Source organism: Ictidomys tridecemlineatus, chromosome 9 (genome assembly GCF_052094955.1).
Source record: "Ictidomys tridecemlineatus isolate mIctTri1 chromosome 9, mIctTri1.hap1, whole genome shotgun sequence".
Classification (NCBI taxonomy): domain Eukaryota; kingdom Metazoa; phylum Chordata; class Mammalia; order Rodentia; family Sciuridae; genus Ictidomys; species Ictidomys tridecemlineatus.
Genome location: NC_135485.1, coordinates 102673256 through 102745344, shown reverse-complemented (window position 1 = coordinate 102745344; position 72089 = coordinate 102673256). Strand labels below are relative to the sequence as shown.

At 37.2% G+C, this 72089-nt stretch overlaps 1 long non-coding RNA gene and 1 other non-coding gene across 2 annotated transcripts; both read right to left on the bottom strand.

Moving 5' to 3' along the window:
- Positions 1–25456: 25456 nt before the first annotated feature.
- Positions 25457–25529, bottom strand: Trnaa-agc (transfer RNA alanine (anticodon AGC)). Its single transcript has one exon. It is a non-coding gene; the product is annotated as a tRNA-Ala (tRNA).
- A 28586-nt stretch (positions 25530–54115) lies between these two features.
- LOC144366891 (uncharacterized) lies at positions 54116–64475 on the bottom strand. Its single transcript, XR_013426055.1, has 2 exons — positions 63763–64475; positions 54116–57457 (listed from the first exon to the last, which is right to left on the bottom strand). It is a non-coding gene; the product is annotated as an uncharacterized LOC144366891 (long non-coding RNA).
- Positions 64476–72089: the final 7614 nt, after the last annotated feature.

Here is a 72089-nt window from a genome sequence, read left to right as displayed (position 1 = left end):
AAATATTTGTAAAACGTAAGCTTGCATACCCATATCATCTTAAGAAAAAGAATATTCCAGAATCTCAGAAGTTCCCATGTGCCCCTCCTTAGTCCTGTATTTCTCCCTCCTATCAGAGGCTACTGGAAACTTGAATTCTGAATAAGGCGTCCTTTTGCTTGTCTGTAGTTTGTCACTGTATCCGTTAGGAAAGAAGAGCCACTGTGAGTGATGTGGGAAGAGAGAGTTATTGTGGGGCTTACACCTTGGACCCTTCAGTAAAGATTTAGCAGAGACAGTTTGAGAAATAGAAGAAAAACCACGGGTCTGCCCTCCTGAAGCACTGTGTGAATAGGCAGGTCAGAATTTCCAGGAAGAGGTAAGAATCCCAGCACATATAGCCATTGGAGTGGGTCTCAAAGAGGAAGCTGGAGGGAAGACTATGGGAATTGGTGACACTGTGTAGCTGCCCCCTCCGGGGTCCACTGCCACAGGTCTAGTGCTAGCCAGAGGGCCAGCAGAGAGGAAGAGAGGCTGGGAGCTGCGGAGGTGGAAAGCACAAGTTAAACCACTTGGTACTTCTGCATCCTTCTGATTCCGCCTCTCATGGTACCAATCTTTAGAGATAGTTGGCCATTGCTTCACTTCTGCCTCCATTATCTAGTTCAAGTTCCTCTTCTGACCAAATCTAATATCGAAATACAAATATATTTATATTTTTGAGGGAACTCAGGGATGTGCAGTTCCTCACTTGGTCAAGTTGGCAGTAGAATAAACCAGTTCTGCCATCTATAAATGGATCCTAAGGAATATACTGTTGAGTTTTGGTTATACTTTACCATAATTGGATTCATAAGATGTATTTTTCTTTTCTCTTTCTTTCTTTCTTTCTGTTTTTTTTTTTTTTTTTTTTTTTTTTTTGCAGGACTGGGGATTGAACCCATAGCCTCTCTCTGTATTCTCTATTCGAGGCAAGTGCTCTACCACTGAGCTATTATCCTTAGCTACTATCCTTTTTATTTTGAAATAGGGCCTTTCTAAATGTGGAGGCTGGTCTCGAACCTGTGATCCTCCTGCCTCTCAGGTAGCTGGGATCACAGGTGTGCACTACTATGTCCAGTACAATATATTTTTTTTATCACTTGGTTTTATCTTTTCTTCTTTGGCTCGTTGTTAACATAAGTTTTTTAGATTCCTTCTGTCGATTCATTCTCTTTTATCAATTGTGTATAAAATTCCAAAGTATGAAAGCATAACTTATTCATGATTAGAGAAATTATTAGATATCTAATTCCCCTCCCCTAGTTTTGCTCTTAGGAGGCTGGGCTACTTGGCCAACCCGTGGCATAATGAGCTGAACATAATTGTTGCTGCTTTAAGCCACTAAATTCTGGGGGTTGATGATCAGTCAGCAAAAGCTAATGAAAAGCAAGTGACCAAGCTGTCACTAATACAATCTAAGCAGAAGTGACAAAATAATTTTGCTTTATTAGCTTCCCCCTTACACTAGGCTGGTATGGAAGTCCCCTAACTTGTACGATGTATGTGCAGACAGAGCTCTAGGACAGCTGATTCAAAGTGTGGTTTGTAGACTTCTCTAAATCTCCAAGAGAGTTTTGAAGGTCTAAGAGGTCAAAACTCTTTTCGTAATAATATTAAGTTATTTATCTTTTGCACTGTATTGGTATTTGTACTGATGGTGCAAAATTAATGGTGGGGAAGATTACTGATACTTTAGCACAAATTCAGGCAGTTAACTCTATAATAAGAGTAGCTATTCAATTCATTACCAACACTAGTAGTAAAAAGTGCCAGTTTAACTTAACACTGTCCCTCATGAAACTGTGAAAGTATTAATTTTGCTAAAGTCTTGGCCCTTAAGTACATATATTTTGAATATTCTATGACAAAATGTTAAGGATGCACATCTTACTGCTGCATACCTAAACCAAATGATTTTCTCAAAACCTGTTCTGCAATTGTTCAACAGGCTAAACTTGCTTCTTTGGCTTCTTTATGGTTGCTGTTTTTTTTGATGGATGGCTGCTGAGGGCCATTACCAAATAGGAATGACGCATCAAAATTTCCTTGCCAAGCGTACCCCATGCTGCTTAGAGGACATTTGATGGGACATTGCATGCATGCTTTAATAAGGTGACCTTGCTCAAGGACCAAGGCGGATCCGGGTTTAGAGCTGATCAGGTTTGAGGAAGTAACCGGCTCCTTGAGTTTAAGGCGTTGCCAGTTTAAGATAATGGGTTTTAGGGAAGTTGGAAGTTGAAGATTATTGCTGGGATTAGGGTGTTCCTGTTGCTTGTTCCCGTTGAGCTCTCGTGAGATTAAAAGGGGGATTTGGAGATAGCCTCGTGAAGTAGGTGAATTGTGCGGGAGACCGCAGAACCCGTTTGCCCCTGGACCTGTGTGGAGGCCCCTGGACCTGTGTGGAGGCGGTGTGAGAGCTGGAATAAAGAATTGCTGTTTGAACCTACAAAGCTGTGAGTGCCTCGTGATTCTGGTGCCAAGCCGAGACATTGGCCTTTGGCAAAATGGTGGCCCGTACTTGGGATGTCTGAAGCTTGGGGGTAAGTGAATTTGCTCAATCCTGAAGGAGAGCAAAAAAATGGGTGACCATTTCAAAAAACAACGTGTTCTGGTTTGATTTATTTTGTTTTTATTTCAAGTTGCCTGTTCCTAGAACTTTCTCAGGCAAACTGGGGAAAATGGTTGACTCAAGGTTTTAAGTTTTTCGCCTCCGAGGAAGAGAGATTGTTAGAGGAAGGAGGCACCCCAGTAAGACCAAGAAAAATTAGGGCATATGTTGATACAGTACAAAAATGTAGCCCATGGCTTTTTAAAGATGAGTTATTAAGTATATCAATAGGACCATCATGGTATCCTGTAGAAGGATTTTTCTTCAAGAAAGAGATAGCTAGTTCTGTTTACTATACTTGTCTAAGATCTTGGTTTTTACAGACAGCTGATTAATTTACAAAGCTAAAGTGTTAAGATATCAACCACTAAATATGAAATCAAGTACTCTTTACTTATTAAGTTCCATAAGGTAATATATTTAAACATTATGTGTTTTTTCATAAGTTGATAAATAGAAAAATTTATTGCTTTGGTCTGTGTCTTTGCTAAAACAAGGTTACTAAGAGTTAAGATTCTATCATGTGTAATTTATATACAAAGAGTATAAGAAGTTTCAGTTGGGTTTCAATTACAGTATAATAGTACCTTAAAAAACATGAAAGTATTTCATCTTATTAAAGTGGAGTAATTTTATAAGGGTTGTTTCAGAATATGATTTTATAAAAAGCGTTAACGGTTAAAAAAGGGATATAAAAGGTTCAAGATGTGGAAATATATTTTAATATAAAAGGTTAAAGGTTAAATAAATGTTTCTAGATGAGATAATCTCTGTATGGTAAAGTAAAAAGTTGTAAATGCCATTTAAAAAGATTTTGAGGAAACTAGACTTACTTTATAAGCTTGAGGAAGGAAGAAAGAAGAAAAAGGTATTTGTACATGGCAGATTGAGACAAAGCTTCTTAATGGAGTTTAAAAAAAAGCCTTTGGTTGAAGGGCAGCCATGTAAACTAATATTAAGCGATTTAAACAGAATCTAAGCCTCGTTTAAAAGAGTGAAGCTGTAGGTGGTGAAAAAGTACATTTAAAAGTACAGTATAGGTGATAATTAAAAGGCTTTAAAAGGTTAAATTGAAGGTGGTTGAGATACCTTCATGGCGGAAAAAAGATTGCTTTACTCATTAAACCAAAAAGAGGGAGATGAGATAATTTTTGTGTGGTAAAGTAAAAAGTTGTAAAATGTCTAAATAAGTTTCAAAAGGCTTTAAAAGGTTAAATTGAAGGTGGTTAAGATGCCTTCATGATGGAGAAAAAAAAACCCATGAAAATGGGAAGATAATAAGATAAAAGATATTTAGATAAAGAAGGTTAAAAATTTGAAGTGAAAAACTTTAAAACAGAAGTACAGAAAGGTTAAAAAAGAAGATGTAGAAAGATAAAAAAATATAGGAAGATAAATAAGATGTAGAAAGACAAGAATTTTAAACCCACAGAAAAGGAAACAACAAAAGAAAACTAGGAGAGTAATAAGCAACTAAGGGTAAATATAAAAACCTTAGAAGAAAACTAGAAGATAGAAATAAGATAGAAAATAGTTGAAAATGTCAAGTAAAGGTATTTCAGATAGAAAATGCAAAAGGCTAAGACAACTATGGTTTAAAACCACATCTAAAAATTAAAAGGACTAAAGTAATTCTAAAAAACTAAGGCAGAATTCTTTTGAAAGACTTAAATTTAAAAGGATCTTAAAGGGGTATATATCCCCCAAAGATAAACTTAAAATAACCCTTTTTACTCTAAACTTTCTAAATTTGGATTCATCAGGACTTAGTGCTGCGGAAAGACATATGTATCCGAAAAATGTACATAAGCCTAAGGTACTTTGGAAAGATATTCTAACAGGACAATGGAAAGCTTCTGACCCAGTTATGTTCTGGAGTCGGGGTTCCGTTTGTGTGTTCCCACAGGGAGAACAGCAGCCGATTTGGATTCCAGAGAGGTTAACCAAAACAATTTCTACAGAAAAAGAAGATGATTTGACTGAAATCCATAACAGCTGATATCCAATAGCTTGCCTATTCTTACATCTGCGACAGTGATTAACCACGGTGCTTTTTTCAATATCTATTTTATTATTGCATTTTTCCCACATCATAAAGTTCTATTTTATTTTTTGAGCTCATACAAACCTAGGTTAAGATGGCTATTTCTATTTAAATGAACAGACAAAAATCTATGGTTATCTAGGGTTATCTAGACTTGGGGATTATCTAGACTGGGCTATTTCTTTTTTTCTTTGAGAATAAGCTAAGTCAGCCAATTTGAGCAGTCAAGCTAAAATGTGTATTTTAGAAAACTTGAATCTGCTACAACGATTTTGACAGCTTTCCAATACTTAAAGACTTTTTTTTTTTCTGGTGATGTTGGCAGTATATTAATTAATATGTTTTTAAAATAATGTATAATGAAGTGTGTCAACATTTGGAAAACTGGCATTAACTTGGTGAGCCAATATTTTTTCAAATGACTAATGCATGCTGTCACAAAATCATGCATAGTCAAAAGACCCCATTCAAATTGCAAGATGGGCCAGTGGACTACAGCTAAATATAAAAAGTTCTTTACCCTGCAGTTTTTGTAGAGGATACTATCACTTTTCATGTTGTGGTATAACATCAAATAAAAATAGTCACAATTATCTAAGAAGACAACATAGCCCTCCCATTTCCAACTATAGTTCTGTGTGGGACTAGATTTTATTCATCTGTCTTGGAGAAAATAACATAATACTTCTATTAACCCAGGTATCAAGAATGTACATTAAATCATTATTTTAGTAGACTTACTTAATTTATGATCACATTAAAGGGTCAATTGTTGTTATTCACTTTGCCATGAGTATGAGACTAACTCATGATAAGTTTGTCTTTTTGTGCTTCTTTCCCTCCCTCCTTCCTGTGAATCAGCACCAGAGACCCAGGAACCTATTTTCATCTGGGGTACATTGTGGGCAAATAGAAAAGAAGCCTACCACATGTGCCATCTCCTTCTAGACTTCATGCCTAAAGCTGCAGCTAGGGAGAGGGAGAATTGACGTCAAGTCAGGTTCAGAGTTTTAATTATTATATGGGACTGGACATTTAATATTTGATATTTTTCTCCATTTAAAAATTATGATAAAACACATATAATAGAGAATTAAGTATCACAACCATTTTAAGTGTACCCTTCAGTGTTAAATACATCCATAATGTCGTGAAAAATATCACAAGCTTCCATCTCCATAACTCTTTTCATTTCTTTTGCAACAACTTATTTGTAATTTGTTTGTTTGTTTTTAGTGATTCTCAAAGTCTTGATAGGGATTCAAACTAATATGTTCACTTTTATATTCTTTTCCTTTGCACCTATGATCCAGTCTGCACAGACTTTGTTGAGGAGTTTCACATTTTACCTAATTAGGGTGATTATAATTTGGTGAATTGCTGCTTCTGCTTTCATGGGTGTTTTTCTGGTATCTTTAAAAGCCTGGCTTGAGAATAATCAGTGGTGAGTCAGGAACTGGGGCAGGGGGAACAGAGCTCTGAATTCTCAGAAAGGCTGAAGATACTCTAAAGAGATGATGAACAAAAAGAAAAGTTGCATTTTAGTTATGTTATGTAACCTGCATGCATTTTCCACATTTTTTATTGGCATTATAGTTGTACATTTGATGGAATTTGTTGTTACACATTCATACATCCTGTATGCATTTTTAACATATCAATATCAAAATAATTTGTTTTGTGTACATATTTACTTTTCAAGTTTTCTTAAAGAACATACATTTTCTTTAAGTAGGCCCTAATCTCCGTCATGTGGGATTAGGCCCCAACTTCCTTAATAACACAACTGTGACACGAGAATTAAAATCAAAAATAAATAAATGGGATGGACTCAAACTAAAAAGTTTCTTCTTAGCAAAAGAAACAATCTGTGAGGTGAATAGAGAGCCTCCATTTTGGGAGCAAATCTTTACCCCTCACACATCAGAGCACTAATCACTAGGGTATATAAAGAACTCAAAAAGCTAGACACCAAAACAAAATACCCAATCAATAAATGGGCCAAGGACCTGAAGGGACACTTCTCAGAAAATGATATATAATCAATCAACAAATACATAAAAAAATGGTCATCATCACTAGCAGTTAGAGAAATGCAAATCAAAACCACTCTAAGATTTTATCTCACTCCAGTCAGAATGGCAGCTATTATGCATACAAATAACAATAAATGTTGTTGAGGATGTGGAGAAAAAGGTACACTCATACATTGCTGGTGGGACTGCAAATTGGTGTAGCCAATATGGAAAGCAGTATGGAGATTTCTTGGAAAATTGAGAATGGAACCACCATTTGACCCAGCTATCCCTCTCCTTGGTGTATACCCAAAGGACTTAAAAACAGCATAGTGCAGAGACACAGCCACTACAATGTTTATAGCAGCACAACTCACAGTAGCTAAAATGTGGAACCAACCTAGATGCCCTTCAATAGATGAATGAATTTAAAAAAATGGCATATATACACAATGGAATACTACTCAGGAATAAAAGAGAATAAAATCGTGGCATTTGCAGGTAAATGGATGGAGTTAGAAAGATAATGCTAAGTGAAGTTAGCCAATCCCAAAAAACCAAATGCCAAATGTTTTTTTTTTTTTTTTTTTTTTATATAAGGAGGCTGATTCATAGTGGGGTAGGAGGCAGCAGCATGGGAGAAATAGAGAACTCTAGATGTGGCAGAGGGGTTGGAGAAGAAGGGGGGGGCATGGAGTAATTAATGATGGTTGAATGTGATGATCATTATTATCCAAAGTACATGTATGAAGACACGAAATGGTGTGAGTATACTATGTATATGAAAAATTAAGCTCTATATATGTAATAAGAATTGTAATACATTCTGCTGTTATATGTAAATTTAAAAATAAATAAAAAAGAAAATACATGTTCTTAAAGAAATACATTTCTTTAAGAAAATAAATTTTATCTATCTATTTATCTACCTATATATCCATCCATCCGTCCATCCATCCATCCATCCATCCATCCGTTTATTTTGGTGATACTGGGTATTGAATCGAGGTGTGCTTTACCACAGAGCTTCATCTGCAGATCTTTTAATTTTTTATTTTGGGACAAGGTCTTGTTAAGTTTTCCAGATTGCCCTTAAACTTGTGATCCTCCTGCCTCAGTCTTCAGAGCTGCTGGGATTTCAGGTGAGCACCACTGTGCTGGGCTGAGAGAGTACATTTTAAGGAACACATAGTTAAAATAGATGAAATGATTTGTAAGTTTGTGGGTGTAGAATAAAACAGGAGGACATTAAACTGAGGCTGTCTTTGAATTTTGAGTTCCTGTATAACAAACTGCAGCCTTAGTACATAAACAAAACAAAGTCTAACAAGAAGTACTTTTTTGGGTAACAAATAATTGAGTCTTACCAATCATATACAATTGAAATCAAGCCAATCATAGGCAGCCATTCAATAATACCATGCTCAAATAAGGCAAATGCCTACCTGTAGTCAATCAGCTGATTGCTCATTTTTGCTTCCATGTTTAGCTTATAAAATCTCACCATTAACATTCCTGGGTAGATTTTTCTGGACTTCTTCTAATTCTGTGTGCTGTTCTATTCATGGATCCTTTGCTCAAATCATCTCCATTAAATTTATTGTCTAGAGTTTTTCTTTAAACAAGGGGTAATCAATGAGTTTAGTTTGAAAATGTGGGCTTTGAATTACTCACCAGAGAACAGATAAATTGGTTGATTTATATGAAGTCTTAGAGTTTAGTGTTGAACAGACAGTAAGAATTATGTGTGAGCTATTACAATAATTACTATTTTAGATTTAAACATTTGATGTAAACCTATTCATTCCCTCTTCTATAGGTCTGATGGTTGCACCCAGTGATTTAAAGAGGAACAAAGCAAACCAACCCACCAACCAGCCAAACAACAAAAACCCACAAGTTTTCCTGTCTGAAACAGAGTGCATTTCCTAACTTATCTTCCATCTTGACTTGATGCATTCAATTACAGATCTTTTGAGGCTATAAATCCTGACTGTATTTCTAAGTATTACAGATGTCAAATACCATTCAAACACTACTTTGGCAATTAGTAGAGTTTTTGTCTCAGTAAATTACCATCTAGTTTAGTTTATCTTAAGTATACTTTGGTGGCAATGCCACCAAATTATGTAAATGTTAGCTTTATTAACTTAATATATTCTGACTATGGTGCTTCTTCAAATTAGAGACAATTTAAATGTTTTAAAATACTTTATTATGTTTTATTTTTGCTGAGCACTAAAGCATGCAAAATGCATTTGGAGCACATTGAATAAAAGTGTAGTCATCTCCATTTCATTTATGTTAACTGAGCTTTATTTTCTGGAAAACATTTTCATATTTTGATTGAATTCTTTAAAAACAGGTTTGGAGAAAATAAAATGCGATTAATTATGACCGATGCCATTTTATTGGCATATTTTATATATAGTAATTTAAATCGCTCAGTAATTTTTGAGTAATTATATAATAAAAGAATACAGAGTTGAAGTTTCCAAATCTTGAAAAAAATAACGTTTGCTTTTAGTTTAATTGAGCCATAATATATCATAAAGTCACCATATATTTATCCATCATTAATTCCTCACTATGAACTAACCATTGTGAAGAAGAAGCTTTTCTCTTTTTTGTAAGCAGTAGTTTCACTCATGTTGCCAGAAGTACAGAACAAAATTAGATTAACCTATTAAGTTGCTCAGATACTCATTAACTGCTTTTGCATTACCTATCACAGGTTAGGTGTTTGTCAAGATACTGGGCTTATTAAGAAGAAGAGGAGCAACAATAAAAACTACCTTTGTGAACTATACATTTTTGCAGGATAAACAGGTAAAAACCATATCCGTGAGCCAGGTATGGTGCTGCACATCTGCAATCTCAGCACTTTGGAGGCTGAGGCATGAGGGTCACAAGTTTGATGGATTAAGTTGTAGTAATCAATTTAGAAAGTCCTTTTTCTCAAAATAAAATGATAAGGGCTGGGAATGTAGTTTAGTGGTAAGGCACCCCTGAGTTCAATTTCCACACTTCGAAACAAAACAAAATACGCCCCCCCCAACTCATACCAAAAAAAAAAAAAAAAAAGTAAGGAAGAAATAAAAAATATACTTTGTAGAGAGTGGTAGTGCTATGAAGAAAATGAAATCTGATGATGGGATAGAGAAAAACTCTTCCATTACTAAAATAACTATTTTTCTTTTATTTCTGTTAATAAAAAACTTATAACTCATGTTGTAACTGAAAGCTTGGTCCCTGTCCTTAATTAAATAATGAGGACATGGTTTTGAGAAAAAGAGAAGGTTTATTGCTTTGTAGCAAAGGAGAAACATCGGGGGACTCCTGTCCCAAAGGCTGTGACTCTCCTCATCTGGAGGGACAGGTGGATTTTAAAGGAACTATTCAAGTGTTACCATCCAGGTGTGCTCTGGTGGGGTATTAGGATTCACTTATTAATTTGGGAGATAGTCACTTCCCAGATTCTCAGCAGGCATCTCCTACTTGTGGGTGTGTCCTAGGGCAATTACTAGGGGAAGAAAAGATAACACCATCTCTCTAATCTTGTTAGGGAGGGGAAGCACGGAGAAGAGAGAGAGGAAAAAAAAAAAAACATGTTCTTTAAAAAAATAAGCCCTAGAGCAATGAGGGCTACATTCAGAAGGTGAAGGGACCACTGTTGCAATGTGGCTATTATCTGTCTTAGTGCTAGTAATGACGGTTGACATTATTGAGCATATTATTTGTGTCAGGTAGTCTGGTAAGCACTTATAAATATCATCTCATTTAATCCTCAATACTCTCCAAAAAGTGAGTGTTTAATAACAGTAATATGCTTGCATTTCATCCATTAGGATACTGAAGTGTAGAAATGTGTGCAGTCTTACCTCAGGCCACATAGTTTGTAAAAGGACAGCTGGGATTTAAATCTGAATTAATAGGACTCTAGAGTTGTACTTATTCAATATGGTAGCCACTAGCATGAAACTTGTGTATGTTTAAATGTAAATTAACTAAAATGTAAATTTCAGTTCTGATCACACTAGCTACATTTTAAGTGCTCCATAACCACACGTGGATAGAGGGTACCATATTAGACCGCACAGACATAGAGTATAATCCATAATCTTCCATGACTGTAAACTTTTATTGGACATTACTGCCCAGAAATCAGCTCTTATCCACTTGACTATAATCCTCCCTCTCACTCTATGGAGAATTTTTAAAGAAAAGTATCCAGGTTTCTAGTCTTTTACTTACAAGGTAGCAATACAAATATTTCTTGAGGGTTTTGCATTTTGATACTAAATATATCTTGAATGCCTTTTATTGAATTTCTCTATAGTCCCCTTTTTCTCCTCATAGATGATTTTGGAGAAGTTCAAAGTTTTTGTAATACTGAAGCCAGAATTAGACAGGCAGTTGGTATATATAGGTAAATCTAGTCAGGTTGGATCAAGGAGGCCAATTTGAGTGAGTCTGGGAAGTTGGAGACTGCTCCCCAAGGGACGGAAATGCCTTCAGAATTCTTCCTTCACACTATCAAGATTACCTTCCCCTGCCTCAACACGTTGCTAAGGTAACCTGTCCCAGGAACTGCCCCTCCCTACAGGTGTCCTGGGCTGCTCCATTGGGCCCTTCCCCCATCATCCATCTGCTTCTCATCTTTTGGCATCCCACCTAGCATTTCCTGGGCCTAGTCATGTAAGCAGGAGGGAGAAAGATACGGGGAAGAGAGCAGGAGAACAAAGGAAGCCTAAGACATATAAAAAGGTCAAACACCCTCCCTTCTTGGGATACCAGGATACCAGGTATGGTCCCCTTTTCCCTCCTGGGAGAAGTCTATGTTACCCCTTTTTAAATAAACCCTGCTTTATATGCTTGCTTCCGTGTGCATCTCTAATGTTATACTTCAACACGTGAGGGAGCAGAACTCCGATAGCCAGTGGCATCAATACTCTAAAATTTTCATGTCTGCTTTATAGTGAAAATAGGTCACTGATGATATGCCCTTGAAGGGATTACTTTGTCCTCCAGGGCCTCTGCCCACCCCTGCTCTGACCCCCCACTCCATCTCCCTCCCTCTAACTAGGCCCACCTTTTAAATTTCCAACAACTTCTCATTGAACCATCATCTGGGGACTAAATCTTTAATATATGACCTTTGGGGGACATTTTTAGATTCAAACCACAACTGACTTTGAGCATGGTATTTATAAAGAGAAAAATATAATAAAATATCAGAGGATAATTTATTTATCACATTATTTTTTATTGTTGCCTTTTTCCTATGTTCCTCCAATTAAAAAAAAGTTTATTAAATACCTGCTGTGAATAAAACTACCGATTATGTATATAAGGATTAAAACTATAATAAAGTAAGTAAGTTTCCAACTCTTGGGAGCTCAGGTAAGAAAAAGGCAGATACATAAAAATACAGACAAGGTAGAGACTCACTGCTAGAAGCTACATATTGGTAAGATGCAAGGGGATCCCAGGTGAGGCAGGAAGAGTGAAGAATGAAGAAAGTTTTTTAGGTTTTTTTTTTGGTGGGGAGTGGGGGCGTGTACCAGGGATTGAATTCAGGGACACTTAACCACTAAGCCACATCCTCAGTCTTATTTTTGTATTTTATTTAGAGACAGGGTCTCACTGAGTTGCTGAGGCTGGCTTTGAACTCGTGATCCTCCTGCCTCAGCCTTCCTGAGTCCCTGGGATTACAGGTGTGTGCCACCATGCCTGGCAAGAAAGTTTTAATTGAGAAGGTGCCACTTGATTTGAGGCTGGAAGGATGGATATGGTATTGAGAAAAATGGAATTGGGGACAGGCCAAAGGAGGAAAATGGGAAAGCAAGGAGCATAATGATTCAGAACCTGGCTCTGCAGCCAGACATGCTTAGAACTACAATAGGGCTTTGCTACCTACCAAATATTTGACTGTAAGCAAAGTGCCACAGGTTCCTCACCACTAAAACCTGGGTAACAGTAATGCTGCCTAACAGTGTTGTTAAACAATAATGTAAAATCCTTGAAAGGGTCTGGCACATAATAAAGACCATTTTTTGAGACAAGGGCTCTGTTGCTCAGGCTCAAGTCATCTTTCATCCATGGTGGAGCTATAGGTCTGCCTCACCATGCCCAGATCCCATGACAGAGTCTTTGGGGGTTAGTTATTATAGTTATGATCTGAAATATTGCACATATTAAGCTTATATGGGAAATAACAGATTGATTTGCTCAGAATATAGAATGTGTGGAGGAGTAGGGAAAGCGGGAAGGTACAGATATTATGAATATTATGAAGAGGCTCTAAGCCTCTTTAAGTCTCAAAATAAAAAAATAAAATAAAATAAAAAAGGGCTATGGAAGTAACTCAGTGGTTAAGCACCACTGGGTTCAATCCCCACCACAAGTTAAGTAATTTATTGTCTCTTTAATAAGTTACTTACTGAAGATACATTCAATGGCCAGGAAACCTGATGTGTTAATTTATTATTTTGGGATTGAGGTAGAGGATGGGTTTGTTTATATTCACATGGTTGTGCAAAGCAGAAGAATCTGGGATTGGTGTCTGAGAACCAGGCACTTTATAGCTTTCCATTAAGCAGTGTTGAAGACATACCTCCTTGGACATTGCCTAAGGCTGATAGATAATATGTTTACTTTAAAAAAAGTCTATATAAGCTACATCTATATAGACACCATAGGTACTTATTTTGCCTGCATTTGATGTGAATCACCCCCTTCCCCTGCAAAAATACAAGACATAGTCCTTATTGTTTTGAAGCTTATAGTCTACTGAGCATGACAGACATTTATGATAAATACTACCCAACAGGAGCAGCTAATTGGAATTTTGGATTTAGAGAGATGTGAAAGCTGAGACATGACAGATGATTCAGAATTTGCTAGGCAGAAGAAGGCTGTGGGTTTCAGACAGAGAATACGTAGAGGCCTAGAGGTGAGAGATAGCATGGGAGGATTTTATAAATCTGTAAATATGGGTAGGAATATAATTTATCAGTACTAACACTTTCACCTCCCATTCCTGAAGTTTTATTATGGAGAGTGTCACAAAGTCAGGCAGGCTGCATGAAGTCTGTGGGCTCAGCCTGCTTATCAATGCATTAGATTCTTCCCTGATGATCTTTCAGGAGGGGAAAGGTACTTAAGAAATAATATCAGTGAAACCTAAGGAGGTAGTTTGAGTTAATAATCTGAAAACTAAGTAAGGAGGAAAGATATCCATGATAAGACATGTCAGGAATTGGATGTGGAAGAGAAAGAACCCAAGCAACAGGTTTAGGAGTTGTGCTAACCAATGTGTGGGTAGGGGATTTGTATACTCTTTATATATCCATATATTCTTGCACAGTGAATTTCAAATACAGGATATTTTAGTGTATTTGGTTTTATAATAGATTAACCTACTGTTCTCTAATGCTTTATTTTGATAGCTCTGCATGGTATATAGTACGCATTCAATATCTTAATATTTGCTATTATTATCATTTCATCAGTCTTAAGGACAATGTGACTCAAAGTAATTTAAGAATGGAGTCTTATAGATGGGCACAATTGAAAACCATCACAATAATAGATCTTGACTCCTCATTCTATTTCTCACAGTCATTTTCTTATTCATGGCTATTTCTACATGAAGTGGGTTCAGAAAGACATGACTCAACTTTAGTGAAAGGTTTAGTGCTGGGAGTTGTATTTTGATTCCCTGAACAAGTTCCAATTCCACCATCGTTCCTAAACAGCAAGTGCTGATGAATTGCAAACCAGGCGATTTTTAAATAAAAACGTTGATGGGGGGCTCTTTGAGCTGGGGGATTGAAATTGTCCTCCGTGTTATCAGAAATAGATTGAATTTGCTGGCCTGGTGGTGCATGCCTGTAATCCCAGTGGCTTGGGAGGCAGAGGCAGAAGGATTCCAAGTTCAAAGCCAGCCTCAGCTGTTTTGGGAGGCACTAAGCAACTCAGTGAGACCCTGTCTCTAAAAAAACACAAAATAAGGGTAGGGAAGTGGCTCAGTGTTTGAGTGCCCCTGAATTCAATCCCTTGAACGCCCCCCCCCACCCCCAAAAAAAGAAAAATAAAAAAAGAAACAGATTGAATGGCTGAAATGTTAACTCTGATTAGGACATATTTAAGAAATTAATTCAAATATAAATTGATGATGAATTTACCGCCATCTACAAATGACTTAGGAGAGGATGATACAACACCTGGGTCTTGGAGCTGGGTGTAGGGTACATGCACGAAAAGAACCAGATGGAAGGATCCTGGGTCATGGTGTACTTAGTCTGATTCCCTGGACTTCTTGGGGAGAGAAATAAAAATGGAGGTCAGTTGTAAGAGACAGAAACAGGGAGGAAGGAGACAAAGTTCTGTGCCCTTAATCTATGTATATCTGGTGAATTAATGGTGGCTGCACTGTGAAATGCAGGAATCCCTGGATCAAACATTCTACAAGACATAGTTTTACCTTTCCTAGGATGCACCAATTTGGGGTAGCAGTTTTCAAAACTTCTCTCATCTGTGGAAGAATTTCTTAAGTCAAAGCCTGCTGGGGAAGGTATTGCATTGGAAGCTGGAGGGCAGATTAGCAGAGGTGTTAGTGACAGAGAGCCCAGCCAGAGTCCCTGCAGCCCTCCTTCGGTTGTGGCTACTGCATGGGTTTTGGTGGAACACCTTAGAGTTCCAAGGAATACAAGTTGAAAAATAATTTTGAAGCTCTTAAAAGGGGCATAGAAATAATTGCAAAATAGAATTTTTCTGGCTCAACCCTGACTTTTTGAAAAAGTGCTGATTCTTCCCACATTTTTTTTTCTGGCTATTTCTGGATGATATCAGCTGAAATGTCACCTACTCAAAGAGGTCTTTCCTACTGTGCCATCTGGAGCTGTACTCCTCAGTTACTCTTTAGCATATGGCCATGTTTGACATATTTATTTGTAGGATTTTTCTTTCTCAGAAATTTTCTCTTTTGCTTATGGACCATGGTATAATCTTTTTTCCTCTTCGTAGAACAAACTCTATGTGAATAGAGTCTTTATTTTCTTTATTGCCATATCCCTAGTACCCGGCATAGTGTTGGGCATACAATTAGAGCTAGTCAACAGGGGCCAACTAGAGTTATCATGGGAGTGGGAACTTGAAAGTCCAATGTCATATCATGCTGTCAGTCAAAACATGAGAAGTGGACCTGGGAAGGACTCTCTGGAGACTTCCCTGGGACCTCAATAAAACTGGAGCACAGATGATGCATGCCCCATCTCTCTTCTCTGAGAGAACCCACTCTCTCCCTTGAGAGTATTCCCCCTCTCCTTTCCTATTCCTTTTAATGAGTTTATGCCTATTACTCTGATGTGTCAGAAATCCTTCTGGCATGAATTCAAGAATAGAGGCTTCAAGCGAGGGGCGGGGGCAGGGGAGTTCTGTGCTGTCTTGGTTTGCAGAAGGCCCCATCCCTTTAACAATCTAATCTCAAGATTTTAAAATTAACTATATCTTTAAAGACCTTTTTGCCAAGTAAGCTTATGTTTCCAGGTTCCAGGAGTTGGACATGATCATATCTTTTGGGGCAACCGTTGAACCCACTATAGCAAGCATGCTTCAAGAATGCATGAATGACCATTAGTTCTTGAGTTCCTGAGCTATCTACATTTTCCTCTTCCGTTCTGGCTATCTGGCGTCACATTTCCTGTCACTGCTGTTGCCAAAAATAAGAGATCTACTTTCAGGGACCACTAAGGTATAATGATCAAGAATGACAACCAGAGACACTGTTAAAGGAAAAACTTTGGGCACATTACACTTAATCCAGTTTGCGAAAAACAAACAAATACCAACAAATCAGGCAGCACTCGGAACCATAATTGGTTTAAAGTGCTCCAACCAGCAGTGTAGCAGTAAGCTTTTACAGGCTGACCACAGGGAAAAAGTGGAGAAAATTAATGGTCTTTAACTGGGCATGGCCTTATTTAGGCATAGTCTGATTTAGGCTGCCTATGACTGGCTAAGGTTGTGGGCTGTTTGTGATTGATATCTCCTCCATCTGAAAAAAAAAAAAATTCTCCGAAGTTGGGTTTCAGTTTGTTTATGTATTAAGTTGTGGTTTGTAATGTAGGAAGTCAAAATATGGAGACGACAGTCTCAGGCTAATGACCTCCTGCTATTTGATTTAACAATACCAAGTTGCAGTTTCTGAAGGTGGAGCCTTTAATGGCTATGCCTGTGGTGTGACTCTAGGCAGTGCTGCATATGCTGATGCCATCGCTTGGCAGATGTCACACCTGCGTTGTACTGTCTTCTCTAATTGCTGAAGGAAGAGTTAGCTTTGGGGCTCATCATTGCAAGGAAGAAAAAGGTCCAGTTGGAGATTAATCTGAATGATGAAAAATCACCCTCAGCAGCCTTTTTTGAAAGAAACTTGTATTCCCTTTGTTCTTCCCCAAAAGAAAAAGCTTCTCCCCCAGAATATCTTGGCACTTTGTATATACAAATCCCTGCTGGTCCCATCTCTATTCTCCAGACATGCCTGCAGTCTGGGCTGAATCATTTATTATTTATTCTCCAGGATGATAAAGCTTTATTGCTTATTTTCACTAGGGTTTGAGAAATAAAGATTCAGGAAGCCGAAATACAAGAGCTATAACAGTCTGACATTTGTTTATGAGCAGGACAACCTTGACTTATTGTTCTATTTCTTGTCTTGCGTCTGTAGTGGATCTAAGAAGCTGGCCCTTGTGTGCAGCCACAGTGAGAGCTCATGAGAAGCAGTGCTCATCGAGTACATGCTAATGCTGTCTGTCAGGTCAACCTGCCTGCTCTACCTTCCGCTTTCCTGGTGAGGAATGCAAAGAATATTTCAGTACTCTCTTCCAATTCAAAGACATCATTTTGATGTTTTTGACACATATAACTTTATAAACTTGAGGGCTGTTCAGACCTATCACAGACTGACACTACTTTCTTTTTTACAACCAGCTCCTGAGGGGGAAAAAAAAATAGAAACTCTGATCACTGGGAAGGGGAGGAAGACAAGTATAAATGAAGCTAGGGTAGTTTTTCTGAGACCTCCGGCTTTACCTTTTGCAGAGAAAACTATGACGACGAACAGCCGCTAGGGGTCCTCAGCAGGCTATTTTAATGCACCAGAGATGCCGCACTCCTCACCCCTCCCGTTCCCTCTCACAGGCGCTAGGGGCAAAAACAACTCAGAAGCGCTTGACGTCAGCCAGCCAGGGGAGCCGTGGTGTTGTGCCCATAGGTGTAGCTAAGCCTCGGAGGAGTGAGGCCTTGTGCTTTCCCTGCCAGCCAATTTTCAGCTTAAATCATTGCCCTAATGTTCTTTTAATGTGCTTTGGGGCCCTAGTGGGTAGAGTGGGTGGCAGGGGAACAGCATTTAATTTCCTTTGGAGTTTGGAATGTGCCTGACACTTCTCAAGTACTTGGGTGAATAAGAGAGTCTATAATCCTTGCAGCAGCTAGCAACTTTGGGGGCATTTCCCTTATTTGGCGAATGTCATGGCAAACTCACTTTGTGCTAGGGGAGAAGGAAAAAGGAAATGAACGTTGATGACATGTGTGATGTAGGTTGTGTACTTTACATCCATTTTATTATTTAATCTTCAAAATAACCTCGCAGGGAGTTAGTGTTCTAAATGCTCTCCGATTAGTAGAGAGACATTCAGAGGGATCAAGTAATTTGCCTTTGGTTACACAGCTGATAAATGACCTAGTGGAGCCTCAGAACGGGTCCTTCTGGATCTATAGTCTGGGCTTCTGGTATTACTGTGAGGATTCTTGCAAAGGGGTCTAGTCATAGTTTTATCTGGAGCTATGAAAGTACATAAAATCTATATCTCTAAAGGTGAAGTAGCCCTTTTATGGATAACAAAATTGAAGCCTAAATTTAATCAGGAAAATGCTTAGGAAGCAGCTTTTCTCCACCACGCCCGACTGCAGGCTCTATGAAGGGCCTGGTGTGCTTACTATAGCGCAAGTGACAAAAAAAAAAAAAAATGTACTGTTAGGCATGGTGTGTTGTTTTGACCGGTATGACACAGATTGACTGCGATGACATCAAATCAATAAAGGGAAGGGAGCAATTTATCTGATGAATCGCTGCTGAAGAGAAACTCATGATTCTTCACCACATCACCAAAAAGGGTAGGTATGACAAAGCAAAAGTGCTTCAGACTTGAAGCTTGACCAAATAGTGACAGTCAATACTGTGGAAGTTCAGCAATAGGGAAAATAAATGTAAGAGTCTGTTTTTAATCAACCCTACCACAGGACCCAACCCAGTGCCTGGTACAAAGCAGGCTGTCCATAACTGCTGTATCAAAGTTAAATGACATTTTGAAAATGTTGATGGACCCTCTAAGTGTGTCCCAGATCTCCTTCTACTGAAGGACTGAATTCTCATTCCTGGTGACTTAACTCTGTCTGCTCTCCAAGCGAATCTTGGATACCTCAAAGAGACTTCTCATATTACTCCCAATTGCTAGCAGAGAAAAGTCTTTGGCTGTGATTAGCCACAAGTGCTTACAGATTTGTAGGAAATATGCCTCATCCTCAAGCCTTATACCGTGTGCATGGGCTCATTGTGTCCTAAAGAGACCCAAGGACTTGTGAAAGTGATATGAGTCTGAGGTCCCTCGGATGAAGCATCTTAAATGTCATCTCTTTTAGATTTTGAAGGAGCTAAATTACCATAAGAAAGACTGTGGAACAAAATACGTATTCTGTAATTTTTTAGTTACTTGCACATGACAGAAATCTTAACTGCAGTCATCTTAGGAGAAAATAGCAATGATGCAATTTGTGCTTATGTTATCATCTCCCTACTCAAAGGTCTTTCAACTAATCAGTTCTCAACTGTGTCTTATAAAGAGATAAAACAACAGCACTCTTTGTAAAAACATAAATGTTCTCTTTGCAATTGAAACCAATATGAAAAGGAAGAAGATCTCAAAAGGAAAAAAATAAAAAATAAAAAGCAATATCTTTGGATTGAACCCAGGGACTTGTACATGCTAGACAACTGCTCTACCACTGAACCCTATCCTCAGCCCTTTATATTTTATTTTGAGACAGGGTCTCGTCAGGCTTCCCAGGCTAGCTTTGAACTAGTGATCCTCCTGCCTTAGCCTCCCCAGTGGCTGGAATTACAGGCATGTGCCACTGTACCTGGCAAAGGCAGGGTCTTAATGACATTTGTATTCACGAATGACAAGAGGTGATAGCATTTGGTAGTTAAGATGTTTTAAATTAAGAATGTTGAATAGAACATTTTTAAAATTCTAAAAGGGGAATAATAATAATATTATTTGATTTACTGGGTGCCTATTTTATGCCAGTTACAGCTCCATCTTAAACTCTAATTTCCTTTAATCCTTAGAAGTTTGATATTATTATTTCCATGTCTGGGGAACACCTGTAGTGGGGTTAATGCCTTTGCCTTTCATCCTATAGCTGGTGGGTTGTAGTGGTTCCTTGAGCTCTTGGGAGAGGGGGGGGCGTCACTAACACTGGTAGTCATAGCATTATCTTCTTCTTTTTTCTTTCCCCATTGAGGCACATGGTTTTGTCTTAAATAGTAGAGATCTTGGCTTTGTGTTAAGAAAAAAAAAAAAAAAAAAAGCAAACCTACAATTTGCTGACTGTCCACTGTGAACCAGTTTCTTCACACATACCATCTCTTAATTTTTACCAAACTATCTACAAAAACCCTTTTACCTTTTCCTTTTCACAGAGGAGGAAACTGAGGCTGAAACTGTTAGAAAGTGATGGAACTGCTTGTTTCTGGATCCCACGCCTGTATCTTCTCCACCTTTCAGTCCAGCTTCCCTGTGAGGAGAATCCTCACCGCTGAGGTGCCAGCCTGAGGCCACCCACCCCCCCTGGTGGCAGGGGGAGTGTTCACAGAGCCTGCAGGAGTCCCTTCTGCCTGAGTGTCAGCAGTCAGTCCTGGCTCCATACTTTTTTTTTGTCATCTTCCGTTCCTTAGCCAGAGACCCTAAATATGCATCTTCTATTTGTGACTCACCCTGTTTTTCTGTTTTGCTCATTATTAATAAAAATAGCTGACAAAACAAACAGTAAGACAACCCACAAAATATGAATGAACAACACATACCCACAGTCTCTCCTTTTTTTTTTTTTTCCTTTTGTTTTGTTTTCTTTCCCATTTTAGACACTTTGGGTGGTTAGTAAAATCTACCAGAATATATCTTACTTGTTTTTAGGATCTGTCAGAAAATTGTCATGTTGTCTTGGATCTTGAGGCTGCTGTTTAGCCCACATCCCTGTTTGACATGAGCTAAGCCTGGGACTAAGAGAATAAACAGCCACTTGTATAACATTTCCATAGAGAGGAGATTATTCTATGACACCCAAGTGCAGAAACTTTTCTGAGTCAGGGATGAGTGAAAATGTCAAAAGTTCTCCTGTGAGCTCTGAAACCAACAGCCTGCCTTTTCTCTCTGCCTTTAGCATCTGGGTTTTTTCCTTTACTGTTCTGAGTTGGTATTTTTCTCTCCCATTATGCTGTAAACTTTATGATATTAGCAACCAAGTTTCCTGTTTCAATCTTTCTTCTAGTAGCACTTGTTTTTTTTAATTCAAGGTTAGTGGAAAACATCGTATGAAGATATACAGATTAGCTCTGACAAGGAATTTGGACTTTATCTTATAGTCCGATCACAGCACCTAAGGGACATGATACATATCAAACAGCAATTATTATGCCGTGAGGGGGGTTGGAGGGGGAGAAAAAGAGACAGAGAGAAACACAAGGTAGTTATGTAATTAGAATCTCCAGGTAGGTAGTTTTTTGTTTGTTTGTTTGGTTTTTTTTTTAATCCTCTAGTAGCTCATGAAACCATCCTGACCCTTACCAGGGGCATTGGAGAGAGTGAAGAGTCACTGAAATTTTTCAGTAGGAACACAGAGAGATAAAAAAACATGTTTGGAATGACATTGTTCAGGAGTGGTAGATTGGGGTGGGCATGAATCAGACAGGATTCTAGTCATTTTGTTTTTAACGCCAGAAGTCTCTGAACACGGCTGATGTAGTCCCCCTGGGCCCCCAACACTTTTTACTGTGACTGCTACTCCTTGCTCCCCCAGGGGTCCCTTATCATGATCCTAAAAGCAGTTGTATCAGACCCCAGGAGAGGAGGCCAGACTGACAGTAGGAGGAACGAGAAGGTAAATTCCATACTGTTGCCAAATTACAGATCATTACCCTCTTCCATTCTCTTGCTTTGCATACCATACATATAATTCCATCCTTCTGCCCCAGCCCACCCGAGTTCTCCGTTTCCTCACCCTTTGCTAGAGCAGCAAAATTTAATTTTTAATTTTTTTTTTTTTTTGGTAATGGGAATTGAACCCAGGGGTGCTTAACCATTGAGTCACATCCCCAGCCCTTTTTATATTTATTTAAAAAAATAATTTATATATATATATCCCCCACTTTTTATTTTTTGAGTCAGGGTTTTGCTAAGTTGTTTAGGACCTCACTAATTTGCTGAGTCTGGCTTTGAACTTGTGGTCCTCCTACCTCCATCTCTCAAGTTGCTGGGATTACATACAGATGTGCACCACTGAACCAGGCTAGCAAAACTTTAAAATGGGGAAAACCCACTCTCCTTGATGCAGAGTTTTGGGCGTGAGGATGGTCAGCTCTCCCTGCCAGGTCTGTGTTGTGGGTTCGAATGTGATCTCCAGCTCACTTTGAAACTCTGAGTGAATTTTGTCACAGGAAGTAATTAAAGCAAGGTATGGTTGTGCACACCTGTAATCCCAGCTATTTACAAGGCTAAGGCAGAAGATCAGCCTGGACAATGTACAAACACTCTGTCTCAAAATAAAATAGAAAGGGTTGGGGGTATAGATGAGTCGTAAAGTGCTTGTGAAGCATGTTGAAGATCCTGGGTTCAGTCCCCAATGCTAGAGAAAAACAAAAAACAAAAAAATAATTGAGTGTTTGAGTATTCTTATTAATACTTTATATCCAGTTGGTGGACCAATTCTGGGAAAACAAAAACAAGAACAAAACCAAACTAAACATTGATAATAGTTTATCATGGAAGATCTGTTAGTTTTACTTGTTAACTTGGAAGACTTTAACTTATTTATTTTGGTGTCAGGGATTTGACTCAGGGCCACTGAACCACTGAGCCACATCCCCAGCCCTATTTTGTATTTTATTTGGAGACAGGATTTCACTGAGTTGCTTAGTGCCTCGCTGTTGCTGAGTCTGGATTTGAACTCGTGATCCTCCTGTCTCACCTTCCAGAGCTGCTGGGATTATAGGCATGCACCACTGCACCTGGTGACTTTAACCTATTTTTAAATCAGGAAGTGCCCACTTATGTCACTGTGTGTTAAAGCTTGAAGATAAATTCCTTCATTCAAGGGTACTTGGGGTGTGACAACTGTCTTTCTGAACAAAAGAAGCTCAATAACACAGATGCCTCAGTCACCAGCATATTTGTGCCCTGAATATTATATAGCATTAAATTCACCAGAAAGACCAGCTTGTTGTAAAAGGCATATTTTAGGTGTTAAGTGCAATTCTCATTTGTAAAGAGGATTCCAAAATCAAATGCCTTTTTTATCATCTGTTTTTGTTTAAGATAGGTTCTGTGACATTTCTTAGGTTGTGGAGGAGCTAGAAGGTAGCAGGCTGGTGGTGAGCATATGGAGAGCCCTGTTGGAGCCATGCCTAAATCCCTCCTGGGAATAGCATAACTAGAGAATAAGACTCCACAATCTGCACATTTCTGAGGGATTACCACAAACCTGGTTCTGTCATGGACTCAGCAAAAGGCAGAGTGATGTCAAAACTCTGTTGCCCAGGATATCTTGATGCTGACACGAAAATAAATTCACAGAGGAGGAAAATGTCATTTTCACACACTTACCACAGGTGTTGAAAGGTTTTGTGGTTTTTTTTTTTTTTTTAAAAATCTTTTCCATAAGCAGCTCACATATACAGGGGAGAAGTCAGTTCTTTCTAAGAACACTAGAAAAATGTGTGTTTGCCAATGAAGTTAATGTAAGTCCAACACAAAACTTTGTATGCAGAATTGGGGAAGAAGCAATTCAGAAAACTTGGTTTTGAAAACTGAGATTCTTTTTTCCTCAGGGTTGGAGATTGAACCCAGGGATGCTCTACCATCAAGTTTGCTGTATCCTGAATGGCCATTAATTCAGGAAACCAGACTAGGGACAATGAGAGGATGAATAAAAGACAAACAGACGCAAAAACAGAGAAAAAGCTGGGGCTCAGTGGATCACTAAACCCTGGTAGAGACATAGTGAGCCCAAACCAGCTCAGCATGTTTGTTATATAAGTCTTAACATCGAAAGAATTATTGTGAGAAAACAAAACAAGCAGAACCAAGGTACAAGCTGACAATTATAATTAGTGATTTACGTCCATAATTTTTTACCCCTGGGCAATTGGTCAAAAACTGATAGTTGGGCTGGGTATATAGCTCAGTTGGTAGAGTGACTGCTTTGCATGCAGAAGGCCCTGGGTTGAATCCTCAGCACCACCCAAAACCAACCAAACAAAAAACCCTCCCAAAACCAAAAATAAAACAAAGAAACACCACCAGCATCACCACCACCAATAAAAAACGTCATAGTCCTGTGGCCGGTGCAGAACCTCCTTATGAACAGGGTGTCACCATAGCAACTGGGAAGTTTCCATTGTCAATGGACTGAGAGTTCCCAGAAGAGGCATTGCTTCTGTTACAGGACAGCTCAAGGAATATAATTTATTTACCACTCCCAATACAAGTTACATCCCTAGCCCTTTCTATATTTAATTTTGAGATAGGGTCTCATTAAATTGGCTAAGGCCAGTGTCCTTGTACTTGTGATCTTCCTGCTTTAGCCTATCAAGTGGTTAGGATTACAGGCATGTAGCACCACGCTTGGCTTGAAAACTGAGATTCGTATATAAAACAAAATCGTGAACACTGCATCTTAATAAATAGCACATAATGTGGAGAAGTGTAATGTGATATGCTTAAATACTTCATTAGAAGTCTATCAAATTTTTTCACCTACAAAGTAGACCCGGTAATAGCTGTGCCACAGAGCTATTGTGGAAATAGAATAATGTAACATCCAGCACACGCTTGCACATAGAGGCCTGATAAGGCTTGTATATAGTAGGTTAAAAGTATCAACTTTTCAAAGTGAATGTGATCAAAATATTAGAAATGTTTAAAATACGTACAGAATTTTATTTACGATGGAGACCTCCTTCTAGGAGCTAATGACATTTTCACTTTGCATTTGCTTTTTAAACTAACTGCATTTCTTGTTTGATTACTTATCGTGGAATGAAAAGTCATGTCAAGACGTAAAGGGCTAAGGGAATTTCCATGAATTATATGTAAGACTAAAATTAAAACATTATGATAAGGAACAGTGAGAGATACTAGGTTGAATGAAAAGTTGATTAGTTGATCATTCCCAGACCTTTTCTTCCTGCATCTCATATAAAGCTAAATTCCATTATTTTTTCATTTTGAGAGTATTACTTGTATTCACAATAGGCAAACAAGAAAACAAACAAACAAAATAACAGGAAGAAAGTGGTAAAAGTTGGAAAAGCATAGAGTTCTTTATATCAAGGTCTTTATACCAGGTCTGTAGATCCTGACTCCCCCACTGAGATGGAAAAGCAAACCTCATTGTTTTTTCTTCTACTTCTAGTGTTTCTGTTTGTTTTGGGGGGTGCTGGGGATTGAACCCAGGGCCTCATGCTTGCTAAGCATATGCTCTACCACTGAGCTACACTCCCAGTCCTACCTCTAGTATTGAGGGTATTTATTGCATCTTATGCCTTTATTCTGTCACCTGATTACCTTTGTCAATGTCTGCACAAGCTAATTCTTTTTCAATGACTCTTCTTTCCAAATCATACAGCCACAGATGCCAGTGGAAACAACAGAACCACAGGCTTCTTGTTCTGGTGGAGAAGAACCTCCAGTCCTGGTAGCAGTTGTACATCTTCTGCCCCCAAATACCTATATTCACTTTTACTTTAAAGCTTCTGTGTGTGTATGTTGAGAGATAGATATTCATTTGCTTGATAAGAATTTGTCAAGTGCTTGTGTGGTGGCTTGTCACTAAACTGGAACTACATTTTCCAGAATTAACTTCCCTGTGTGTCTTAAGATTGGCATTGTCCATAAGAGAAATTTGCATGACATTTGGGAGACAGAAAAGAAGCACAGCCATTTTTTTTTAAAAAAAACTCTCCCCATTTTAAAAATTTTTAGTTGTAGATGGACAGAATACTTTTATTTTATTTATTTATTTTCACATGGTGCTGAGGATTGAACCCAGTGCCCCACATGTGCTAGGTGAGCTCTCTACCAGAGCCCCACCATAGTCCCAACACAGCCATTTATTTTATTTTTTTTTTATGTTGTGAAATTTGGTGCAGGGCAGACCCAGGCATGTTGTCACTGATCTGCTTGGCTTTACCTGGGTGGTGACCAGGTGGAATGCACCTGGGCCTGCAGCTGCTTTGGCTTTTCTGTTTCCTGACTCTGTGTCAGTGGGTACTAGCTGCTTCTTCAGTTTTTGTGGTGGAGGTTGGAGATAGTAAGAGAGAGATGTGGGTTCCAGCTTCTGCTTTTTCTCCACTTTACATCCAGATATTTCCCCAACTATAGTTCCAGCTTACCTGTAGCAACCTTGGGCTTCTCATCATCTCCTGTCTTTCATGTACTCAGTGGCTCTGCCTCTGTGATTGATCTGTAACTGATGCAGTATGCTGAAACCAGATGTTGTGCTGGGCTTTGGAGGTAACAGTGCTGTCAGGTAAGTACTCCCCCTCACTTAGGAAGCTCAAAATCTAGTTTGAGATATTATTATTATGATACAAAAGGAATAATATATGGCATTTAATTTTTTAATCAAGCTGAAGTTTTTAATAATACCCTTTCCACAGCACTTTTTACTTTTTAAAGATCTTTCTTGCTCTTTTATCACTGACATAATATCTTTACAGCTACAAAGAAGACTAAGCCCAGATTTGAGATTTCCCTTAAGGTTAAGCAGAGATTTAAGACTACTACCCTATGGCCACAAGATTTGTAAGCAGAAGAAATTTAATTTTCTAGCATTGTTTTAATGAAATAGTTATGAAAATAAGTCAAATGTCTTAGTTTCATGGAGTATATATTACTAACAATTGTATTTACATATTATTAGAATATTTTAAAATTCAGAAAAGAACACCAAACATACATATTAATGGGATAATTGGTATCTCAGAAAAAAAATCACACTGGAATTTTTGACTTTCAAATAATTGTCTTGATGTCAAGTAGATGTTACCATAGAAATATGAGCAAAATGAAATATCAGCTGTTTGGTGACCTTTCGTTTGATGCTTATTTTCTTACAATTGGCATCCACAGGCTTCACTTTAGATCAGCTACACCACAAAGTGACAGGAGAGAAGCTGAGATCAGATACTTTCACTGGAGGTGATTGTCTTCCATCTACCTACCCGAGGGGCATAGTTGGAGTGTCAGGCACTTCTGCCAATTATACCACCTAGATGGACATTGACAAGAAATGACAGTCATGACAGAGTTTCCTGCAGAGCCAAGAACTGCTGAGTGGGTCAGATCAGTAATCTAGCCAGCTCCAGATCTGCCTCTGTCTTTGGCACTAAAAGCAAGTTTATTATCCTCGGTGATGTAAGGATAAATGGCTATCATCCTTAATGTGTTTTTATAAAAATTGTTATTATAAAATTAATATGTGTTGGTTTATAAAATTAAATTCTACAGAAGGTCATGGAAAAAAAGTAAAAGATTCCCTGGTTTTCCTCCCCTAATCACTCCAGTTAGTCATATTCAAAAAATAATGTATACATTTAAATTTTTTTTATAAGTTGGAGATGGACACACAATATCTTTATTTATTTGTATGTGGTGCTGAGGATCAAACCCAGTGCCTTACACATGCCAGGCAAGTGTGCTACCACTAAGCTACAACCCCAGTTCAATTTTTCAGACATTTTTAAGCCTAGATATTCATTTAACAAGTGTTTGTTGAGTGCCAACTAATTACTAGGCACTGTTCTCAGTATTAGAATTATAGTAGTAAACAAAATAGACAAAAAATAATAATAATCATCATTTAGTTTTTCACTTAGCCTCTGGCAACACATACATATATATTAGTATAGATTAGCACCTGTAACAACTAGGCCCTACATTATTACTATCTCCAAATTCCAGAAATGTATTCTTGCAAATGTAATATGATTGGGTTGGGAACAGTCATTCAGGTACTCAGCGAGGTAGGGGCTCTGCTATCTTAAAGAAATGGATTCTAAGTTTTCAGAATATTTGGTGCTATTTTGATCATCTGGCCATGGAAGACAGGGTCATGAGGAAGTTTCTTATGGCTAGTCTTGGAAGTTTGGAGCAACACATCTCTACTAAATTTTCACTGGCTAGAATTCTAGGATCTCTCTCTCTCTCTTTTAAAACATTTTATTTATTTATTATTTATATATGACAGCAGAATGCATTACAATTCTTATTACACATAGAGAGCACAATTTTTCATATCTCTGGTTGTATACATAGAATACTCGTGTCTTATACCTGTACTTTGGATAATAATGATCAGGATCTCATCACATTATTTACTACCTGTGTATTCCTGGGAAGATTTCTTAACATCTGTATACCTGATTATTTATCTGTAAAGCATAGATAATAAGAATGTCCACCTCATAAGGCTTTTATGTTGTTTACATTATACAAAATTACACACTATAAAATCTTTTGCAGGGGCTGGGGCTGTAGCTCAGTTGTAAAGTGCTTGCCTTGCAAGTGTGAGGTACTGGTTTCAGTCTTCAGCACCATATAAAAATAAATAAAGATACTGTGTTCATCTATAACTAAATAAATATTTTAAAAATGTAGAGACTAGTATCAACTTTATTTAAAAAAACAAAACTTTTTGGATAGCTCTTGCTACAACATTAGAGCTCAATAAATGTTGGCCATGGAAAGCAATTTATTTTTGTGCCAGAAAGAAGAAGGAAATATGAATTTTAGTGAGAAGTCAGCTGTTTCTGCTCAATAGGTCTAAACTTTTTTTTTCTATAAACAAGTAGGATCAAAGTTTACTCTTCTGAAATAGTTTTTACCTTAACATGGTCCAAATATTTTCTCATGTTAGAACTATAAATCTACTTGTCACTTTTAACAGATTAAATATTTGTCTTCATTGCATATGGATGTATTGCAATATATTTTACTCTATGATTGACATTTAAAGGATGTCTAACATTACAAATGTTAAATAAAATTTGTGAGAGTCCATTTGATTGAACTTAGCTCCTGCTCTAGTCCCAATATACCAAATACCAGGCTGAAAGTAAGATGTTTACATGACCTTCTTAGAAATCCAGAGAATGGGGAGAGCGAAGAAGAGAAAGGGAGAGAGAGAAGCTAATTTCAAAATGGGACAGTTTTCACTTATATGATAATAAAATACCCTCTGCTTTAACTTTTATTAGGAAACTAACTTTGAAACAACCGATCTACTTTTGTTCTTTTTCTGCTTATTCGGCCCTTTTGTGCTTATAAATCCAATACTAATGCAAAAGCTTCTGCTAAGCTTATCAGAATGCTCATTCTATTACACACACACACATACACACACACACACACACACACACACACACACACACATATATATATACGCACATACACACACACACATAGAATATATATTCTACAGAATGAGGTATTGTCTTATTTTGGAAACACACACACATACACAAAACAAAGCCAACTAAGATCTTTCAACTAAATTTGTTGTAATTTTGTCTTTTGATACAAACTTAGATGGATATTCTTTTTCACATATCATAGTGCATATCTATGCTATATACTGTTAATTCTTGGAAGTGAAATTTCTAACTTGTACTATCATAACAATTCATGGAATCATTTGGTTACTAAACACAAAAAAATTAGTATTTTGTGGGGTCTACTTTTTGGTTAATTGTAAGTCCAATCCATTATTCCCCACTGTAAACCAAAAGGAGGAAGCTATTAAAAATTTTATAAGAGATTTTATTTTTCACGGCAAAAGAGTTCAATTTATAAGGAAGGACTATTAATAATAGCTGTCGTTTACTAAGTATTTATTTTATTTCTAAGTCTTCCCAAAACCAAATCATCATGTTCATTTAACAGATGACAAAACTAAAGATCAGAATTTTTATGTAAATTGATTCAAGTCACATAGGGAGTTTATTGTAGAGCTGCTATTGGTCTCAGTTTTGCCTAATTACAAAATCCCTTTTCTATGTGAGCCATTCTGAAAAAAAAAGAGAAAAACCATTGATCTTCAGGCTCATTCTGCCATTAACTGGAAGCAGAGCTTAAACAGACAGGCTGGACATTAGCAGCAGCATCACCTGACCTTGGTCCTTGGTGGACATAGCTCCTACAGTCCTTTAATCCTCATTTCACTTGATCTTCTCCAAAGCTGGGCAGGAGCCCTGTCAGTCACACCTGGCACCCTGGTACCTAACCTGACTGCACCATCTTTCCTGTTCTACTCAGATTGCCTCCTGCTTTATTTCACTCACGAGAACTGGGCTTTTCTGTGTGGTCTATGGAAAAAAAACAAACGTATAGATATTAACTAATAAAATGTTTTAAAACATGCTGGAATGTTGGACCTAGTAATCTGTATTTCAAATAAGTTCCCTAGGCAATTTTAGACATTTTAAGATTAAAGAACTACTTTATTTGGGAAATGGGAAGACCTTCAACTACTGTTTCCAAGGGGGCCTGATAATTTATTAAGTATTCATTAAATATATATATACATACATATATATGTGTATATATATAATTATTATTATTATTTAAAACCACTCTGTAATTCCTAAACAAATACTGGCCAGTCTTTCTTTCTTTGGCACCTATTAGGAACATGGTAGGAGCTCAATAAGCATTTGATAAAAGTTTTAACCAAATTAATAAGTGGCAAGGAGTTAAAAGAGATAGGTTCTAGTTATATTCACTTTGTATTGAGTCTGTGAATTTGGGCAATTAGCAAAACCTCTCTGAACCTAAATTTCCACATTAAATAGATGGAATAATTATATGCATCCACATATCTCACAGCCTCATTGTGGATACCAAATCCTGACATGAAATTACATGTATAAACCACTTAACAATGTCTGGTATAGAGCAATTGCTTAATTAAAATGGTGTCCATTGTAAAGAGAATAATAATGCCTATAAAAATGCTCCATAAAGCACCATGAAGATATTAAGCATTGTAACTGTTCTCATTATGTACTTAAGAATGAGGCTGCATAGACAATTGTACTTGTCCATAAAATAAGTGGTTTCTGGAAAGTCCAGAAGCAGTGTTTGATGTGCAAAAGGGTCCAGAGAAAGACAGGAGGTGAGCTGCTGCCTCCAACTACTTGCTTCCTGTTTGGTCCTGCAAAGAAGGCCAGGAGGACAGACCCACAGAAGTGCAGGCAACCTCCCTTGAGGGAGCACTGCCTTCTGGACCAGCTCTTCCACAGCACCATAACAGGTGCCTCTGGTCAGGTTGGAATGGGAGAGCACAGCCTGATGAGTAATCTCCATTGGTTTCTTGCCCTACATCGAAAATAAAACAGAAATTTCACATGTGAAAAAGTCAATTTCAGGCTCTGGTTTTTGACATTTTGCCAGTTTGGGGCTTTATCATCCTTCCACTGACAAATCACATTTTGATCCACTTCAAAGGGCTTTTCCATTAAAGTAACAAATAACCAGGGCTTAAGGGAACATTCCTGTCTGCCACACATTTGCAAAGTTGCCGTGTGGGTCTCCACGGAAGATCTCAGGTCTAATGGATTTCAATTTTTTAAGTAAGCTATATGTTTTGAGGCTACTTTAGAGGTTTTGGAAGATAACAAAACTGTCTGAAGGCAGGAATTGCTAGTGGATATTTTTTAGCTACAAGTAAAATCTTGTCAAAAAATACTTCTCAATACAATTAGTGGGGATAAATGTTCATATAAAGGAAAAAATCAATCAAAAAACATGGACATTCCTCTAAATTATGCAATGTAACTATCAAAGAAGAAAATATTAATCTGTTGACGTATCATTGTTCAGCCCATTCAGCTGAACAATGTTTAGGGATAATTTACTTTGTAAAAAAAATCTGCAGTTTATGATTATGGTCTATGGTCAATTACAGTGTCTCACAGGTCAAGTTTAATTGCCTGGTTTATTTTATTTTATTTTAGGTATTGGGGATTGAACCCAGGGGTACTCTACCATTGAGCTGCATCATCAAACACTTTTGTTTTTTTATTTTGGGACAGGATCTCACTAAATTGCTTAGGCTGGCCTCAGCATTGTGATCCTCCTGCCTCAGCTTTCTGGGTGTCTAGGATTATAGTCCTGTATACCCAGCAGTCAAGTCTAATTGGAAGAGGAATAGCACTATTATGATTTGGATATGAAGGGTCACCCGGGAAACTCATGTATTGGAAACATGATATCTAATGGAGCAACATTGCTAAGAGGTGACATGATTAGATTATGAGAGCTGTAACTTTATGGGTGGATTAATCCATTGGAATGGATTACCAGGTGATAACTGGGTGGGTTGTAGCTGGAAAAAGTAAGTCCCTGGTGGTATGTCCTTAGAGGTTAATTTTTGTCCCTGTCTCCTTGCTTTCTCTCTTGGTTGCCATGAACTGAACAGCTTTCTTCCACCATGATGTTCTGCCTTCTCTTGGACTCAGAGCAATGGAGTTGGCTGACCATGGACTGAACCTCTGAAACCATAAGCTAAAATAAACTTTTATTCCTCCAAGTTGGTCTTGTCAGATATTTTGGTTACAGTGATATAAAGTTGACTAACACAGGTACCTTGTTGCAGAAAGTTCTTTTTGTGAGACCTGGCTTAAGGAGATGAGCTGGCCAATCAGATTCTCACTCTTGGGGACATCCACTAGTAGAAGGAAGTTGAAGTTGGTGTTCGGTAAGACAAGTAAATCTGAGTTTGGTGTGACCATTATACCTATATCCAAACTGTTCAGGCTTGAAGGCAAAAGTCTGGCTGCTAGGAGAACTCGAAATCTATTCATAGGGAGTTTATGATGTTCCTGAGGTGCTGACAGAGAGTATCCTTTGATCCTTATGGTTTCTCCATTTTTTTAAGTTGTTGATGGAACTTTATTTATTTGTATGTGGTGCTCAGAATTGAACCCTGTGCAAGCAGTCTACCACTGAGCCACAATCCTAGCTCCATGGTTTCTCCATTCTGAAACCCCACAGGCTGAACTCGTTCTTTCTCTTGTTCTTAGATCACTCCAAGATTCTGATCTGTATAAAACCTCTTCTCACTTGCTAGAAAAGTCTTTGCTCTTTCAAGTCAATGGAAGTCTAATTGGAGTGTTCCAGTTTTGCCCACCTCTGGAACATCTCATACTTTCCTTGACTTTTCTCTCTGATCTTCTGTGCTTGGAATAAGTAGTTATTTATTTATTTATTTAAATTTTTATTGTTGGTTGTTCAAAACCTTACATAGTTCTTGATATATCATATTTCACACTTTGATTCAAGTGGGTTATGAACTCCCATTTTTACCCCGTATACAGATTGCAGAATCACATCGGTTACACATCCACTGTTTTACATATTGCTATACTAGTGTCTGTTGTATTCTGCTGCCTTTCCTATCCTCTGCTATCCCCTCTCCCCTCCCCTCTTCTGCTATTGTTACTGATGTCTATTTTCCTTTTCTGTGAGTTGTTGGAGATCTAGTATGACACTTCGAGTTTGTGGGATAGATACTCTGCAACTGAGCAATATCCCCAGTGCAACTAAGAGACAGTGCCTCTTGCTCTAAATACAAACTAATCTTGCTAAAACTTCAGCAATACTTTAACACAAAGAAGAGGGGAGGAATAAACCCCAACCTGACAACCAGGCCCCAAGTAGGAAAGACAAGGAGGGACCTCAGATTCTACTCAGGGATATCCACTCCTATAGATATGAGAGAAATAACATAAAGAATATGAACATCACACTTAAGAGGGGCCTCAACCTAGGTCACCGCATTGAATTTTAGATCATTCAGAGTTTTAAAGTCTATAAGATCAATCATAGAGGATATACCCTATATACTCTGCTATACAGCATAATTTCCTGACCTACTAGAAGAACCCCAATCTTGTGAGACCTACAGAGGAAGTGGGGTCCTCAAGATTCAGCACAATACACTCTATTTCAAACTATATAAATTATCACCAAAGAACTAGCAGGGCAACTACACTTCAAAACTCACTTGGAAATACGTACAATTCACAACCTGATATCCCAGAACACTTTGCCAAGAGAAGGCTGTACCCTACAAAGGCCTTCACATAAAAGTGAAAGAGAACTCCATCCCAACAGATGCACTAATTTTGACAAAGGAATACAATAAGTATAAAGCTTGTAAGTATTATAATTCACCAGAACTTGACTCCAAATATATCAAAGTGGATAAAATATCAGATGAGAAATTCAAAAGTTTGATTATGAAAAAGATTAATAAATTCCAAGAGAATGCAGAAAAATAACTGAATGTATTAATGTAAGTCAGTTACAAAATATGAATGAGAAATTCAATAGAGATAAGAGATACTGAAAAAGAACCAAACAGAAATCTGGGAAATGAAAGGCACAATAAATGAAAGAAATTTTGAAAATTCATTGAAAATCTCTTCAATACATTAGATCATGTAGAGTTAGAATAAAGCTCAGAGTTTGAAGATAAAGCGGATACCCTTGAACATTCAGATGGTATTAAAGAAAAATAAATAAGAAACCACAATCATAATACACATGAATTCTGTAATGACTTTAAGAGACCAAATTAAGGTTCATAGGCATTTAAAAGGGAGCAGGGAGCAGAGATATAGGCTAATGGTACTGATAACCTATTCAGTGAAATAATAGCAGAAAAAATTTCAAACCCTGGGAATAATATGGACACCTAGATGCTGAAGGCATTCAGAATCTCAAAGAGATAACACCAGAAAAGAACTCCTCTAAGATATATTATATATATAAACATGCAAAAAAAAAAGAAGATAAAAGAATTTCAAAAGCTACAAGACAGACACATTTAGAGAAATTTAATCAATAACAGCAGATTTTTTTCAGCAGGAGACCCTAAAGTCCAAGAAGGCTTGAAACTATGAATATCAAGTCCTAAAAGAAAATTACCACCAACTAAGGCTGCTATATCCAGCAAATCTATCCTTCAGAATTGAAACAGAAATAAGAGCCTTCAAATATTAGCAAAAACTAAAGGAATTAATGACTACTAATTGCAGAAGATACTTAAAGGAATCCCGCTCACAGAACAAGAGAGTTTGGGTAAGAATAAATTTCATTAGAAGAATAGATAAGCAAGTGATAATTATAATCAAAGCATACATTAGAAATAAATAAAAAACAGGAAGTAATACCTACCTCTATAATAACACTGAGTGTAAATGGTCTCAATTCTCCAATTGAAAGGTAGATACTGGCAGATTGTATTAAATAAAAATACCCAATTACATGTTGACTGCAAGGAAATACTCTATAAAGATATCCACAAGCTGAAAGTGAAAAAAAAAAAAGCAAATTGAACCTAAAATTCATCAGAAGTAGCTACTTTCATATACACAAAGCAGACTTTAAGCCAAAATTATAAGAGACAAAGAAGGTCACTGGTCACTATACATTTGTAAGCAAAAAAAATATCCAACAAGAAGGTTTTGGGGTTTTGTTTGTTGTTTGTTTTTAGTTGTAGATAGACACAATACCTTTATTTTATTTTTAATATAATACCTTTATTTTATTTTTACGTGGTGCTGAGGATCAAACCCAGTGCCTTTCACATGCAAGGCAAGCACTCTACCTCTGGGCTACAACCACAGCCCAATCCAACAAGAAGTTTTAATGAAGGCTGGGGTTGTGGCTCAGTGGTAGAGCGTTCACCTAGCAAATGCAAGGCCATGGGTTTGATCCTCATCACCACATAAAATAAATAAAATGAAGGCATTGTGTCCAACTATAGCTAAAAATAAATATTTTTTAAAAATAAGTTTTAATGATAGTAAATAATTATGATTCAAGTATTGGTGCACCTGATTACGTAAAACAAACACTTTCGACATAAAAGCTTAGACTTTAATTAAATAATACTGGTGACCTTCCTACATCTCTCTCAGTAACAAGTAGGTCATTAAGTCATAAAATGAATAAAGATACAACAGAACTTAATAATACTATATATCAAATGGGTTTAACAGACATTTTACAGAATATTTTTCTAGCAACAATTGAATACATTTTCCTTTTTATTGCCTATGGAACTTTTTCCAAAATATGTCCTATTTTAGGCCACAAAGCAAGTCTTAACAAATACAAAAAATTTAAATAAGTCCATCCATCCTATCACATCACAATGCAACAAATTAGAAATCAACACCAAGAAAAACTAAAGAAACTGCACAAAAATGTGGTGACTGAAAAATACAATTTGGGGGGGTTATTATTATTATTAGAGTTTTATAGCTATACATAGTGGTTGGTTCATCCCAACAAATTCATATATGCACAGAAATTGAGAAAAATACGTTTTTGAATGATGAATGAGTCATCTAAAAACATGAGAAATTTTTAAATTCTCAGAATCAAACAAAAATATAAATATAACATACCAAATCTCAAGGGCATAGCACAGGTAGTTCTAAGAGGAAAGTTTACAGCTATGAAAACCTACATTTAAAAATCAGAACGATTTCAAACAAATAACCTAATGATCTACCTCAAAGTCTTACAGAAACAAGAATAAGTCATTCCCAAAAACTAGTAGAACAAAAGAAATAATAAAGATCAGAGCTGAAATTAGAGAATAAAAGAACAATAAAAGAGAATGATGAAAAGAGTTGGTTCTTTGAAAATATAAATAAGACTGATAAACCCTTAGCCAAACTAACCATGAAAAAGAGCTGTTTCAAATCAATTAAATTAGAGATTAAAACAGAGATATTAAAGGACACATCCTGAAAAACACAAATGATAACTAGGTACTACTTTAAAAAGTTGTATTTCAATAAATTGGAAAAATCTACAGGAAAAGGATAAATTTCTAGGCAAATATGATGTACTGAAATTGAGCCATTGAGGATACAGAAAACCTAACATACCAATAAAAAGCAAAGAGATTGAATTAGTAATAAAAAGGCTTGCAACAAAGAAAAGCTCAGGAACAAATAAATTCACATTTGAATTCTACCATACATTTAAAGAACTAATAATAGTGTTCCTTAAGTTATTCCAAGAAATAGAAAGGGAGGGAACACTTCCAAACTAATTCTATGGAGCTAGTGTAACCTTGATACCAAAAACAAAAGAAAAGGACATTTGATGAAAATAAATAAATAAATAAACCAATACCCCTGAAGAACATAGACGCAAAAATTCTTAGTAAACTATTAGCAAATTGAATTCAACAATCAATTAAGAAGACTGAGCATTGTAATCAAGTTGGCTTTATTCCACAAATTCTAGGATGGTTTGACACATACAAATTATTAATGTAATACACCATATAAATAGAATCAAGGCCAAAAATCACATGATTGATATTTTCTCAATAAATGCAGAAAAGAGCCTTTGACAAAATTCAACACCTATTAATGATTAAAAACTCTGAATAAACTAGGGATAGAAGGAATTTACCTTAACATTATAAAGGCTACCTATGACAAGCCCAGAGCTAACATCATACTGAATGGGGAAAGGGGAGAATTCAGAGCATTTTCCCTAAAATCAGGAGCAAGGCAATGATGCCCGCTTTTACCACTCCTATTCAATAAGGCCCTTGAAACTTTAGCCAGAGCAGTTCAGCAAGAGAAGGAAATAAAAGAAATACAAATAGACAAGCAAGAAGCTGAATTGCAAATGATATGATCTTAGATGATCCCAAAATCTCCACCAGTAGACTTCTAAGCTAATAAATTTAGCAAATTATCCAGATATGAAATCACTAAGTTTTCTATACTTCAATGATAAATATGCTGAAAAAGAAATCACAAAAACAATTCCATTAAAAATAGTTTCCAAAAAAAATAAATTATAATACTTAGGTACAAATCTAATCAAAGAGGTGAACAACCTCTAAAAGGAAAATTATAGAATGCTGAGAATAGGAATCAGAGAAGACACCAGAATATGGGAAGACCAATGTTTGTGTATAGGCAGAATTATTATTTTTTTAAATGGCCATACTACCCAAGTCAGCTACAGATTCAAAGCAATTACCGACAAAATATTAACAGTTCTTCTCAAATCTAGAAAAAGAAATCCTAAAATTTCTATGGAGGAATAAAAGACCCAGAATAGCTAAACCAATCCTGAGCAAAAGGAGTAAAACTTAGGCATTGTAATACCAAACTTCAAATTATACGAGAGAGCCACAGTAACAAAACAACTTCATATTGGCATCAAAATAGACCAGGAGTTAATGGAACAGAATAGAAGGCATAGACAACCCCACACAGCTATAATTATCTGATTCCTAACAAAAATGCTGAAAGACAGCCTATTTGACAAGTAGGGCTGGGAAAACTGGATATCCATATGTAAAAGATTGAAACCAAATCTCACGCTATACAAAAGTCAATTCAAAATGGATTAAATACCTAGGAATAAGACCAGAAACTTTGTAACTGCTAGAAAAGAACACAGGAGTAACCCTCCAACATAGGCACAGGCAATGACTTCCTGAATAGGACTCCTATAGCTCAGGAATACCAAGAATCAATAAATGGAGTGACATCAAACAAAGCTTCACAGCAAAGAAAACAACAGCCTGAATGAACACCTATAGCATAACAGAAAATCTTTGCCACCTACTCTTTCCACAAGAAATACATAAACTCAACACTAATAACAACAACAACAACAACAACAACGACCGATTCCCATTCGATAATTGGGTAAATGAATTAAACAGGTGCTTCTCAAAAGAGAGAGTACAAGCTGGGTATAGTGCATGCCTGTAATCCAGTGCATGCCTGTAATCCCAGTTGCTCGAGACAGGAAGCTCTCAGCAATTTAGTGAGGCCTTAAGCAATTTACCAAGACCAGGTCTGAAAGGAAAAATGAACTAGGGATGTGGCTCAGTTTTTAAGTATTCCTGGGTTCAATCACCAGTACCAAAAAAAAAAAAAAAAAAAAGTACAAATGGCCAAGGGCCAACAATTAAATGAAAAAAAAAATCAACATCTGTAGCAAGAGGGGAAATGCCAATTAAAACTTCACTGAGATATCATCTCATTCCAGTTAGGATGGCAATCATCAAGAATAAATAGCAATAAAATGCTGGCAAGGATGTAAGGGTCAAAGGAACACTTATACATTGTTGGTAGGAATGTGAATTAGTACAGCCACAAAGGAAATCAGTATGTATGATGGTTCCTCAAAGGACTAGGAATGGAACCACCAAATGAACTAGCTACACAACTCCTGGGTATTTATCCAAAAGAATTAAGGTCAAAATACTGTACAGATACATGCATAACCATGTTTACAGCAGCACCATTCACAATAACAATGGATCCAGCCTAGATATCTATATACCAATACATGTATAAAGAAAATGTGGTGTGTCTCTACCATGGAGTCTTATTCAGCCATAAAGAAGAACTGAATGTCATTTTGTAGGAAAATGGATGAGACTGGAGATCATATTAAGGAAAATCAGAAAGTCAAGGGTAATATGTTTTCTCTCATATATAGAAACTAGATATTTAAAAAGGAGGGTGGGAGTGAGGAGAACAAGGATTCAATGAAATAGAAGGGAGACTCCTAGGGTACAGAAAGGGGATAGGGGGAGGGGGGAGTAGAGGGAAAGGGGAGACAACGGAGATTGAAATTGATCAAATTCTGTTATGTGCATGTACAAATATGCTACAATGAAGCCCACTATTCTGTATAATTATTATGCACCAATAACAATAAATAAATATAAACTATTATCATTCCATCTACTTCAACTAAATTATTCTTATTTGAGTGGCACCATTAATATAGATATGAACTGCAAATTGGTATAATCACTCAGGAAAGCAGTACAGAGATTTCTCAGAAAATTTGGAATGGAAACACCATTTGACCCAGTTATCCCACTGCATATACCCAAAGGACTTAAAATCAGCATACTATACTGACACAGTCATGTTAATGTTAATAGCAGCTCAACTCATGAAAAGCTAAGCTATGAAACCAACCTAGGTGTCCTTGAACAGATAAATGGATAAAGAAAATGTGGTGTATATATACATAATGGAATATTACTCAACCTTAAAGAAGAATAAAATTATGACATTTGCTGGTAAATGGATGGAAATGGAGATTATCATGCTAAGTGAAATAAAACATGTCTCAAAAAACCAAAGGCTGAATGTTCTCTCTGAAATGCAGATGCCAATAAAAAATGTGAGGTGGTAGAAGTTCATTAGATTAGACAAAAGATGAGGAGAAGAAAAGATAGATGGGAATAGGAAAGACAGTAGAATGAATCAGACATAACTTTCCTATGTTCATATAGGAATACATGACCAGTGTAACACCACATCATGTACAACCACAAGAGTGGGAAATTATATCTCATTTATGTATAATATGTCAAAATACACTCTACTGTCATTTATATCTAAAAAGAACTAATTAAAAAATATATAGGTATGGTACTTTGAAACAGAAAAAGACAATATATCCCTGTTCTTCAAAACAATTACTAATTCTAGCTGGGTGCAATGGCACATGCCTATAATCCCAGCAATTAGGGAGGTTAAGGCAGGAAGATTGCAAATTCAAAGCCAGCCTCAGCAGTTTAGTGAAGTCCTAAGCAATTTAGTGAGACACTATCACTAAATAAAATATAAAAATGGCTGGGGAAGTGGCTTAGTGGGTAGGTGCCTCTGGGTTCACAAAAAATAAATAAATGAATACTAATGCCTCAAAAATGTAAATAAAAAGGACCCCATACTACCTGTTTATCTACTCCTAAGATTTATTGGCTTTATTACAGAAAGGTATTCTGAGTATGATAATAAGGACAGTTATGTTTGACTAATATACCAAAGTGATTTTCAGTACTACAAATTCCCCTAGACCACTTAGACAATGTACTCCGGGGGGTGAGTTGAGAAATCTGTACAGAGTAAAGCTGTATATGACAGTTTTTGTTGCAAGAACAAATAGCCCCAGTAGCTCAGCAGCTTCCAGCAAATGCCTATTTATTCCACATGTTACTCATAGACTCTAACCCGGCTGGGCCCCTGCTCCACTCAGCTGGGCTCAGCAGGCCTCACATGTCTCATTCCCAAACGTATTCTGAAAGAGTAGCTGTTATTTGAGAGATGAAATTCTCATGATAAAAGACAAGAGGCAGAAGGGCCAAGATGAAGCACCCCATTGCACTCAAGCTAACATTAGATAAGACAACGGTCATTGTCACGACCCCCTTGCCCGCAAGGAAGACGCAACTCAGGAATCTTCTTTCAGCAGTTTATTCAGGCCCTTGATATTCTTCTAATGATTCTTCTACTACCCGGAATAATAATTGGATGCCCCTCCCAGCCTTAATAAAGCACCTCGAACCCCAATGCAAAGCTACCACGTGTACCCTTCTCACAGGGTGCTAGAAAATGACACGCCAACTTTCTCTGATAAGGAGCTGGGAACACGCCAACTCTCTTTGATATGGAGTTGTCCTTCACAGACCACAACGGAGCCAGCGCCATCATGTAATGGCGACCACAGTCCGCAGGAACGGCTCACCACAGGTCATATCCACTTACATCTCCTCAACTATAGCATGTGACAAAGAGAAAACAATGGGGAATAACCCAGCCTGATAATAACACCACTATGCAAGAGTCCTATCTCCTACCCATCCCCAACAATTTTTCAGGCATAGCAGGAGTGAGAGCTGGGTATTACACTCTCTGACAGCTTCCTCCTGGGGAACTGCAAGCAGTGATTTATAATGCTCCGTGAATGCTTTTGTACGACTGAGGGGGAACCCAGGACTTCTTCCTCCAGACATTCCTCTTACTGGCAGCCTTGAAAACTTTAGGGAAGCTGTGTCATCCAAATCCACACAGATTGCTGTGACAACCCAAATCTCCCATGGTTGGTACAAAGATTCAACAGTACAAAGACCGTAGAATACACTACTTCAATACACCATGATGCATTTTATTTTTTAAATCCTACATGTGAATTAGAAGCAGGAATTTTTATTACAGTAATTTTAATGTCTTCTGCAAACCACATGATATCCATATTAAAGTAATAAACACTCAGATAATAAGCGCTCATGTATAAAGTATAAGCCCTTTACACAAAGCTGTCATAAAGACTATTGGCTTAAGAACTGATTTTTCTCCCCTTAAAATGTATTTAATAAGAATTTTCACAGCATGTATTATATACTAGATGTTAAGGATTTTACACATATTAACTTATTTAATCCTTATGACAGCACTGTAAAGTAAGTGCTATCATTATCTTTCTTGTTTCATGAGAGAGAAAACTGAGGATCAGACACATAAATAACTTTCTTCAGGCAACACACCAGGTCAACAGTAGAGCAAGAATTCTGGCTGTCTTGGCTCCAGAATTGATGTTCTCATTACATTATGATGTCTTTTCCCCTTCATGTAGAATTGTGTCTATTCCATGAAACCCTTCATTTAGTTTCTCTAAGCAAAGTCCTAATTTACTGTAATGTTTTAAACTTTAAACTCCTTAGATGCCTCATTAAAGTAATCTATGTAGTATAATGGAGTTTATATTTATATAATACTTCACAATTAACCATGCTGATTCAAGGAAATTAAAAAGGACTTGCCTCAAGTCATACACCTAGCAAGTGGCTTTTAAACTTCTTGAAGACATGAACCAGGTGCAGTGGTGCACACTTGTAATCCCAGCAGCTTGGAAGGCTGAGGCAGCAGGATCTCGAGTTCAAAGCCAGCCTCAGCAAAAGCGAGGTGTTAAGCAACTCAGTGAGACTCTGAATCTAAATAAAACACAAAATAGAGCTGGGGATGTGGCTCAGTGCCCCTGAGTACAATCCCCAGTACCTCCTATCCCCACCAAAAAAGAAAATACTTCTTGAAGACGTGAATCTATATTAACTCATGTGTGAATTGCCCAGTTCTCCTTCCATTCTGAGGCAGGGAATACTCTTACTTTATAAATCATCTTTAATTTGAAACAACAGTTCCTCCTCAATTGATGACCTATTGCTATTTTACAATCTGGCATTTGCCAAATTTTTTCTTTTCTCTTTTTAAATGTATGACCCAAAGCTAATATTTTTATAAAGATAACAGTTTCAAACAAATGAAATCCACAAATTTCAACACTCTGTTTGTATTAGTCAGCTTTTCATCGCTGTAACAAAATACCTGAGGGGGAAAAAAAATCAACTTAGAGAAGGAAAGGTTTATTTTGGCTTATGATTTCAGGTTTTAGTCCATAGTCAACTTGTTCCATTGCTTTTGGGCCTGTGGTGAGGAAAAACATTCTGGTGGAAAGCATAAGGTAGAGCAAGCTGCTCATCTCATTGTGGCTGGGAAGAAAAATAGACAGGAAAAGGCTAGGGTTCCAATACCCTTTCAAGGGCATGCCCCCACTGACCTAATCTTCCCCCACAGGCCTCATAGTTCTAAAGGTTCCCTCACTTCCTGGTAGTGCCACAGACTGTCCTTCAAGCCTTTAGCGTATAGACCTTTGAGGGATATGAGAGATCCAAACCATTGCACTATTAAAAATTATAGCTTCAAATTTTCCTTCTTAAAAATCTCTTATATAAGTAGCTATAAGAAATAAAAAAGTATAATTACTAGTATGGAATGAGAATAACTGCATGGGTGAGGAAGCTAATGAACTGTAAAACTGAAAAGGAACAGCAGGAGATGAAGAAAAGGAGAATAAGCAAAAACACAGCTGGATAAGCTGCTGCCTCTCCAGTTCATTCCTTTGTAACCACGAACTGCCTCTGGGTGGCTATGGTCAGTAATTTTCTTGACAATGATTTGATCAAGTTTCTAACAATATATGTATATTTTCAGCATTATGTCACTTTTAATGCAAATCATGATCTTCAATCAATAATGACTATCTTTCTTTGGCAGGACAAAGGTTCTTGACCTTGGAACCCAAGAGCTATGAACCACCACGCCTCTGCTGGTCTGAACTCTGCTGATCTGCTTCATGGATGCCCCCTGCTCCGTGTTCTCATCTGCCCTCCTCAGCAATGCCCCAGGAAACTCCACATGAATAGTGCAAAGTTGCTTAGTATTATTGTTAGGAATTTTTTGTTTTCTTTCCTATGTGGGAGATTTTTTTTGTTGTTGTTCTCTTAAAAGACATCACTGTCTTCCTGGAGACAAAGCAGGTTTATAATTTTATTTTAGAAATGTATTCTCTGTGAATCAATTGCCCCTCTGTAAGGAAATAATAAATTCTCATTTCCAATGCAATCTGCTAGGAACATGTTTACATGCTAATATATATGAGTAACTTGTATAGGAGAGAATTATTTCTGGTATACTGGCAAAATAATCATATATTAGTTCATACAATAACATATGTCTTTATCACAGATATTATTTTCCAAAAGCACTAACATTTTATCTTGTTTACAAGGCTCATGAATTTCACATACCACTCCAGAAGTTCAAAGATAATGTCTTCTATCATACTTGTAATAATCAATTGTGGCTGCCATCTATGGAATATTTATGATTTGGTAAGCACAAGTGCATTTGTCCCAACAACCCTATAAAGCAGAATTACCTCCATTTTATGCATGTGAAAACTGAGGCTAAAACTGAGCACAGAGACACAGCTATAATCACAGCAACTCAGAAGGCTGAGGCAGGAGAATTGCAAGTCCAAGCCAGCCTCAGCAATGTAGCCAGGCCCTAAGCAACTTAGAGAGACCCTGTCTCAAAATAAAAAATAGAAAGGGCTAGGGATGTGGTTCAGTGGTTAAGCACCCTAAGGTTCAATTCCTGGTAGGGGGGTGGGGAGGAGAACCTGAGCTAATGTCATAGAGAGTGGTGTTGCCTGGACTTAGACCCGGGTCTCTCTGACTTCATAGTCTATGCTGCTCATCATGACACTACAATCTCTCTCACAGAAACAAAGGCTAGGCTAGAGACACATAGGTGATCTCTGTTTTACTGTCTTGTGGCATGAAAAATATAAACATACTTCTATTACATTTACTAATAGAGGTTTCTGTCTTTATAAACACTAGTATAATTCCCCCAAATCAAATAAGATTTAATAAGGAACACAGATATAGATGAGATGGTCTGGTCTGCTGTCTCCCGCTAAAGTGTCCATGAAGATAAAAAAGAAAGACAAGATCCAACAACAGAAAAAGAAAAAAAAAAATCATGTTCCAAATTTTCCAGGCAATTTCTCTTAAATGCATTGTCAGTGAGGATAGATTAGAAAGGAAATGATTGGGATCTGCACCACATCAATCTGATTTAGAACCAAACCAAAATACATGTCCTCCCTCACTTTCTCTTTCACACACACATACACACACACACACACACACACACACACACACACACACGGGCACACACATAAAGACTAATGCATTTGATTCATTTTCTCCTTGTACACCTAAGCCCAGAATATAGTGGCTGCAAATCTTTTTTGGGGCGGGTGGGGGGTGGTAGAGGGTAGGTTCAGGGTACTAGGGATTGAACTCCAGGGCACTCAACCACTGAGCCACATCTCCAGCCCTATTTTGTATTTTATTTAGAAACAGTGATTCACTGAGTTGCTTAGCACCTCGCTTTTGCTGAGGCTGGCTTGGAACTCGAGATCCTCCTGTCTCAGCCTCCCTCCCGAGCCACTGGGATTACAGGCATGGGCCACTGCACCCAGCCTGTAAATCTTTTTTAGAAAAGGAAAAAAGAAGACAATTATTTTGGAAGCAACTGAGCTGTGTCCTCCCTTTACGTTGCTTCCATCAGCTTGTTTCTTCTATTTTTCTATTCATAAGCAGGAAGTGGAAAGGAGTCTAAAATAGTATGGTAGGATATTTTGTGTTTGGAAAATTTTAAAACAGACCCAAGAGAGCCAGGATGTGCTCTCTTACATACCACACTGCCCAAAGAACTTCAACTGGGTTTCTAGCACAGCCAAAAGCACAAGAGTCACTTCAGTACTAGCCCAGGATTAGTACTTGATGAATGCTCATAAGTCACTACAAGCAGAATAAAAGTAAAATGCTACATCCTGACCATCAGGTTTAGACCTATGAGTAAAGCTGCCGGTGCCCAAATGAGTAGCCAAAGGGATCCAGGAAAGTCAACTTCATTGAAAAATGTATTCTAAGCAACTCCCTCTCTGGTCTGTCAGAGCATCCAAGAAATAAACAGTAGGGGCTACAAAGATCTAAGAGAAAGAAAGCACTGGTAGTGAGGAATAGGAAAGGAGAGATTCCCCTAAAGACCAAGAGAAATCATGACTCTGAAAATTCCTTTCTTCAGAATTATATAATTTTCCACGACTTAATTTCCTGACAAAGATCTAAGAGCTCCTATAAAACAGGAGCAGGCATTGCTACAAAATATTTTTCAAGTCTGCAATCAAGACAGAGAGATAGAGAATATTGGACAAAATGAGAAAAGATTGCAATGCCATAATGAAAATCTGCTTTGGGTACAGTAAAGAACAGAATAGACGCTTCAGGGTATTAAGAAAATAATGTAGAATAGCAAATTTGAAAAACCCCCATGTAGAACATAAAAGGAAGACACAAAGAGACAACACATAAAAGAAAAAAAACTGATATGGAGAAGAGAAAATGTATCCACTCTGAGATTGAAAGGCGTCTGTGAAACAGAAATAAGAATACTTTGAATGAAAGGAATTTAAATGAGAGTACTCTATCTGAACAAAAGTAAGACATTATCAAAAATGTTGCCTAAATGAAAAATACAGCTCTTACAGAGCTTGAAAGAGTTGACCAGTTATTTGTATGAGAAGCAAGATAAATACATCCTAAGCTACCATCTTTCCATTAGTAGACCTCTACTCAAATATGTTACTCAAATAGAAAGATTTTATGAAAGCAGAGTTGCCAAGTAGAATCCCCAAGTGAAGGAAGGTCATGGAAATAGCTGGATCCTATTGAGGCAAGAGGATCACAGAAACTGTGACCTGAAATGCAGTCTGAAACTCCTTCTCCACACTCATCTCTCCATCTCTTGGTATTTAGGTCCCATATTTCTCACAGAGTGAAGAATAACTTTATTCATATGGCAAATCAACTGGACTGCCAATAGTCTTAGGGAAGAGATTGAGCTTAAGGCCAAGATCAAAGCCCTATATATGGATAGACTTAGATTGAGTGAGTCAGTTGCTCAACCTGGCACCAATAACTGTCAGCAGAGATAAGTACACAGCATCTGAAAATATGTGAGTGGCAGGCAATAGAATCAATTCCCAAAATAAAAGGAATTATAGTCACAAAGTTGGTTCAAGAAGGGCATGGTGACCAAAAAATGGATATTCTTTAGAAACTTTAACATACTATTACCAGCATATAACAATGATTCCAGATATGAAAAGACAACATAAATCAAAATTAAAACAGCTAATCCAGGACTGAGGCAAGAGGATCACAAGTTCAAGGCCATTCTCAGAAACTCAGTGAGGCCCTAAGCAACTTAGTAAGACCCTGTCTCTAAATAAAAATATAAAAAGGGTTTTGAATGTGGCTCATTGGTTGAGTATTCTTGGGTTCAATCCCTGGTACAAAACAACAAAAATAACAACAACAACAAAACCCTTTAATTCAAGAACATTTCCTGGAAATAAAATAAAGATTTGAAACTATATTTTAAGCATGTATTACATAATTGAAAGTATTATCTTAAAACAACTAACTCTGTGACATATTTTAGTAAAATTAAAGACATTTTAAGAAGAATCCATTGGGCATATAAGCAAAAAGAGTTAAATAATTTATTGCCAGATGGAATTTGAACAACATATTTAAGATAATAAATTAAATAGCTTGTGAAGCAAAGATGGTAATAGCCTTTTTTATCCATCAAAGACACACCTTAAAATGTGAAGAATACAGATAAACCACTGCCATCATTCAAGAACTAAGGGAACATTGTTCTCATGGTCCTTCCCAAGGAATCCACTAGAGAATGGTCTACAAAAAATTAAAATGGCTAAGGAGACATCAAAATAGAATTGGTGAGGAAGATAAAACACAACTCTTTGTAGAACTAAGACAAAAAAAAATGAAGGTTAAAAAAATCGGAAAATACAGACATAGTGCAACCATTATAAAATAAGTATAAGATGGAGGAAACATTCGGAAAAATGTAACTGTTCTCAGTAATTATAGCACTGTGGTAATATTATTGTTGGCATTCAGAGAGTGCTATTTGGAATAAAGTAAATGAGTCATTTAAGAGATATTCAAAGTTTATTATTCTCTGTGTCCTTGAGAACTAGAAATTTTAGTGTGAAAGAGAAGATATACAGATATATAATGAGTTAAGTAAAAAACAAACAAAAAAATTATAACTCTGGATTCTATTGAATCCATGAGGTGTTTTATCTTAGTATACAATGTGTTTATGTGTGTGTTATCTGTCCGTAGACAGGGGCTTCATTCCTCAGGACCTCATCAGGGCTCAGGTGAGGCAGGAACAACATGGCAGAAGAACATGACAAAGAGAAGCAGCTCACACAATGATCAGAGAGTAGAAAGAAAGAGCGACTCCACTCACCAGATACAAAATATATAGCCCATAGCCACGCCCCCAAGGAACCACTTCCTCCAGCCACACCCCACCTGCCTCCAGTTCCCACTCAGTTAATCCCATGAGCAATTAATTCACTAATTAGGTTAAGGCTATGACGCAGTCATTTATTCTCCAAAGCTTTTGCATTGGCTCACATGTGAGCTTTTAGAGGGACACCACATCTAAACCATAACAGAAAGGCAAGGCAACCTGGACTTTTTTGAGAAGCAGCTAATTCTAAGTATGGGTCAGGGCAGGTTCAATAGGAGCCTAGAACAATTCATCATACTAAATAACTATCAGAAATTTTGGTCAGCGGGTAGGAAATACTTAAGATTTCTCCAATTGCCTGATCTTAGGTTTATTATGTAATTTCCCCAACAACAAAAAAAATGTCCAGCCTCCATCTAGAACCTGGCTGGATCAACTCTAGCTTTTTCTGTCTCTTTGCCTCTTTAGTTGTGCCCTTTTTGATATTTGATAATTCCCTGATATTGAATAATTGGATGTCTAAATTAGTTCCAGCATTTATTCAGGTAATCCTTAAAGAGAGGTTTTTTTGTTTGGTTGGTTTTGGTTTTGTTTCTAACAACCTGCCCAAAAGGTTTAGGCCATTTTTATTTATAAGAGATTACCAATTTAGCGCACTGGGGTTGTGGCTTAGTGGTGGAGTGCTTGCCTAGCATGTGTGATGCACTGGACTCAATTCTCAGCATTGCATATAAACAAATAAATAAAATAAAGATCTATCAACAACTAAACAAAATACTTTAATTTTTTTTTTAGAAAAAGAGACTACCAATTTATTATAACTGCTATTCATTTCTTGAGGTGATTAGGATCTATTTTCTACCTAGTCACATCTGGGAAACTGAGCTGACACATACCTTACCTTCAAGAATGAATCACTAGTGCAGGGTGATGCACACTTGTAATCCCAGCTACTCAGGAGCTTCGTCCAGGAGGATTGCACATCCCAAGCCATCCTGGACAATTTAGTGAAACCTTGTCTTAAAATAAAAAGTGAAAAGGACTCAGGATGTAATTCAGTGGTAGAGTGCATGCCTAGCATGCTCAAGAACCTAGGTTCAATCCCCAGTATCATACACACACACAAATAAATCAACAAATTAACAGTTAGGATGTAGAAATCTGGAAAGAAGATTAGTACCAAATTTACACCCCCCCAAAAAAAAACTAGATAATTTTTTAAATCAGAATTTTTCTTTAATTTACCAAAGAACTGAGGTCAAAGGACCACTTCCAAGGATGGATGGAAACCCAGGACATGTTCAGTGTTGCAGAGCATGGGAGGAAAAAAAGACCAATATAATAATAATTCTGCAAGATTTCTGGATTAAGTACTTAAGGCCAAGTGTAAGCTTAGACCTGGGAGTATAGACCTATGTGGAATTGCAGACTATTTTCATGGACCTAATTGGATATTCACAAGAAAGATAAAAGGCAGAGCAAAGGACCTAAAAAATCCTTCATAAAATGCATGCTAGGCTACAGAAAAAGGTAATATAGGGAAAGAAAAAAAGCCAACCTGTGTTCTTCTCCCCTGTCTCACCTATGGGGGCAAAAGCCTATGAGGGAAATACAAGAAACTTATTAACCCTAAGGCACAAGTCAGTACCCCCTGTGGCTGGAGGAAGAGAATAATAACTCTTTAGCCTCTGGTAAAGTTGTAAGAATGCAATTAAATACCTCCAAAAGCAGGAGGAAGTGCAGGATTCCTGAGAAGACCAAAGAGCTTGTCTATGACCCCGATACACCAGAACCACTGAGGATACTCCTTGCCGAACCATCAGGCTATAAAGCATCATACAACAGCAATCTACTACTGAGATGATCAAGACCATAGAGAGATTGAGGTATAAGCATAAGAGAAAACTTCACTTGAGGACAGAGCAGGCATTAAGTGGAAAAAAAAATGACAAACTAGCTTCCAACCTAAACTCAAAGCAATGAAAGAGGAATTTGAAGCCAATACTGCACTGAAAATAAGCAAAGCAACAACAAATCCAGATGAACCCCTAGCCACATTGAGTCAACCTACCATACTAAAAGCCTAGTAAAGATATGATATGTCCATTTTCACTCTTCATCTCAGACTATACTGTTCTTGATAGGATGTTTGGCATTTGACCAAAAAATTACCAGATATACAAAGAAGTAAAGGAAAACAACTTGCCATCAAGAGATAAATCAACAAGCAAAACCATTCCTAGTTATGACTCATTGGTGTAGGAGTTATCAGACAGAATTCAAAATAACTATAATCATTACACTAAATGCTTTGGTGGAAAACACTGATAATAAGTATGATCAGATGGACAAATTCGACAGGCAGGTGGACACCACAAGAGAGTATCAGACGGAAATGCTAGAAATAAAAAATTGTAATGAAGATAAAAAAATGTCTTCAATTGACTCATCAATAAATGCAACACATCTTAGAAAAAATTACCAGTGAACTTGAAAGCATACTTAGAGAAATTTCCCCAGCCAAAATGTGAGGAGAAAAAATAGCACTTTTAAAAGGGAATTTGGGGGTGTAACTCAGTATTAGAATACATTCTTAGCATGTGCAAAGCCCTGCAAAAAAAAAAAAAAAGAAAAAGAAATAAAGAGAGAAAATCCAAGAGCTGGGGAGTAGGGTTATCAAACAGTATAACAAATGCATGTTTGAATCCCAGAAAAACAAGGGAGTTAGAATAAGCAGATGAAATATTTACAAAGAAAAGAAAAACATATCCTAGAAGTTCAGGGAATACTAACCAAGATAAATCAGAATAAAACAAAAACAAAAACAAACCTAGACACAGATTCAAACTGCTGTAAATCAAAAATAAAGAAAAAACCTGAGAACAGATAGTACAAAAAGTGCCACATACAGAAGAACAAACATTAGAGTTACCACCTAGAAACTAAATAAGTCTGAAAAGGAATAAAATATTGTTATTATAAAATTCTATATCCAATGAAAATCTTTCAAGACTGAAAATTAATTATAAATTTTTGACTGGCTGTTGACCTTTCTGTAGACTTTTTACTTACAAACCACCACATTGACCAAAAATAGCTTATGTCATAAGTTCATACTAAAAAAAAAATGTTCTCAGAGAGGAAACAATATGATAGCTTTTCTCTCGTCATGGCAATAGCATGGGATTCATCCTCTTCCAATGAAGTATTTTTCGTATATATCCAGGTCAGAATAAAAGTTCATATACCGTCTTTAAAATAATTATGATAACAAGCCATGTCTAACTGACTCTATGAAACAAATTACCATACCCTTTCTATTTAACTGTAGACCTAAAGGATAATGGTCCTATCCAGAAGTCAGAATAAACATCTGAAAGTAGATTTACAAATTGAATCCCATAATAGACCGTTGTGCAGTTAGACAGCTATCTATTCTGTCCACATAATGCTAAATAATTACTTTTAGTTTCTTAATTTATTATTTACTTATTTATTTTTACTACCTGTAAAACTGTCGATTACCTATTATGGAACAAAACTCAAATTGCACTAAGCCTAATTGATATACTCTGCTTACCTAGTATGATGGTTGATTTTATGTGTCAAGTTGACTGGGCCATTGGGGTCCCAGATATTTGTTCATACATTATCCTGGGTGTTCCTGTGAGGTATCTTGGGATGAGATTTTACACTTAAGTCAGTAAACAAAGTAAAGCAGATCACACTCCTTACCGTGGATAGGTCTCTTTCAGTTGGTCAAAGTTCTAAATAATTCAAAATTCTGACCCCACCTCACCTAATAGAACAGAATTCTCCTGACTTGTGGTCTTTAAACTGAGACATTGGTTCTTTCTGATTCTAAAGAATCTTTTGCATTCAGCTCAAACTGGGACATTGGCTCTGCAAACTGAACTTCTGTTAATTATTTCTCTGGAAAACCCTGATACACTGTGAACTTGACTGAACCAGATTCTAAATAAGGGTTTGAAGAGACTCTCCTCCGGTTAATGTTGTTCTTTATCCACACCCATTAGAGCACTGTCATTATTTTTAATGCCATCATAATTATAAACTCTTTAATAAATGTAAAAAAGAGGAAAATTGACAAATGAAAATTCTACTTTCATTCTCTCATTTAAAACCAGTTAACATAGCATGAAAATAAAAAATAAAAACATTGAAAGGATATATTTCCCTTTGTAAGTTCTGAAGCATCATCAACACTCATAAAATTGGTGATGGTTGTGGTGGTGGTGGTAGTACTAGCTAAAAATATGCCTCCTTGGTATTTTTCTTCATATTTATTTGATTAATATCTAAACAACTGCTGATACACTCAAGAATGAACAGCACAAATGCCCCTAAATTATAATGACCCCATTACTAGGTTTTATACTTGGTTTGAATATGAGGTGTCCCCCCAAAGCTCAGATGTTAGGCAATGTAAGAATGTTCAGATGTAAAATGATTCGATTATTATGGATTAGTTACCTCATCAATGGATTAGTCTATTTGATGGATTAATAGTTTGAATGGACTGCTGTGTGGGAACTGTAGGCAGGTGAGGCTTGGCTGGAGAAAATAGATCACTGAGCTCATCCTGCCTTGAGTGATTAGATCTTGTCCCTTGCTGAGGGCCATTACCAAGTAGGAATGACGCATCGAAATTTCCTTGCCAAGCGTACCCCATGCTGCTTAGAGGATATTCGATGGGACATTGCATGCATGCTTTAATAAGGTGACCTTGCTCAAGGACCAAGGCGGATCCCGGTTTAGAGCTGATCAGGTTTGAGGAAGTAACCGGCTCCTTGAGTTTAAGGAGTTGCCAGTTTAAGATAATGAGTTTTAGGGAAGTTAGAGGTTGAAGATTATTGCTGGGATTAGGGTGTTCCTGCTGCTTGTTCCCGTTGAGTTCTCGTGAGATTAAAATGGGATTTGGAGATAGCCTCGTGGAGTAGGTGAATTGTGCGGGCAGACAGAAAAGAACGCGATTGCCCCTGGACCTATGTGGAGGCGGTGTGAGAGCGGGAATAAAGAATTGCTGTTTGAACCTACGAAGGTGTGTGGTGGCTCGTGATTCTGGTGCCAAGCCGAGACATTGGCTTTGGCAGTCCCTGGCTCCTTGCACGGTCCCTTTACCTCTCCCTCTCTTCCCCCTCTTGATTTCTCCTCCTGTCTCTTTCTATCTCCCTCTCTCTGTCTTCTTCCTCCCCACCCCCTTTCCCCCTCCCTCTCTTTCTGCTTCCTGGCTGCTATGAGCTGAGCACTTTTCCTTCACCACATCCTTCTGCCGTGATGTTCGAACTTACCTTGAGCCCAGAGCAATGGAGTTGAACCACCATGGACTGAGACCTCTGAAAGCATGAGCCCAGAATAAACTTTTCCTCTTCTAAGTTATTCTTGCTGTTTTTCTAAGTTGGTCACAGTAACAAACAAACAAACAAACAAAAAAATTGCTGCATGGAAAATATTTATTCTTTATTGTTGTTTATTTTTTAAATTTTGTTTTGTTTGTGATACTGGGGATCCATCCATCCATCAGGGCCTAGTGTACAATAGGCAAGGGTTCTAAGCTATATTCTTTTTTATGTAAAGCCTTTTTTCTGAAATACAAAAGTGGATCAAAATATAAGTTTGCCTAATCAACTTTTGCTTTTTTTTAAGGTGTAAATGCTGTGAGTAAATGAACATTTTCTAAATCCTCAGCCATTTTCACAATATTCACAGGAAGCTTAATGAGATTCCAACCATGAGTGGCCAACCTAATTATGTCCATTAGTTATGCCAATTATCCCTTCCCACCTTCCTGTGAAAGAATAAACATGATGGTGTTAGTTTTTTAAAACTGAATTCAATCATCTAATTCTTACTTAACAACAATGTCAAGAAGATACAAGCTTAAAAATATATGATACAGTTTTTATGGATAACTACTCAGGGAGTTTAGAAAAGAAAACCTAGGGGGAGAAATGTAGCTATTTCTATTCTAACCAATTGTTTTCATTTCTCTTCTCGAGGCTTCATTTTCTATAGCTAGGAAAGTTATTTCTTTATCACATCTGAAATAATGTGTCCTTATGAAAATGTGGAAATTGTGTCACTAAAAAAGCTCCTCACCAATCTTAATCTGCCTGCACTTTTTACGACCGATCTTACTTAGTACAAAGTCATTTTCTCAATTTCATTTTAAGACTGAGCACTTCAAGCAAATCACATTTCTCTAAGAGAAGTGCCAAGCAGAAAGAATTAAAGAAGGCCATTTTAAAGTCCTGTCATCATTCAAGAAAAAACATCACCTAAGGTTATCTGTCAGTATTTTGGGGTATATCTAAGTGTCCATAGAAAGTTCTGGGGAATCAAATAGTCATCAGTCTGCTTGCTGTTCTGTCTGTACAATGCCCAATAATTACTTGTAGTTAGTTTCCAAATTTACCATTTACTATTTGTTTTTACTAACTGTTGAATCCACAAGGAAGATTTAAATTTTTCTGGGCAAGCTTGAAAAGATAATAGTTAAGGAAAATAATCAGTAATCTATATATCTTTGTGTGCTAAGATATTTCTTAAAGGGAATAGGTTCATCTTAAGAATAAAGAGAGTGCGCTGAGGCTGTACCTTAGTAGTAAAGTGCTTGCCTCTCATGTATGAGGAACCGGTTTCAATATTCAGCACCACATAAAAAAATAAATAAAGATACTGTGTATTCATCTACAACTAAATTAAAAAAAAAAGAATAAAGAGAGTCAACTTGGCTTGAGACAAAACTTCAGTGGTGACAGGAAACAGGGAAATTTAAATATCAATCCTGCCACCTAGAATGTAATAGAATATAACAAGTATGTAGAATAATGCCTGGCACAATAGTAGATGCTCAATAAATATGAATATTGAATGGATGAATGAATAAATGTCCTTAGTTCAGCTTGCCATGGGATCATATTTGATCATGGTGTTTTGACTGTGAGAATATGTGAGAGAGGAAAAGGATTTCGAGGGGAAACAGAATCATTTCTTAAAAAAGGAAAAAAAAACACCATAATTGGAGCTACCCATTCCCTCAACTGCTAGGAATGTTAGCTGCTAATGGCTCTTTCAGATGAATCCCTCCTTGGATATTCCCTCAGTTTTACCCAGTCTTATGTTTCCTACCAGGGCATCTGTTTTAGTCAGCTTCTTCACCAGAACTACTATAGAAGAGGAAAAGTTTACTTGAGGGCTCATGGTTTCAGAGATCTAAGGTCATAGAAAGCCAGCTCCATTTCTTGGGCTAAACATGGTAGAAGAGTATGGCAGAGGGAAGCTGCTCACCTCATGTTTATCAGGAAGCAGAGAAAGAAACTCCATTCTCCAGAAACAAATACATACCCAAAGCCACACCCAAATTCCCACATCCTCCAGCCACACCCTACCATGATGGATTAACTCACTGATTAAGCTAAGGTTATAACCCAATCATTTCTCCTCAAAATCTTCTTGCTTTGTCTCACATGTGAGCTTTTGGTGGACACCACATCTAAACCATAATAGCATCCCATATCTAATGATTCAAGACCAGAATACAAAGTCTGCCCCCCTTGCCTCATAAAGGACCTATCTGAATGGCCATTCCATCTTCAGAGCTTCCCATGGGACTGGCTGAGCCCTCTGTGGCAACTACACTGCAATTCAACGTCTGCTTCCTTTCTTTTCTAACATCATTACCAGTACAGTTGCTGAGAGCAATGCTCAATGAACTTTTGCATGAAAACTTCTGTGTTAGAGTCTGTTTTCAGGAAATCCAATCAAAGACATCCTCCAACTGGGTAAATACGGTGAGGAAGAGACACCGGTCCTCCTTCACAGAACAGAGAGAAGCTTTGGCTAGAATAAAAAGCTTACTACAAGGACTGACCCTGCAGGGCGAGGAGCAGTGATTTGGATCATGGTTTTTGACTGCCTTACTGTACTGGGAACTTCCTGGGCACAGGTGCAGAGTCAAGACTGCTATGGTGACTCCATACTTAAAGGAGGTTCACTACTGGCACAGGGCTATTCATGTTAACCCTGAGTTCAGACACCAATTGCCAGAGGTAGAGAATTATGAGGATAACTAGATAATTATAATTGCTTCAACCCTCAAGACTGCCTGCTTTAAAGAAACTATCATGGAAAATCTTTTTGATGATAAAACCTATATAATAAATATGCTGAACTAGCTCTGGGTCATTAGTCCTCCATCTGAGGATAGTGTCCCTCCTGGTCCTAGCTCTCTATCTCTATGTGTTTGTTTGTCTTTTCTCAATCCCCCCTCACCCCTTGCTGGTTTCTGAATTAACAGCCATGCTGAACACCGCAAAGCAGACTCTTCCAGTATTTGCTACAACATTTATGTCAACCTAGAGACATTTCTTGTAATCCACCATAAGATCAGTTCTTTGTCATATTCATTCAACCTTACTCCCTACAAAGTCCAATAGATATATTTTCTTCTAATTATAAAAATTAACACTTTTTTATTTTAGAAAAATTTCCACCATAGGGAAAAGTATAAACAAAAATGTAAAAATCACCTGTAGTGCTATGATCAATATATATACTCATTGTTAACCCATTGCAAAGACTTCCAGGTATTTCTCCATATTTACACAGTCCATCTGTTCTGTGATAACAAAATACCAGACTTGGTAATGTATAAGGAACATGAATGCATTTTCTCACAGATCTTCGGGCTGGAAAGTCCAAGATCAAGGTACTGGCAGTTTCAGTGTCTGGTGAAGGCCCATTTTTTGTTGATGGCACCTTCTAGGTGTTCTCACCTGTTGAAAGAACAGAAGGGCAAAAGGGCCTTTGTGAGTGGGATTAGTGTATTTATGATGGTGGAGCCTCATGACTCCTTCATTTCCCAAATGGCCCACCTCCTAATACCACCACAACAGGGACCAAATTCAAGTCCTAACCCAGGAATTGTATGGAACATTCAAACAATCACACACACACACACACACACACACACACACACACACACACACAGCCATCTATTTTACCAAATATGTCACCATGCTTTTCATATTACTTTCTTGCTTTTATTAACTCTTTGGTTAATATTTCACTTTATGCCTTAAATGCAATTGAAATCAATCCTCTACTGATATATTTAGATTTCTCCAAATGTTCAGTATTTTAAATTATCCTGAAATAAATGCCTATCATTGATTAACCCCTTGGATTATTTCCTGGAAGAGAAATTACATGTCACAAAGAATATACATTCTTTGAAGTTCTGTTCACTACTGCCAAGTTGCTTCCAGGACGATTGCATGAATTTGTGCTCCCACTGATAGTTTATGAGCACGTCTCTTTCCCCCATACCCTGCTATTCTTTTACTTCTTATCTAATTCATGTAAAAGTTCAACCTCATCATTATTTCAATTGATGCTTCCATCAAGGCACAGAAGGCACATTTACCATATCAGCATATGCCATGACTATAAGAAATAAAAATGTTTTTTGATGACATGAAAAAACAGACCATACCAGAACAATAGGCTGAAACAAACACAATGAGTTCACTAGGAATGAAAGTTTCATGATAATAGTTTTTAGTTAACCAAAGAAGAATAGGATGGAGGAGGTTTACTTAACACAGCATGAAAAGAACCTACTATTTAGTCAATGTTCAAATCAAGCTGCTGTTGAGACATGGCCAGAAACATCAATGGAAACTTAATTTCTATTAATAGAAGCACAACTGTCCAGGACAAGGACAGCTCCTTGTTTACAAGTATTTTGTCCAGTTCAACATTTTAAAAGGCCCATTGAGTAACTCTACTGTCTCTAGAAGCCAGAAGCAAAAGGGTGTCTGTAAAACCAGTAAGATTATTTGAGGAGACTAGAAATATTTAATTCAATAAATAAAATTTAAGAAGCCTTGGGACAGGGTAAGAATGGAGTGGCAGTGCAGAGATATAACCTGGATGTCGCTAAATATTTGAAGGGGTGTCGTTTAGATGGATATGATTTATTCTGACATCACACCAGGAGATACAACTAGAAGCAGTGTATAAAAGTACATAGAGGCAGATTTTATTTCAACATCAGGAGTAAATTTCTAATGATTAGAGCTACTCAAATGTGGAATGAAACTGACAGGTCAATTTTCCCTTCCATTAAATCACCACGGATCCCTCTCTCAATACTCAATCATTCAAGTACTTTCTAAATCCCTACTTTGTTCTCAGGACTGCACTTGAGGCCCTGGTGTTCAGAGGAGGAGAGAGGGGGCAGGAGCAGGCAGTCAACTCCTTTGCCTATGTCTCTACTCTTGACTCTTACCAGAAGTAACTGTTTCTCTCAGGCCCTGAGAAGTGCCAAAGAATGCTTCAATTTCTCTTCAGCACTCTGCTTTCCTATGTTTTTTAAGTATCTTAAAAAAAAAAAAAACCTGTTCTAAATTTTAAATATTTTTCAGCATTAATTGGTATCTCCTTATAGCCAAGGTGATCCAAATCTTTAAAAAAAACACAGAAAGAAGTAAAATAGCTCCGTAAGGCTCCACTTACCTTTATTATTTTCTCTAACACCAAACCATTATGAAATTTGTACTAATAAAACTCCTGATTTGCAGCCCAATACACTAAGCAAAGAAGTTCTATGTGAGTCTCATTCTTCTTTACATTCCTTCCAGCACCTCCTGCTTCTTCTCCAGGATAGAAGATATACATATATATCTTTATGTGAGAGAGAGTCTAACACTTTTCTATGTCTAAGAAAAAGATATATATTACATGTAACATGTATGCCATATGCCATATATTTTGATTTTATATATACAATATATGCCATGTGTATATATATATATATATTTTTTTTTCATTCTGTGGACCTTTGTCTCTTTGTCCCTTAGAAGTGTATATGGATAAAATCATGCTTTCTAAGGCAAAAAGAAAGATCAGATACCTAACATAAGAATGACAAAAATATTTATTACTGGACTTCTTTTTCCCTTCTTCAAGATTTTCCTATTAAAATATTCTATCATTCAAAAGTATCTTCTCCAAAACAGCCTCTAAAACTACTCAGGGATCCTCGGAGTGTGTTGAGTGTTCTCTGTTCAGCAATCAGGGCTCCCTTCTCGGCCTCACCAGGGCATTAGCCTGCAACCCTCCTGCTAAACCAGCAGATAATAAGAACACAGTCCTGGAAGAGTGAGTGCACTTGACATGTATCTGCAGGGCAAAGAGAACTAGTTATTCTATCCACTTTATCTATGTGAAAGTCAAGCCGGGCCTGGCACCTGTAATTCCAGCAGCTCAGAAGGCTGAGGCAGGAGTATTGCAAGTTCAAAGCCAGCCTCCTTGAGGTACTATACAACTCAGTGAGACCTTATTTCTAAATAAAATACAAAAAAGGGCTGGGGATGTGGCTCAGTGGTTGAGTGCCCTGAGTTCAATCCCCGGTACCCAATTAAAAAAAAAAAAAAGTCAAGTCAAATTTTTGGTTTAGTTTTGTATACATATATAAGAGCAGAGTACCTTTCTAAAAATAGATCCATGTGCAAAGTAAAATGTGCAAAATGACCCAGGATATCCAATTGAAGAAATATGAAGGAAGAAAGACACAAAGAGACAGAGAGAAAGGAGAGTCAGTCCTATTCCACAAACAGATGAGGTTCCAAGCTGTATCAGAATATTTTCCCATTAAAAAAATCCTTATGTGCACTGGTTTCTAGCAAAGCCACAAGAGACTTTTTTTGACTTTGAAATTTTTTTCTACTTTGAAACTTGTATGTCCCTAAACTAAAAAGAATAGTCATCTCATATTAAAGACTATGTATTCCTGTTACTGCCTTGCTTAATCTTTACAATACCATGAGTCGGGTATAATTCATAATCATCATCTCTAATACATGAATGGAAAAACCGAAGCTCAAGCTAACTGTTGAGGAAAGGACTTGAGACAGGTCTTATGACTGCAAAAACCCATTTCAATCAGCAAGCAGTACTTGCTATGTCATATTTCTTGCTATGTCATATTTCTGTGACAGTGTATCCAGAGTCCCAACTTAGAAACTCAAAGAACCCATCATCTCTGCTACTCTAAAACAGAATGTGGATCCACCTATGCACAGCTCTTGAATAATAAGAATAGGTGTCTCCTTGCTTACGGGGGAAAATGGCAAAGAGGAAAGAAACCATCTCAGGACCCTGAGAGGGGGTCCCCAGGCAATGAGGCTGCTGGAAGACCTGTTGATGTTGTCCTAGGTGCTCTTTTATGAGGGATCTTACAAAATGGGTGGGTAAAGCTAAGGCGGAGTCTGCCTATATATTCAATGCACTTTAAGCCTATGGATGATTTCTTATTTATTTATTTATTTATGGTGGTGGTGTTGGAGATTTAAACCAGGGTTTTGAGCATGCTAGGTAAGCACTCTGCCACTCAAATTCATCCCCAGCCCCTGCAGAATGATTTCTGTTAGACTCTCCTCTGACTTCATGAAGATTATACTTCAAAAGGAGGGGATCAGGACATGGAAAATTATTAAGAGGAAGAATCAGGAGTAGAGATGATTCTGGCTCCACCAACCTATCAGGGCTCTAGTAGCAGACAGGCCAGGGTGATCAGACATCAATCATGTGGAGGACAGGAGATTCAGACCCCAATCAGATACAAGGGCAGCTAGAATTAAGCATGGAGAGTTCTTACTAAACTGACTTAGATTCTTGATAAAGCTAAATCATACAAGGAGGTAAACTAATGGGTCTGGAGCCCTGACTAAAGTTTAATCAAGCAAAAAGTCTTTGTGACACTCAAGCTGTTATTAACCCTAAGGTAATCTAGATGATACTTTTAAGTTTATTAAGTAATCATCACAATTGTCTGTCTGCTTTATCTACTACTGTTAAGAACTCTATTCTGACAAAAGCATCCGGGTCTAGAGCAAAGTCCTAAATTCGAACATCTGTAAGTGAACTACTTATGGGGAAAGTTCAGAGGAAATAACAGTTAATATTTGAAATCAATTAGAATTTCTATCTAACTACCAATAATAGAGATTTCACCTGCTGCTAATGTTCCTTTTGGTTTTGGAAGTAGCTTTCTGTGAATGCAAAGGGCTTGAGAGAGAATTAATCTGTTAAGAGCAATTCACACAGAGAAAGCCCAACCAGGAGGGCCCATGCATATGAATGAGCCAAGTCAGAGATGTCTGAAAAATGCCAATGAGACACCTCTCCCCTTTAGCTTTACAGAAGGCAGCAAAAAAGAATCCTTCTGCACCCTGATAAGTAGCCAATCCTTAATTAAATAAGCATGGCAAAGTAGAGAGCAATTGAAAAATGGAAAAATACAGAGCATAGGGAATTAGTATGCTCACTTATGTGATCTACTAACGTTCCACATGAATGAGGAATGAGACAGACTTAATGACATTTGGTTTAATTTGTTAATGCTTTACCACAGGGATAGCCTTTGTAAGGGCATATTTTCCAAATAAAAAAAGTGGCAGGAATAAAGAGACAGTAAATAGTTGAAATGTCCCCTTTTCTCCCAATTCGGTTAAAAAGAGCATGCTATTTTCAAAAGTAGTTTTCTCAGTTCAAATCTGTGTGTTGTAAAAATAAATGTTAAGTTTTCTGAATAATGATCCTTACGGCTTAATGGTTTTTATACACTCATTTATTGAACAAACATTTCTGAATATTTTCTGAGCTAGGCATCAGGTATATAATAGCTCCCATGTTAGTCCACTCAGGTTTCTCTAACGGTACAGCATAAAGCTGTGGCTGATAAACATAGAAATGTATTCCTCGAAGTTCTAGAAACTGGGAAATGCAGGATAAAGGTATCAGCAGATTCATGTCTGATAAGGATCCACTTTCTGGTTTTTCTCAGGGTGAAAGGGTGTGGGGTCTCTGGAGCTTCTTGTTTTGTTTTATTATTATTACTATTTCTTACATATATGACAATAGTGGAGTGCATTACACTCATAATTTTTTTGCATTACAATTCTTTTTTTATGAATAACAAGACTTCACTTCTCACAGTTCTAATGCTAGTGAGGGTACGTTTGCATTACAATTCTTAATACACTTTTATACCACAATTTATCAAATCTCTGTTTGTATATATGGTATGTTGACACCAAATTCACATCTTCATACTTGAATTCTGTATAATGATGACCGACTTGGAGTATCTTGTTTGAGGGCACTAATACCATCCATGAGGGTTCCACTCTCTCAACTTACTCACCTCCAAAAGTCCCGACCTCTTTGATACTTAGGAATTTGACATCTATCATTTAGTACTTAGGATTTCAGCATGTGAATTGGGGTAGAGGTTGGACCTAAGCTTTCAGTCCGTTGCAAGTCCCATAAATGAACACACACTACACTTTCATGATATGCACTGGATTATTTTATTCTCTCAACAGTCTTACAAGAGAAGCAAAATTACCTTTCTTTATAGGTCAGAAAAGTGAGGCTCAGAGAGGTTTGTTAGCTCTCCCCAGTTCTCATGCTTATGATTAATGAAGCCATATTTAAAACCCAAGTTTGATTCTAAAGAACATGAGCTCTACATATATCAAAGTGCTCCATAAACAACTACCAAAACAGACGAAATTTGCATAGCACAGCTGGAATGTGAATCTTGCTCAAGGAGCTTTTAGTCCTAGTGGAGGCAGCTGGTAACTGTGTCATTTTAGCAGTTTGATGGGATAGCTTTGAAACCATGGGTCTTGATATTATTAGGTCTCAGTTTTCTTATCTGTAAAATGGGTGTGCTAAAAGTCTACTGCCATGGGATGGATACAGATGAAATGAGACTTTAGGGTAAAATTCTTATCTCAGAGCTCAGTAGCATTCAGTAAATGTCAGCTATTGTTCTAATCTATGATAGGGTTTTATTCATGAGTGCCTATCCCAGGCTGTTTTGTATATGTGTTAGGGGAGAAAACATATTATTATTTTTATTTCTTTGTACAATTTCCCTTCTGAAATGGCTGTGTTTTCTTATGACTTTATATCCTGGGTACAATTTTCACAGACTATAAACTCAGATGATAATAACTCTTTCTTTTAAATTGACTTTAAATCTAAAATTTTCAATAAATGGACTTACTTTCTTCTCAGACCTCAATTTTCCCATGATGGCAGAAAATTTGATTCATTCATTTGTAGGTAAAACTGAGATGGCTTCATTGGTGTCTTTGTTTAATCAGGTTCTTGGCACTTGATAGTTCTCCAGGTTCTTATCCTTCCTCTTGCTGCTCTCTGTGGTCCAGGGATGCTGGGGTCTTGGCCCTTGATCCATTTTTTTTTTTTTTTTACTCAAAGTGATCCTGCATTTGTTAAAGTCAGCTTGATAAGCTCAAATGCTGAGCCTTGACTGTTCATCCTGCTTTAGAATTCTGCGGTTAACAACCCTATCCTATGAATAAGAAACAGAAAAATCTTCATGCTGCCAAAACGGGGTGAAAGAAGGAAAACAGGAAGTCCAGAGCAAAAATAAAACCTTAGTTACTATGTCAAATATTATCCCAAGATACAATAACAGAAATCTTCTCAAATTAGCTCTAGTAAAAAGAGAAACAAGAATACAGAGATTTCATGGATTTCAATATGGAGAAGCAAAGGAAAGCCAGGCTTCTTGGAATATGAACACAGGAAAACTCAAGGTCCCAGCTCTCTCTCTTCTCTTGTGTCTTTCTCTTTAGGTTTCTTCCTGCTGCTTCTTTCCATAAGTTAACTCCATTCTTCTCTTTCAATCTGTTTCCTTTCTTAGCTATATTGCATATCACTCCCAAGTGACTGCTTAATGCCTACTCTATGTGACTTTTCATTTCAAACTCTGAACATAGCTTTAATTGTCTCTGAGTCTGAGTACAAAAATCTCACCAGAGAACATCTGACTGGTCAGGCTTCTCTGTTACCTCCAGGTTTCTCAGGCTGCTGACCAGTATAAAGAATTGGGGGTCAGTTATCCATTCATAGTCTAACCAGCAATTGCTACAGGTACCCTGAAATACCTCTCTAGTATTGTTTAATTACAGGGGAACAAAAGAGTATTAACGACATTACGTATCAAAGTAAAAAAGAAAAGTGAGTGGTCTTATTCAAAAAGTTAATCAAGCTAATCCAAGAAACTACCTTCGATTGCCCTGTAGCTATTCTAGAAGTTTTCTAAAACTTTTAAATGGCAGCATGGAGCCATTTGGCCACATCATTTTCATCTTTTGTTTTTTTCTAGTGTTGGAATATCTACTACAATCAGAAGTTGTACAGTCGTGTGTGTGTGTGTGTGTGTGTGTGAACATTTGATATTTTAATATAAAGTCCTCTTAGAGATACAGATATTACCTTACTTTTCTTTTGAGTATTATTTTCCATGTTAACTGGGTGGGCCAGAACTGCTGTGAGACCTGTAAATTGTAATGATATGTCACTGGAGGATGACAGAAGTAACATCACTGAGAGTTATAGAGAGGTCAAGAGACTCTCTGACTACTATAAAATTTTATTTAAGCTTGAGAGAAAGGACTCTCAAAAAAATTTATGCTTGTATTTTGGATCATCTTTGGAAAAATATATCTGATCGCTTTTGTTACTGAGGAAGTATTTTGAAGCAAGGATCATCGTTATAAATGAAAAGGAAATAAAATTCCTAGAACACTTATCTTGGAGAAAAAAACACTTAGAAATTTAATGACTTCTTACTGGGTAATGTTTGTGATAAAATTCCTTTTTAAATATAAAATTGATGAGATTTGTACTTAATGAAAACACTCTATGGAAAAAATCCTCTAAAAATACAACTTAAAGAAAGTAAAATAATAATAAGAAACATTCAGGAAAGATGAAAAGTAGATGAAATAAAATTAGATTCTGGAGTATTTTACCTTTGCTATTGTTTGACATAATTGAATTAGCAGAATAAACTACAGTGGGCAAATGGATAAAATCTCAAAACAGGATTCTTAAAATGTCAACTAAACATTTTCATAAAAAAGGGACATATGGAAATTTTCCAGAGGGACTATACTTAAAACCTTGATGACCATTTGTATCAGGAGGTGCAAAGACATAAGCTGTAGGAACGGGCACACATTGGTTTCAAAACAGATCATCTTCAACCAAATTCTCATAATTTCATTAATGTCACTTATTACATGTGTGATTTATTGACTACTAATTGAAATACCACATGGGAATTTCCAAAAGTCAGAAAAGAAATTTCATGGACACAAAAAAACCTGAAAAGCAAATCTTGCCTTGAAGGGAAAAATAACAAGTGCATGCCAAGATCTTATGCCAAAGTTGGTCAAGTTTGTTTTGGAGAAAATGGCTGTTTGAACATATTTCCCGTGCTTTAGAACCAATTCTTTCCTTTTTTCATCATTACATTTTCCATCTGCAAAAATGATTATAGAAATATATTTGCAAGATGGCCACAATCTACCATCTGTGTGTATAATCTCTACATGCCGATAATGAATGCCAACACCACATAAGCCTTAAACAGAGGAGTGGCTCTTTCATCTGTTAGAAAGTATACCACTGAACAACACTACTTCAAGTTGGAATCATGGTTCTGGGGAGCAGAGTAACTGAGCAAACTGGGATACCTGGCCTCACGACATGAAATTAGTTGTCCAGAAGTTGTATAGTCTGGAACCTTTGGGTTAATTTCACTTTTGCTGTGCTGGGTATTGAACCCAGGGCCTCTTGTGTGTTAGTTAAGCCCTCTGCCTTTGATCTACAGCCCCAACCCTACAGTCTAGGGCTGATCTATAATAATAGTCTACTCTCATTTCCTGAAAGCTGGGATAAATAGATGAAGAGTCTTTTTTTCATTTTGCTTTCTTTTATTTTATTTATTTATGTATGTATATATGTACGCACTTTTGTGGGAATGGGAATTGAACCCAGGGTCTTGTGTTTTCTAGGCCAGTGCTCTATCACTGAGCTACATCTCTAGCCTTTTTTATTTATTTATTTATTTTATTCTGAGACAGGGTTTCATTAAGTTGCCAAGACTGGCTTCAAACTTGGGAGTCTCCTGCCCCCATCTCCTGAGTGAGTTTACAGGCCGCCCGTATCTAGCTGTTAGTTTGTTTTATGAATGTAACAATCTTCAGTAATTATTAGTGGTCAACACTACAATGCCCTCTTGGCTTAATAAAAAGTTCAACAACAAAAAAAATTCTATCTTTCATAGGAAAAGCATTCAAAATATATAAGACTCTAAGAAGCCACAGGACCAATATCAAAGAAAATGCTATGGACATGAGTAGCTCAAGCAGAAAAAGTCTTCAAAACTAATGACACCTGAGGTGAATACCCACAGCCCAGGTTTGGAGAGGAGAGCGCCATGGAGTAGGAATAAATAAGTCTTGACTATGTCTAGATGAATAGATTTCAAGGCATGGTTCCTGAGCCAGAAGCTAAAACTACATATTATAAAACTACGTGTATTTTTACTTGTATTTCATATGTTATTATTATGCTGTAGGTAACTGTGTAGGTAACTGTTATGCTAAATAGGTAGAATTCAAAAGGGTGCAATCTGAGTTTGTTCTTTTATCACAAATATCCCTGAAACTCCCCTCACCTTTATCCTTGTCCTCAGATAAAAACTGGAATCATATAGTTTCTTCAGTTACTTCTAGACATCCTATTATTCCCATTTAATGTAAAACTTCCATTTTTCTCTTCTTTTGTTCATATTTATTTCAGGCAGAAACTTGCAGCAGGGGAGAGAGTGGGCTATCTGGTCAACCTTCTCCTTTTCCACAGTACCAGTTCTTCCCTCAGCTTCCTGGCTACAATTCCCAAAACTTTCACCACAGCCTCCCCATGCTTTTGGAGCTGAGAGGCAAGGAATTAAAGAAAAAAAAAAAGAAACAGAAGTCTCACCTTCTCATGATCTGTCCTTAGTGTGCTCTGAGCATGGTGGCTGGGCAGGGCTGACCTCCATACTGTACATACACCTCATGGTGTATATCCTCCAAGTAACCTTTTTCTATCTCCCATTTCTTGCCTCCTTTCCACAGTGGTGGGCCCACAGCTTACCACTTCACTCTCCTCATTCTAGCAGTCTCTCCATTTTTAACAGATCTATCATGCAGCTTCCACCTAGCTATCCTCTGTGGCGTTCACCTGGCCAATAGGAATTCACACCTCCTTTCCACATCAATCAAGGCTTCATCGCTATCCTCTACCCTCTGCTATCAGTAGTTCCTGCTATGTTTGTCTTTAGTCTTCTTCAATGTAAGTCAACCACTAGTCTTGTGTATACCCCTAAACTTTAGAAGACACAGCAAACATTGATTTAGCCCTCTCAAAACACCTCTCCCTTGGGGCTGGGGATGTGGCTCAAGTGATAGCATGCTCACCTGGCACGCATGCAGCCTGGGTTCAATCCTCAGCACCACATACAAACAAAGATGTTGTTTCCACCGAAAACTAAAAAAAAAAAAAAAAATTAAAAAATTAATTCTCTCTCTCTCTAAAAAAAAAAAAAAAGAAAGAAAGAAAACACTTCTCCCTAGATGTGAGTTAAAAAGGATGCATTTTCCCACCTACACTCCTGAAAGAAAGGGGAAAGAACAAGCCACTGCCCTCCAACAACTTTCCACAAAGATACTTTCTCCCTCCCTTTCTTTAGCTTCAACTCTGTTACTTCCTTTTAAAAGGCACTGGATTAAGTTTATAGAACTCCCCTGTTTCCATTTTCTTTGCAAATTCTATATGGGCAATTTTTGTTATTCTTTTATTAAAATGGTTAGAGCATCTAATATTTTATTAAATGGGCTACCCTCATGTATCTGACCTTTCAAGACAGTAAATAAAGAAGGTGAGATTGTTAAGAAATAAGCCTAAAGTGACTTACTATGCCTTATATTTAAGATAAAGTGAATTCATAAGCAAAAGAAAAAATAATACATTAGAATAAATCTAAAAACATTTGGTGACTACAGCTTTTCCCATACATGTGTAAACATAAGATGTTTTATCAACACACCACTGCTATTTAGAGAAAAAGAAACATAAAAGTGGCACAAATGGATCATTTCTGGTCAGATTGAATTTGCACACAAAGTCTCAGTGCATGATTCTGAACATCAAATTCTTAAATTGAACTTCAAAACAAGAGCACCCAAAATGCCTTCTATATGCCAAATTCAGACTTTGTATATATCAGACAATGAGCAATTATAAGCTTCCAACTGGAAAAGCTGCCTGCCTCCAATGATCCTATTCTATAGCGCCATATCTATGTACAGCAAATGGTTACTTAAGCAAATATTTCGATATTACTATATATATGTTTCACTTATGACTATATACAAATTAGAGGAGAAAAAGAATATATTCATCAAAACATGCTTGTCTTTTAAAGAACTTCATTCAAACTTGCTTAGGCAAAAAGGAGGCTTAATACAAGGGCACAGAATTATCCCATGATACCCAGGGTCAGGAAGTTAGGACTGGCCTCAGCAGATCCTGAAACTAAGAAACTTGTCAGGATCACATTTGCTCAACAAATACCTACTGAACCCTTGACAGGCACTCAGAACTTGCAGTGAATAAATTAAGCAATGGCCCTGCCTTCATGAAGCTTAACTTTTGATGAAGAAGGCAGGAAAAGGACAAATTAGAGCCATCATGATGGAAAGAAATAAATAGGCAAGGAGACAGAATATAACAAAAGCATGATCTTGTGGATTGAGTGAACGGCAATCATCTCCCTGAAGAGGGGAGGTAAGGTCTCAGATGTGAAGGATGAGAAAGAATCAAAAGTGCCAAGAGCTAATGAAAGGATATTCCAGAAAAAGGGGACAAAAATGCAAAAGAAAGGAAGAAGTCAAAACTACTTATTCCATGATCAATGGGTGATAGAAGACATCAAGGAGGAAATTAAAAAATTCTTAGAGATAACACAGACACAACATATCGGAATCTATGGGACACAATGAAAGCAGTTCTAAGAGGAAAATTCATTGCCTGGAGTTCATTCCTTAAAAAAAGGAAAAACCAACAAATAAATGATCTCATACTTCATCTCAAAATCCTAGAAAAAAAAGAGCAAAACAACAGCAAAAGAAGTAGAAGGCAAGACATAATTAAAATCAGAGCTGAAATTAATGAAATCGAAACAAAAGAAACAATTGAAAAAATTGACAAAACTAAAAGTTGCTTCTTTGAAAAAAATAAATAAGATCGACAGACCCTTAGCCATGCTAACGAAGAGAAGAAGAGAGAGAACTCAAATTACTAACATACGGGATGAAAAAGGCAATATCACAACAGACACTTCAGAAATACAGAAGATAATTAGAAATTATTTTGTGAAATTAGAAATTATTTTCTTCTGCACAGGGTGGAGGAGATACAGCAGTTCCTGAGCCTTCCACCACCCACAACTGTGACCTTTCAAGGCCAGTCCCCAAATGTAATCATGCCTGCTTCTTGTGTTTCCCACCCCTCATCAGACGATCATACAAGCCATGAGGTTCAAAGGGAAAGTGAGTTGCCCTCTTCTGCATTTCTGACATGATTCCTTTTGGATAAATCTCTGTGCCTGTTTCAATCATGTTCTGCTGGGTACAACCTAGGCATGGTATGCACCAGCTGGGGCAGTGTGGCAATATTTGCTGTGATCTTCAGGGTTCCCACAACAGCAGGCTCTAGCATGACCTCCACAAAATGGCTCCCTGCCTCAACTTTACAAGTCCAAATTGGGAAACATGGAGTGCTTTTCAAACATCAGATTGCTGAGTTAGCCAAGTTCAGACTGCTTTTCTACTTTACAGGTATTTCCATGCCAAATGTGTCCATTGTGTTTTCTCTTTCCTTTTGTGCTACTCCCTCCTCTCTGGTGTTTTGGCACTGCTACTGGCTTGTTGTTCTCTGTTCAAAACCCAGAATATCTGGGTCACTCTGAGTCTCTGATCAATATTGAATTTCAGTGAATCCCCACAAACACTGAGAATAAATATTCCTGCTATTAAAATTTTTTTTATAGTCATAGATGAACAGAATGCCTTTATTTATTTATTTTTATTATTATTTCTTTAATGTGGTGTAAGAATCAAACCCAGTGCCTCACATGTGCAAGGCAAAGTGCTCTGCTACTGAGCCCCAGCTTCTATTACTGCTATTTTAATTTCAAGTCATAGACTGAAAACTGCAGTCTTCCTCTACTCTGCTTTATGTGTCCCCTATGTTACCTTTAAGATATAGGAAGAAAAATATATAGGAATTTTTTTTTCCCAATTGAATCAATCAATCTCACTTCTTTTCCCTCTTTAAACTTTAATTTGCATATTTGGTTTTCTTTCTCTAAAGTTGCTATTGTGACTTTCAGTTGTCAAAGAGGCATTGCAGTGGTTAGCATAGGGGGGCTTTGGTGCTATTGGATTCATGAAAGCTACTAATCTCTCAGTATATTCATATGAAAAATAGGGATGGGGTATCTTCTACTATTTTCTGCCCTTGGTCCCATTATTTGATACTTTTTCTCCCCACCTGCCTTTTTTTCTATAATACTAAGGATCAAACCCAGGGCCTCATGCATGCTAGGCAAGCACTGTACCACTGAGCTGTAACCCCAGCCTTGACTTTTGGTTCTTACTATACATAATCTTGGGATCTTGCTGAGGCATTTTTAGCTGTTAAGTGTTTTCTACCTATTATCTGCTATAGTTTAATAGCTATGCAGTGATGCGACACATGTCTCCTTTATCTGGCATGTATCATTTTCTGCTTTTAACTTTGTAAACAGATTATTCATTTTCAATGGTTTCTCAATTTAAACTTTAACTATTACAAAGAACTTGGTTCACAACTTGGGTATTCTCCCTTGGCGAGGTGAAAATTGTTCCAGAAACTATTTTATATCAGAGTGTGCATTTTTCATCCAGATACTAATAAAAATGCCATTAACATGGGCTGTACTTTGGATTTTGAATGTTCCCCCAAAGGACCAGTTAAAGATTTGGTTGAGAGTTTGATGCTATTAGGATGTTGGAGAAAATTTTGGAGCTGGGAACTGAAGTCATTGGGGGTGTGTTCTTGAGGGGAATATTGAGATTGTGACTTCTTCCTCTTTCTTTTTGCTTCCTGGCTGCCTTAGATGAACAGGACTCTTCACACCATGATGTAGTTCCTTATGAAAGGCCTAAAGCAACAAGGTCAAATAACCATGGGCTGAAATCTCTGAAACCACAAACTAAAATTAACCTTCCTTATTCAGAATTGACTTATTCTCAGTACCTTTTTTTAAAAAATGGAGACGGAAACCTGACTAACACAATATGAAAATTTCACTTAGTTTCAAGTAAGTTTTCTCTAATATTCAGGTAGTTTTAAAGTACCTGCTTATTTTGAACATTGACAAATATTGGCTGAATTGGGATGAATGCTTTTTCTCTCACGTAAAGAATA